At 36.7% G+C, this 63,520-nt stretch overlaps 1 protein-coding gene across 1 annotated transcript; it reads left to right on the forward strand.

Annotated features, from left to right (window-relative positions):
- Nucleotides 1–17,917: 17,917 nt before the first annotated feature.
- On the forward strand, nt 17,918–44,395 carry LOC136141211 (zinc finger protein 420). Its single transcript, XM_065899388.1, has 5 exons — nt 17,918–18,229; nt 19,747–19,797; nt 28,276–28,364; nt 29,731–29,857; nt 41,705–44,395. The coding sequence occupies exons 3-5, from the start codon at nt 28,356–28,358 to the stop codon at nt 43,633–43,635; spliced, it is 2,067 nt and encodes a 688-aa protein (XP_065755460.1). The 5' UTR covers nt 17,918–18,229; nt 19,747–19,797; nt 28,276–28,355; the 3' UTR covers nt 43,636–44,395.
- The last annotated feature ends 19,125 nt before the right edge of the window (nt 44,396–63,520 follow it).

Genomic DNA, 63,520 nt, shown 5'->3' on the forward strand with positions numbered 1-63,520 from the left:
AGCCTCAGGTAAATCATTTTGGAACAAAACATTCTAATATTATTAATGTGAGGTTATACCTGATTCTGAATCAAAATTCTTACTAAAAGGAAACCCTAAGGGGAAAAAAGTGTTTTGCCCTTACAAATAAAGCTGCTTGTGAACATTTTTGTATAAATTTTTGCATGAACATAAACTTCCATTTCTCTGGTCTAAATGTTTAAGAGTAGTTTCTGGTTTATATAGTAAATGAATGTTTCTCTTATAAGAAATGGACAAATCATTTTCCAAAGTGGCTTTTCCATTTTATAGTCACACCAGGAACATGAGTGACAGTTTCTCTATCTCTACCAGCATTTGGTTTTTTCACCATTTTTTAATCTTAGCCATTCTGATAGGTGTGTAATGATATCTCTTTGTGGTTATAATTTCCATTTCCCTAAGGGCTAATGATGGTGTGCTTATTTGCCATCCCTGTATCCATTGTGGTGAAATGACTATGTCTTTTACTGCTTCATTTTTGAATTGTATCTTTTTTTTTAACTGTTGGATTGTGAGAGAATGCTTTCTTTATTCTAGACAATACTAGTCCTTTGTTTGATATGTAGTCTGCAAAAATTTTCCCCAGTGCGTAGCTTTTCATCCTTTTAGCAGGGTCTTTTGAAAATCAAAACTTTTTAATTTTGATAAGGTCTAGCTTATTACTTTTTCCTTTTACAGATTTAGCTTTTGGTATCAAATCTAAGGACTTGGGCTTCCCTGGTGGTGCAGTGGTTGAGAGTCCGCCTGCTGATGCAGGGGACATGGGTTTGTGCCCTGGTCCGGGAAGATCCCACATGCCACGGAGTGGCTGGGCCCGTGAGCCATGGCCGCTAAGCCTGCACGTCTGGAGCCTGTGCTCCACAGTGGGAGAGGCCACAACAGTGAGAGGCCTGTGTACGGCAAAACAAAACAAAACAAAACAAAACAAAACCAAAATATATATATATAGACTCCTTTTCTAGCTCCAGATCCTAAAGATATTCTCCTACATTTTTGCCTGAAGTTTTCATGGTTTTATGTTTTGCATTTAAGTCTGTGATCCATTTTGAGTTAATATTTGCATACATTATAAACTTTAGCTTCATGTTATTTCTTTGTGTTGCCTTATGGGTGTCCAGTTGTTCTAGTAGCATTTGTTGAAAAGGCTACCTTCAATAAATTGATTTTGTGCCTTTATATTTGTGTATGTCTATTTCTGTATTTTCTCTGCACACGTCTGAGTGTGCCTATCCCTCTGCCAGTACCACCCTGTCTTGGTTACTGTCACTCTATAGGATGTCTTAATATTGGGTAGAGTGATTCCTCCCACTTTACCTTTTTAAAATTGACTTAACTATTCTAGATCTTTTGCCATTTCATATAAATTCTAGAATAAACTAACCTATATCTACAAAAAAAGAGTTTGCTGAGTTGTAATAGAATTTCAATTTGGGGATAATTGACATCTTTACTCTCTGAGTCTTCCAATCCATGAACATGATATGTATCTTCATTTTTAGGTCTTTATTATGGGTTTAATTGTGTTCCCCAAAATATTCAAGTCCTAATTCTCAGTACCTGTGAATGTGACCTTATTTGGAAATAGAGACTTTGCAGATGTAGTAATCAAATTAAGGTGAGGTCATATTGGATTAGAGTAAGCACTACTCTAATGACTAGTATCCTTAAAAGAAGAGGGAATTATGGACACAGACACATAAGGAAAGCCATGTGAAATCAGAGGCAAGGTTGGAATGATGCATCTACAAGCCAAGGAACACTAAGGCTTACTAATAACTACCAGAAACTGGAAAGGGCAAGAAAGAATCATCCCCTAGCACCTTTAGAGAAAGCATGGCCCTGCCAATACCTTGATTTTGGACTTCTAGCCCCCAGAACTGTGAGAAAATAAAGTTAAGTTGTTTTAAACTAAGTTTGTGGTAATTTGTTATGGCAGCCCTAGAAAACTAATATAGTCTTTGATTTCTCTTATTAGGATTTGTAATTTTTGGCATACAGATCGCATGCATGATTTATAAGTGTATATCTAAGTGTTTCATTTTCTTTGGAAAAGTTGTAAATGGTGTGTTTTTCCTTTTAGCTATTAATCACTAGTATACACAAATTTATATATACATATATACAAATCAATATACAAATTATATAATTGGTGAGTTCTACAGCAAAGCCATAGACTAATATCAATATAATTTGTATATGGGTTACAAATAACTTGTATATTGATCTTGTAATCTATTACCTTGCTGCAGAACTCACTAATTAGTTCTGAAAGTTTTTGTTTTGTACATTCCTTGGGATTTTCTACATAGATAATCATGTCGGCTATAAACAGGGACAGTTTTTTTCTTCTAGTCTGTCTTTTGTTTTTCTTCCCTTATGGTGACTATTACTTCCAGTGTTATGTTGAGTAAGAGTGGTACAAGCATATATCCTTGCCTTGTTTCTGATCTTAGGGGGAAACTCTCAGTCTTTCACTGTTAAGTATTATGTTAGCTATAGGTTTTGTGTAGGTGCTCTTTTTTATTTTTTTATCTTTTTTTATTTAACATCTTTATTGGAGTGTAATTGCTTTACAATGTTGTGTTAGTTTCTGCTGTATAACATAGTGAATCAGCTATATGCATATGTATATCCCCATATCCCCTCCCACTTGCGTCTCCCTCCCACCCTCCTTATCCCACCCCTCTAGGTGGTCACAAAGCACCGAGCAGATCTCCCTGTGCCGTGCAGCTACTTCCCACTACCTGTTTTATGTTTGGTAGTGTATATATGTCAATGCTATTCTCTCACCTTGTCCCAGCTTACCATTCCCCCTCCCTGTGTCCTCAAGTCCATTATCTACATCTGTGCCTTTATTTCTGTCCTGCCCCTAGGTTCATGAGAACCTTTTTTTCTTGTTTTTAGATTCCATATATATGTGTCAGCGTACAGTATTTTTTTTTCTCTTTCTGACTTACTTCACTCTGTATGACAGACTCTGGGTCCATCCACCTCACTACAAATAACTCAATTTCGTTTCTTTTTATGGATGACTAATATTCCATTGTATATATGTGCCACATCTTCTTTATCCATTCATCTGTTGATGGACGCTTAGGTTTCTTCCATGTCCTGGCTATTGTAAATAGTGCTGCAATGAACATTGTGGTACATTGTCTCTTTTTGAATTATGGTTTTCTCAGGGTATATGCCCAGTAGTGGGATTGCTGGGTCATATGGTCATTCTATTTTTAGTTTTTTTTTTTTTTTTTTTTTTTTTTTGCGGTACACGGGCCTCTCACCGCTGCGGCCTCTCCCGCTGCGGAGCACAGGCCCCGGACGCGCAGGCTCAGCGGCCATGGCTCACGGGCCCAGCCGCTCCGCGGCACGTGGGATCCTCCCGGACCGGGGCACGAACCCGTGTCCCCTGCATCGGCAGGCGGACGCTCAACCACTGCGCCACCAGGGAAGCCCTATTTTTAGTTTTTTAAGGAACCTCCATACTGTTCTCCATAGTGGCTGTATCAATTTACATTCCCAGGTGACCATAGATGTGTGGGTTTATCTCTGGGCTTTCTATCCTGTTCCATTGATCTATATTTCTGTTTTTGTGCCAGTAACATACTGACTTGACTACTGTAGCTATGTAGTATAGTCTGAAGTCTGGGAGCCTGATTCCTCCAGCTCCATTATTTTTCTCAAGATTGTTCTGGCTATTCGGAGTCTCTTGTGTTTCCATACAAATTGAGCAATTTTTTGTTCTAGTTCTTTGAAAAATGCCATTGGTAGTTTGAAAGGGATTACATTGAATCTGTAGATTGCTTTGGGTAGTATAGTCACTTTCACACTGTTGATTCTTCCAATCCAAGAACATAGTATATCTCTCCATATGTTTGTATCATCTTTAATTTCTTTCATCAGTGTCTTATAGTTTTCTGCATATAGGTCTTTTGTCTCCTTAGGTAGGTTTATTCCTAGGTATTTTATTCTTTTTGTTGCAGTGGTAAGTGGGACTGTTTCCTTAATTTCTCTTTCAGATATTTCATCATTAGTGTATAGGAATGCAAGACATTTCTGTGCATTAATTTTTTATCCTGCTGCTCTACCAAATTCATTGATTAGCTCTAGTAGTTTTCTAATAGCATCTTTAGGATTCTCTATGTATAGTATCATGTCATCTGCAAACAGTGACAGTTTTACTTCCTTTCTGATTTGCATTCCTTTTATTTCCTTTTCTTCTCTGATTGCTGTGGCTAAAACTTCCAGAGCTATGTGGAATGATAGTGGTGAGAGTGGGCAACCTTGTCTTGTTTCTGATCTTAATGGAAACGGTTTCAGTTTTTCACCATTGAGAATGATGTTGGCTGTGGGTTTGTCATCTATGGCCTTTATTATGTTGAGGTAGGTTCCCTCTGTGCCTATTTTCTGGAGAGTTTTTATCATAAATGGGTGTTGAATTTTGTCAAAAGCTTTTTCTGCATCTATTGAGATGATCATATGGTTTTTCTCCTTCAATTTGTTCATATGTTTTATCACATTGATTGATTTGTGTATATTGAAGAATCCTTGAATTCCTGGAATAAACCCCACTTGATCATGGTGTATGATCCTTTTAATGGGCTGTTGGATTCTGTTTGCTAGTATTTTGTCAAGGATATTTGCATCTATGTTCGTCAGAAATATTGGCCTGTAGTTTTCTTTTTTTTGTGACATCTTTGTCTGGTTTTGGTATCAGGGTGATGGTGGCCTCATAGAAGGAGTTTGGGAGTGCTCCTCTCTCTGCTATATTTTGGAAGAATTTGAGAAGGGGAGGTGTTAGCTCTTCTCTAAATGTTTGATAGAATTCGCCTGTGAAGCCATCTGGTCCTGGGCTTTTGTTTCTTGGAAGATTTTTAATCACAGTTTCAGTTTCAGTGCTTGTGATTAGTCTGTTTATATTTTCTCTTTCTTCCTGGTTCAGTCTCAGAAGGTTGTGCTTTTCTAAGCTTTTGTCCATTTTTCCAGGTTATCCATTTCATTGGCATATAGTTGCTTGTAATAATCTCTCATGATCCTTCGTATTTCTGCAGTGTCAGTTGTTACTTCTTTTTCATTTCTAATTCTGTTGATTTGAGTCTTCTCCCTTTTTTTCTTGATGAGTCTGGCTAATGGTTTATCAATTTTGTTTATCTTCTCAAAGAACCAGCTTTTAGGTTTATTGACCTTTGCTATTGTTTCCTTCATTTCGTTTTCATTTGTTTCTGATCTGATCTTTATGATTTTTTTCCTCTGCTAACTTTGGGGTTTATTTTTTTTGTTCTTTCTCTAATTGCTTTAGGTGTAAGGTTAGGTTGTTTATTTGAGATTTTTCTTGTTTCTTTAGGTAGGGTTGTATTGCTATAAACTTCCCTCTTAGAACTGCTTTTGCTGCATCCCATAGGTTTTGGGTCGTCGTGTTTTCATTGTCATTTGTTTCTAGATATTTTTTATTTCCTCTTTGATTTCTTCAGTGATCTCTTGTTTATTTAGTAGCATATTGTTTAGCCTCTATGTGTTTGTATTTTTTACAGTTTTTTCCTATAATTGATATCTAGTCTCATAACATTGCGGTCAGAAAAGATACTTGATATGATTTTAATTTCTTTTAATCTACCAAGGCTTGATTTATGACCCAGGATATGGTCTATCCTGGAGAACGTTCCATGAGCACTTGAGAAGAAAGTGTATTCTGTTGTTTTTGGATGGAATGTCCTATAAATATCACTTAAGTCCATCTTGTTTAATGTGTCATTTAAAGCTTGTGTTTCCTTATTTATTTTCATTTTGGATGATATGTCCATTGGTGAAAGTGGGGTGTTAAAGTCCCCTACTGTCATTGTGTTACTGTTGATTTCTCCTTTTTTGGCTGTTAGCATTTGCCTTATGTATTGAGGTGTTCCTATGTTGGGTGCATAAATATTTACAATTGTTATACCTTCTTCTTGGTTGATCCCTTGATCATTATATAGTGTCCTTCTTTATCTCTTGTAATAGTCTTTATTTTGAAGTCTATTTTGTCTGATATGAGAATTGCTACTCCAGCTTTCTTTGATTTCCATTTGTGTGGTATATCCTTTTTCCATCCCCTCTCTTTCAGTCTGTATGTGTCCCTAGGTCCAAAGTGGGTCTCTTGTAGACAGCATATATATGGGTCTTGTTTTTGTACCCATTCAGCCAGTCTATGTCTTTTGGTTGGAGCATTTAATCCATTTACATTTAAGGTAGTTATCAATATGTATGCTTCTCTTACCATTTTCTTAATTGTTTTGGGTTTGTTATTGTAGGTCTTTTCCTTCTCTTGTGTTTCCTGCCTAGAGGAGTTTCTTTAGCATTTGTTGTAAAGGCGGTTTGGTGGTGTTGAATTCTCTTAACTTTTGCTTATCTTTAAAGCAAATCCTTGCGGGTAGAGTAATCTTGGTTATAGGTTTTTCCCTTTCATCACTTTAAATATGTCCTGCCACTCCCTTCTGGCTTGCAGAGTTTTTGCTGAAAAATCAGCTGTTAACCTTATGGGGATTCCCTTGTATGTTATTTCCCTTGCTGCTTTTAATATTTTTTCTTTGTATTTAATGTTTGATAGTTTGATTAATATGTGTCTTGATGTGTTTCTCTTTGGTTTTATCCTGTATGGTACTCTCTGTGCTTCCTGGACTTCATTGACTATTTCCTGTGTTAGGGAGATTTTATACTATAATCTCTTCAAATATTTTCTCAGACCATTTCTTTTTCTCTTCTTCTTCTGGGACCCCTATACTTTGAAGGTTGGTGCATTTAATGGGCGGGGTTTAGGAAGGGGTGGAACTTAGGCAAGGGCGGGGTTTAGGGTGGGAGGGGCCTAGGTGGGGGTTGGGTGACGTTTGAGTGTGGGGTGGGGAGTGGTGGGGCAAAGTTCAAGTGTGGAGCGGGGCCTCTGCTTAAGACCTGCACAGAGGGGGAGAGGCAGCACGTCTAATGCAGGGTCTCTGCAGTGTGGGATTTTGGAGTTTGGAGGTAGAGCCCTGAGTGATGGAGTGTGGGTGGGGTTTAGGCCCAGCTCGTTGCAGGGGGTCTTCGAGTGTAGAGGTAGGGTGCTGGGTGGGGGTGTAAGGGCAGGGCTTTGGTTCTGCATGGCAGGAGAGGCTCCGAGGGCAGAGGATTAGGCCTGGGAGCCCAACAATCTCCCTGGTGCCTAAGTGGACAGGGAAAGCACTGGCTCTGTTCCCTTCTGTTCCTTTGCGCCCCTCCCCACTGTCTCCCACAGGGTCTCCCCTGTTGCCACTGGACCCCTAACCGTGAGTGGGTCCCACTGGGTGTAGGAACTCCTTGCCTCCCCTAGCCACCCCTCAAGTGTGCTGATCCCAGAGGTCCGGCCTTTACTTTTGCTCCCCCATCCCTCCCTCCCACTCGCTCAGGACCCACGTGGCTGGAGGGGGCCTAGGTGGGCAGAGGATCAAGCCCGGGATCTCAGCAGGTTCCTGGGGGCCCAAGTGGGCAGGGGAAAGCTGGCCCTGCTCCCTTTTGATTCTCTGCCCTCCCAGTGGTTCCCCAATTTCCCCCTTTGGGCATGGGTTCCCTTCCCCTCCCCCAGCTGTCCCTCAGGGGCGCCAATCCCATCCCGCCTCCACTTCTCCTTCCGCTTCTCTCCCCTCATGCCCCACGTCCTACCCAGTTGCTGGGGGTTTCTCCCATACCCTTTGGTACCATGGTCCCCCACTGGTGCCTGGTAGGTGCCCTAGTTGTAAGGAGGTGTAAATTCCGTGTCCTAATAGCCATTTTGACTCCACCCTCCCGGTGCTCTTTTTTAAATTGAAGTTGTTCCCCTCTGTTCCTAATCTCTTGAGTTTTTTTTTTTTTTAATCATGAATGGATGTTGGATATTATCGAATGCTCTTTCTGCAGCAGTTAAAATTTTTCTGAAGCAGTTGATCATAGGATTTTTCTTCTTCAACGTGTTGATATGGTGGATTACATTGATTTTTTTAAATGTCAAATCTGTCTTATATACCTGTAATAAATCCCACTCAGTATGTTGTATAATTTCCTTGTTGGATTTGATTTGCTAACATTTTGTTGAGGATTTTTGTGTCTAAAATTATGATGGTTTTTTTACCCCCAAGTCTTTGTCTCACTTGGGGATCAGTGTAGTACTGGTCTCATAAAATGAGTTGGGAAGTGTTTCTTCTATTTTCTGGAAGAAGTTGTGTAAAATCTGTGTTCATTCTTCAAATGTTTGTAATAAACTGCCAGTGGAGACACCTGGGCTCCAGGATTTCTTTTGGGGGAGCTTTACAGTATAAATTCAGTTTCTTTATGGTTATCTGGTTATTTGGGATATCTGCTTTATCTCAGTTGAGATTTAGTAGTTTGTAGGGTTTTGTTTTTATTTTTATTTTTAGCCATGCTGCACGGCTTGTGGGATCTCAGTTCCCCAACCAGGAACTGAACCTGGGCCATGGCAGTGAAAGCGCCGAATCCTAACCACTAGACCACCTCCCTAGTAGTTTGTGTTTTATGAGAAATCTAGAACAATTAGTTCTACACTTGAAAATTTTCAAAACCCCTCCCCTAATAAAATTTTTGAAGCTCATTCTGTGAGGCTAGTACTATAGCCCTAGTTTCAAAATCAAACAAGAGCAGATAATAATAGATAAATGCTGTAAATGATAATAGATATACTCTACGTAAAGCATAAATAACATCTAACATACAATTAAAAGAATGCAAAGGAATACCACTTATCCAGAATGTCTGATTTACCTTTTCTAGGTTAATTATAATTCCAGAGATTAGAAATTATATTTCTAAGACTTGTTTATGATGGAAAGATGACTTGACACAGCCTCAAGTCATTTTCATTCCCTTAGTATATGGTTTTAGAATATGATGTGTTTCTCAAGCTTCTTTGAGCATGACCCAAAATGAAGAAATACATTTGAAATGTATTTCCAGTACATAAAGAAATTTAAATTAAAATTTCATATAATACTGTTCCTTGGAGAAGTTCATTGAAACCACATTTTGACTGAATGCTTAATAGCTAAGTTTTAAAATTAATATTTGGCTTAAGACAAATGCACCAAAATAAAAACAATTCTGGTATACAAAAAATAATCTGAATTTTTTTTTTCTTGTTTGATAGATTGTGTTAAATGGTTTCAAGTTTTTATTCCATCATGAAATTTTGAGAGTTTTTTCCTCGAGGTAGGAAATCTTTTTTTTTTTTTCTTTTTAGGTATAGATGACATAAACATTATTTTAGTTTCAGGTGTACATGATTTTTCCACATTTGCATATATTGCAAAATGATCACCACAGTAAGTCTAGTTAACATCTGCCACCAGATGGAGAGGGTGTGGAAAAAAGGGAACTCTCCTATGTATAACGTAATTTATGACCGTCAATAATAGGGGAAAAGATAGCCTTTTCATATTCTGGGACATTTGCTGCGCATGCACACATAAATTACACTCCTTTATTTTGCAGAAAGAGATTGATCCTAAAAGATTTTTTTTTAAGTATTATTTATTTATTTTTGGCTGCATTGGTCTTCATCGCTGCTCATGGGCTTTCTCTAGTTGCGGCCAGCGGGGGCTACTCTTCATTGCAGTGAGTGGGCTTCTCATAGCGGTGGCTTGTCTTTGTTGCGGAGCACAGGCTCTAGGCATGCGGGCTTCAATAGTTGTGGCACGCAGGGCTCAGTAGTTGTGACTCACGAGCTCTAGAGCACAGGGCTTAGTTGCTCCATGGCATGTGGGATCTTCCCGGACCAGGGCTTGAACCTGTGTCACCTGCATTGGCAGGCGGATTCTTAACCACTGTGCCATGAGGGAAATCCCCCAAAAGATTTTATAACAACCAAAAATGTGGAAGACAAAACTATAAACCCTTAAGAAGATAATGTAGGAGGCTAAATTTATGACCTTAGTGTAAGATAATGATTTCTTAAAATACGTCTTTAAAAAATTTTAATAAATCTGACATTGAACTTCTATTTATTAAAAGATTCCCTAGAGAATGAAAAGACAAGCTATAAACTGGGAGAAGATATTTTCAACACATATGACTAACACAAAAACATCCAAAATATTTTTTATAAAGTTCTATAATTAATGACAACCCAAGAAAAAAATGAGCACAGAACTTTAAGAGGCATTTCATGTTAGACAAATGGCCAATAAACATATGTTTCAAAACAAAAAAAACTTAACCTTAATCAGGGAAATGTGAATTAAAACCAAAATGAGATTTCATTTCATATCCATATACCAGATTGGCCTAAACTTAAAATTTTCAGAATTTCAAATGTTAGTAAAGAATAAAAATTGAAAAATCTCCTTTGGAAAATATTGCACATTGTCTAGTAAAGCTGAAGATATTTGCATGCTCCAAATACCCTATGTTTAGTGATACCACATTCATAATATATATCCTAGAATAGGGGCTGGCAAACTATGGCCCACTGGCTAAATCCTGCCACTGCCTGTTTTTGTAAATAAAGTTTTATTGGAACACAGCCACACTCATTCTTTTACATATTGTCCATTGCTGCTGTCATGCTACAATGGCAGAACTGATGAGTTGTAATAGAGGCTATTGGACCTGCAAAGTCTAAAGTATTTCCTATATGTCTTTATATAGAAAAAGTTTGCACACCTCCGCGCTAGAGCAACCTCTGCATATCCATCAGTCAACATGTACAAGAATGTTTATAGCAGCACTGTAATATCAAATTTTGAAACAATCTACATTGCTATTTATAGAAAATGGATTTAAAAACATGATATACTCATGCAATAGAATACCATACAGAAGTGAAAATGAATTATAGCTATGTGGCTAAATCTCACACTAATATGTTGACAAAGAAAGCAAGTCATAGGGACTTCCCTGGTGGTCCAGTGGGTAAGACTCCATGCTCCCAATGCAGGGGGCCCAGTTTCGATCCTTGGTCGGGGAACTAGATCCCACATGCCACAACTAAGAGTTCACATGCTGCAACTAAGAGCCTGCATGCCCCAACTAAAGATCCTGCGTGCCGCAATGAAGATCCAGTGTGCTGCAACTAAGACACTTAGCAGCCAAAATAAATATTTTAAAAAAGCAAATCATAGAATGTATATTTATATAAAACTAAAATATATGCATAGATAAACAACATAGTTTTGGAGTACATGGTTCAAACTATAAAGAAAAGCAACAGAATTATGAACACAAAATTCAGGATAACTATTATGGTTGTGGGGAAAGGAAAGGGAGTAGATATGTAGGGGTCTTCAAAGTTAGTAGTAATATCCTCTTTCTTAGAATAGGTAGTCGGTACACAGGTTTTGCTGTATTGTGAGTCATTACACCTTAAATATATTTAATAAATATTATTTTAGATATACCCAAATTTAATAGAAACTATCTTTGAAAGCTACCAGTTAACAGAGGGAATGAAAATTAAATTCTTTTGCTAGGTCATACTGAAGTGGACTTAATTTTAATTTCCCCCATTGTACTGTAGCTTCTAAGGCAACTTTTCAAATAACATTATAATAATTCCTGTTAACTGAAAAACTGAACTTTATTAGGCAATGGTTTCACCTTGTGTGATTTCTCCTCACTCACCTAGACTCTTGTCGCTTGTCCTTCAACTACGTTTATCTCATGATTCAATAAGAACATTATAATGAGATTAGAATCTAACCATCTTACATATAGCAAAAGATAAGGAACAGGCCAGGCTCTGGCTGTTCAATAACTGAACCCCATTTCCATGGTTACCAGGAAAGCAAGGCCATCCTAGGAAGACCTAGAAAAAAGTGTGAACGATGGGAAAATATAGCTATGGGCAGAGTTGTCTTTGCACAACTCTGCAAAGCTCTATTTTCTGAGAACATGAACCAAAAATACAGGAAAGCACTTGGAAAAAACACAAAGGGACAAACAAGCTCCAGATGGTAGATTTAAAATTTTGGTAAGAAGATGTCCTTCTCTAGCCAGATGAGATCCCTCTAGTTTTCCAGCATAGAGTTCAATGATCTCTCCTCCTCTTAGGAGAAGTCTTGAAAGTCACTAGCCCCTGCAATGACAAATTCCTAATCACCCAAAGCCAAGATCAAGATCTAGGAGATGGCCATCATGAATGAGGAACTATTCAGATATGTTCCAGCATTCTGACAAGTGTAGAATGATTAAAAGAAATTATGATGCTCAACAGATTCCATGTAATCTTTAATATACATGTCACAATAAAACATATACCATGTTAACAACTTTTAACAACTCAGTCATAAATACTCAAAATGTATTCCATCATTACTTCAAAATACTAATGGTCTGTTTTTAAATATTATGAACATTTGAAAGTTATATGAATTTCAATGCAATATTTTATGTTTCAAAACACGGAAAAGGCAGATTATTAAACAGTATATAGTATATGACATCATTTTCTGTGACTATATAAATATATAAATGGCACTTGGTAAGATAAACCTAGAATGTGGTTATCTCTTGGCTATGAGATTATCAGTGATTAAGTTTTTTTCTTTTTAAGTTTATTTCTAAAGTTTTCAATAATGACCATTTATTATGCTCAAGAACATGTATATTTTTCTATACTTGGTTAAATAGAAGCTGTTTTCAAATAAGAAAAAAAGAAATAGAGACTCTGGATAATTTTTAAACTATTGCTATATTTTTCCTAATTGGAGTTTATTGTGAGTTCTTGAAATTTGAATGAGTGTTTTGTTTGTGAAATATACAGTTGTGTGTTCAATTCCTGACTAAAACATAATTACTGGAAGTTATTTAAACCTTTTGCTAAAGGTTTAAATACCTTTAATAGTGCTAGTACCTAAAATAGTGCTAGTCTATTTAACTTTACTTCTGAACCAGCCCAATTGGACCAAACTATCCCAAACAGCTATCAAGTTGCCTTATTCAACTATCTTCAGTTTTGATTTAATAAGGTCATCAAAAGAAAAACTGCAAGTAAAGCTGATCTCACAAAATCCATTACTATCAAGAGATTCTGGGCTTACCTGGTGGCGCAGTGGTTGGGAGTCCGCCTGCCGATGCGGGGGATACGGGTTCGTGCCCCGGTCTGGGAGGATCCCACGTGCCGCGGAGCGGCTGGGCCCGTGGGCCATGGCTGCTGGGCCTGCGCGTCCGGGGCCTGTGCTCCGCGGCGGGAGAGGCCACAACAGTGAGAGGCCCGCGTGCCGCAAAAAAAAAAAAAAGTCCTTTATATTTTGTACATGAGATAACAGTAGTCCCTCCTCTGAACTTCCAGAACATGTATTTGTAACTTGGAAATGACTTTTATATACTCTTAGAACTTCAGTACAGCTTTTATCTTCTTTGCTAGGCTAAAAACAACTTTTCATCTTTGTACCTTTCTTAAGTACCTAATACCTTTTATATTATAATGCTTGATAAATATCCTCATCTTTAACCTAACTCTTCATTTTTATTGATTTCTCAGAAGTAACAATTTGACAGGCGCCCGTAAGTGAATGCAAAAGAGTGCTGATGGGAGTATCATTTATTATGTTGAAAAAAATGGCAACATAATGTTCATCATAGGGATTTAAATAAATTGTGGTAAATCTAAACAATAGAATAGGACTATCTATCCAGCCATTCACATATATTATATAGCACATTAATAATGAACATGGGTAGATAACACCAATATAATACTGAATTAAATATTTAAGATTCATTCTTGTTAATTTAAAATTTATTATCTTTAAAAATCCAAGTTTATTGGATGCATAACATTCCACTGCATGTGTACCACAAATAACTATATCTTTGTTAAGGATATATATTTGAAAAGATCATCTCAAAAAATCTCCTCAGAAAGTGGCTAGCTCCAGGCCTGGGACAGAGAATGTACAATATAAGTCTTGAATACCTGTATCAAAAAGTAAGGAATTGCTCAATGACAAATGGGGATTACAGGAGCCAGCTTGAGAGGCCAAATTTGTACAATTTGAGCAACACAAAGAATGATGGTAATAAATGGACTAAAATACTTTGTTCCTTGTGCTAAAATACTTCAAATGACAAAAAAAATCCATCAGTCAGAGATACTCAGAATAGAAAACCCAGACATAGAGAAGAAAAGGGGGGAAAGGCAAAGCTTTTATATAAGAGAATGATAAAATTAAAAATCACCACTGCGAGCCCCAATTTTATAACTTATTTAGGCAAGAATCATCAACGGATGCTAAAAACATTAGGCAAAATGTTATATGTGAAATGGTCTCAAAATATTCCTGTCAGATTACTTCTTGACTTACAAAGAAAAAAAGCAACTTTTATTATGGAGAAATCAGGTACACACACTACTCAAATCAAAGTGATCAACTTTAGTATTACCAATAATGGATCAAACTTAAATTATGTGCTTCTTGATGTGATACAATAGGAAGTATACAGCACCACCCCTAGTATTCTTGTCAAATATATTTAAACTTAACCTAACCATGACAAAACAAACAAATCCAGAATGTTAGGCACTGTACAAGACAAACGTTCTAGATTCTTCGACTCTTTTTTTTTTTTCTTCGACTCTTTAAAATGTCATTGTGAAACACAAAACAGGTAAGGGGAATACTGCTCTACAGTAAAAAGATATGACCTCTCTCCACCATGTGAGAAAACAGCGAGATGGTTACCCAGGAAGTGCTCTCACCAGGAACCAAATCTGCCTGTACCTTGACCTTGGAGTTCCCAGCCTCCAGAACTGTGAAATATAAATATTGTTTTTTTAAAAAAGGGCCCATCCAATGCAATATGTGACCTTGATTTGGATTGTGTATTAATTTTTAAAATAAATTTATTTATTTTATTTTTGACTGTGCTGGGTCTTTGTTGCCGCAGGGCTTTCTCTAGTTGTGGTGAGCGAGGGCTACTCTTTGTTGCGGTGCGCAGGCTTCTCACTGTGGTCGGTTCTTTTGTTGCAGAGCACGGGCTCTAGGCGCACAGGCTTCAGTAGTTGCAGCGTGTGGGCTCGGTAGTTGTGGCTCACGGGCTCTAGAGCGCAGGCTCAGTAGTTGTGGCACAGGGGCTTAGTTGCTCCGTGGCATGTGGGATCTTCCTGGACCAGGGCTTGAACCCGCATCCGCTGCATTGGCAAGCAGATTCTTAACTACTGCGCCACCAGGGAAGTCCCTGTAATAATTTTTAAAAAATGCACATATAGGATATCAGGGAAACAACAAAGGCAATTTAAATACACATTATATATTAGATATTATGAATCAATGTTAAATTTCTTACGTGTTTTCTTGATAATGAATACTCATAATGTTGCACTTACTCATAAATAGAGCAAAAAACAAACAAAAATATGTAAATAGGTGTAGACAGATTAAGAAAATGGTGAAAAATGTTAAAAACTGTTGAATGTATGTAAAGGATATAGAGTGTACATCATTATAATATTCTCTTGCTTTTCCTATAGCTTAAAATTTTTTTTAATAAAAACTTAGTGAAAAATTATTATAAAAATACTAGAGTACCTTAAATACTTTCCTGAGATCACTGATTCAATGTCTGACTCATATGTGCTGGTATAAACCCCAATCTATTGGCAGAAGGTCAAAATCATTGGCCAGCATTGATAAAGATTCTCAAAGAAAATGATCCAATGCCAGGAAAAAGAATATACTCACCAGTGCTGTTCATGGGTAACCACTACCACAGGGCTCTAGTTGCTGGGTTGAAGTAGTAACTAATCCTTAAGGGTCTACAAGGTCAAAATAGGCCATAACATAAATCTGAAACTGCCAGCTGATAAACAACAAGGCACCTGGGGCCTATGAAAAATTATTGCCTGAGTTTCCTTCTCTCTGCAGTCTTCTGCATGTTTTTCTGGATTTTGTCTGCTTCCACAGAGTTTAGGATTCTTGACTCACTTTCTTGCTCCAAAATCTTCAACGTCTCCATTTTCTTTTGAATTTTAAAATTAAAATTTAAATACATGAGTAATATGTTTTCCTTGTAAGGAAAAAATAGATTATCAGTAATGCTTAAAGTCCTCTTTGTCACTTCTTCCCCTTTACTGTAAGTCCTCTCTTCTAGCCTCAAAGGTTACCATTGACAGGAGCCATATCCCTCCAAAAAATATATACTATTTTTTATATTAAGTATATTACATGGTATGCTAAAAAAAGTCCTCCTCAGCTCCTGCAGTCTGTATTTCTAAAGGTCTTCACTTTTTTGGGTCAAAGTACCTCTGTCAATCTGATAAAGCTGTCTATACTTTCTCTGAAAAGAAAAATCACATTTATCTATACATACAAAATGTCACAAGTGTAACATACAATAAGAAACCCATCCACATGGAACCTATTCATCTCAGGTTAATAATTCCTGTTTTTTACTTTAAACAATAGCCTCCTTTCTCTTGCAAGAAGTCATCACAACTACTCAAAAGCCAAAAGAGATAACCCAGAATCAAACAGAGGTAGCTTGAGATCAATGCATGCTGTCCAATTTGAAACCAGAATGTGTATCTCTTAAAAAAAAAAAACAAAAAACCAATCTACGTCTCCCATGTATACAATGACAAAATTTTTGCTCCACTTTAACACTTCGACTCCCTCTAAGTCAGTGCAATTTGACCATCTTTATTTCACATAGCTATACTGGATCAAGCACACAGGTTCATTCATTCAACAATCTTGGTCACCAAACTTGCTACTCCATTCACATTATTTGGAAGAGATCAAAGTATTTGGTAAATGGTCCTGAAAATCAAACAAGCTTTATTAGCTTTCCCCTCCGAAGGAGTGGTGAAATGACAGCTCCATCTCCTTTGTGTTGGAAATTCACAAGTTTGTGATTATTTTTTTTTAAAAGGCCATGAGGTCTTGACACAAGTGAAGACAAGTCCAGGCTTGCCAACAGACCTACAGCCCTAAGTTCTTTGCTCTCTGTGAGCCAAGGTATGTTCAAAAGAAAATGGGGACAAGGGTTTGATCTAGAATTCAGGAAATCTGACTAATGCTGGACTCTAATGAAATTCACTCTTCTTATGCATAAAGTTATTTTATTGTTTTATTAGTTGGATGGCCTCTCAAACTTACCCAATAATGTCCCCTTAATAGTAGAAAAGAAAGAATGTCTACTTTGAAGGGCTGTGGCAGAGTAAAAAGCGGTTACCCTAGGGCTACCTTTGAAATTATCTTTCTTAAAAAATAAAACAAACAAAACCCAACTATGTTGATTTTACATTCTTCCCCATAATACATTTATTTGATCCAATAGAAAAATCATGTCTAAATTATCTGCCAAGTGAATAACCTTTTCCAGATCATCAAATTAGTGTTCAAGGAAGAAATAATTTGACCATCCATCGTTTTCTCACAGTCACATATATGCTCTTTTGCTAGTCAAACTCCTAACATTCTGAAGATATAGGCACAAGAAAAGTACCTTTATATTGACACAAATCATCACCAGTCACACAACCACACTCAATTATGGCACAAAACAAACTACAAAAGTAGAAGTCCCTTAATATGTCAGACAATCCCACACAGTTATAAAATGCTATTACCGCGCAGCTTCAAGTACGAATAACCTCACACCCGACAGCACGTAGAATCACGCACAGGCAGAAATAACCATACACTCGGCCACTGAGGGACTCCCAGTCCACCCGAAAATATCTCGCGTTGTCTCACAAATATTCACAAGCACCAAAGGGCCTAACAAGGCACACAGAGGGTCTCATGCCAGTCTGACGCTCAGGCTGGTGCCCTGCACCTGCCCCACCGGCGGGTCCCACTTTCTTCTGACATGTGTAAGGCCCCGAGCCCACTCAACACTCGCCTCGGTCTCAGGGGCCAACTGCCCGAGGCGAGCGCGCCCCACGCCTGCGCACTGAGCGCAGGCGGGCTCTCCCAGAAATCCCTGGGGCGCGGCAGTCGGGGCGAGTTAGTTCTAGCAGCGGGGGTCCTCGAATCCAGCGGAGAGTTTGTGGGCTGGGTCTCCTAACGTTCTCGCTGGCCAGCCACAGCCTGCCCGGAGTTGGACTACATTTCCCAGAGCCACCGCGTCCCGAACGCGGCTTCATTTCCGTTTGTTCGCGCGACTTGGGGACCTCGCGTGGGGAGAGGGCTGCGTCTGTGGGAGAGTTTGGCCTGGCTCCTGCAGGGCGGGCGAACCCGAAGCCGGGCTGGGATTCCGGGCACCAGGTCCTGGACCCTGAACTGCACCCTCTGTCGAGGTGAGTATGTCCGGAATACCAGGGTGGAAACGCTCGGAGGAAGCGTCACTGGAATTACGTGGGTGGCCGTGTCTCCTGGTGTTTTGTGTGCGTGTGTGCGCGTGTGTGCGTACGCGCGCGCGCGACAGCCAGCCTGGTATTGGTGACTGTATGGGCGAATGGTCGTGTACTACTGTGGTTTTGTGTGTGTTTGTGTGAGTGTGAGTTGTTTTGACTCTGAGGCTGTGATAGTACTGCTATGACTTTGTTTGTGACCGCGTGCTTACTTGACTGGAAATGTGCTTATGTGACAGTGTAATTGCCTGTGGACTGCGTGCTTATGACTCTGAGGTGTGCGACAGTGTTGTTGTGACAGGGTGTTTGGAAGTGCTTGTGTTACTTTGAGGTTTTGTATGTGTGTTACTAGGGTTTGCCTGTGACTTCGAAGTGCTACGACACTTTCTGTGACACGAGGTTTGTGATTGCTTGTTTCCTTGACCTGGTACTTGGTTGTGTTTTTCTATCTGATTGGATGACTGTGTGCCGTTTTCATGACTGTATGAAGAGAGTAAAAGTGCTGTTGTGAAAGGTTATTTTGGGCTGTGTGTGTCCCCAACAGGGTGCTTGTGTATGCTTGAGTGATTGTGTGTATGCTCTGTGTATGATTGGGTTTTAAGACTAGATGGTCAGACAGTGTAGCATTAACTTGGTGATTGTGACTCTGGCCGTGTAACTGTGGAAATGTGATTGTGTGTGACTTTGTGAGTCATTTGTATATTTTATAGTCTGTGATCTTATGGGAGTTTAGTGGGGTACAGAGGTAAAATTGCAGTTTGGTAATTTCTGGGGTTCATTCTGTGGCTGAGCCAGCCTATGGATTAAGAATCCCTTGTGGCTTTGTCCTCCTCTGAGGACTTGACTTATTTCTCTTTTGATCACAGTGATTACCACACCCTACCCCCCACCCCCCATTTCACACATTGCCTGTAGTGCTTCATTTTTCATATCCATCCTTAGTTTGCCCTGGGATTGTAGATGTAGCTTCCCTGCTGCTTGCTGGTGCTCTCTCACCTTATAGCATTAAGGGTTTTGGATGCAGAGAAGTGACAGGAAGGAAGAAGTCAGAAATTTGAACCCCTGAATGAAGAGTATTAGTTATTTCTAAGGCACAGATCTGGACTGGAGATGAGAATTTTAGAGCTGATAGCACCTTCAAGACAGGTCACTTGGAAATGTAATGGGATTCCAGGAGTGGGAATACTTCCAGAGAGCGTGCTAGAGGAGTCAGCTTGAGAACCTGTAGCACTCCCCTTCAGGACTCCATCTCCAGCAGACAGCCTTGAATTGAGAAGCAAATTCTAGCCCAAGATGGCTGTGAACTTGGCCCTTCTTTCTAATACAGAAAGTGCAGAACTGTTCTAGTCTCCTTTTGACTTTCCTCTATTAAATGGAGGGGTAGATTGGTGGCGTTCTAATTTAGAGTATACCCTAAGAAAGGCCCAGTATCTCATGATTCTTTTTTCTTTCCCTGAGAATAGCGCCCAGAGGAAGAAAGAATGGCTGTTATACAATCAGAAGCAAGCTCCAAGGTGCGTAGATGTTTTCTCTTTGTTTCGTGAAATGCCTTTGTTTTTTCAGGACATAGGAATGTTTGGGTTTTTTTTTTTTGTTTCTTTATTTTTGGCAGCGTTGGGTCCTTGTTGCCATGCGCGGGCTTTCTCTAGTTGCGGTGAATGGGGGCTACTCTTCGTTGTGGTGTACGTGTTTCCCATTGCAGTGGCTTCTCTCGTTGCGGAGCAGGGCCCTAGGCGTGCAGGCTTCAGTAGTTGTGGCATGTGGGCTCAGTAGTTGTGGCTTGGCTCTAGAGTACAGGCTCAGTATCTGTGGCGCACGGGCTTAGTTGCTCTGCGGCATGTGGGATCTTCCCCGACCAGGGCTCGAACCCGTGTCCCCTGCATTGACAGGCAGATTCTTAACCACTCTGCCACCAGGGAAGTCCCGAATCTTTGTTTCTTTTTGAAATTTCCTAGGTAAGCCTTCTCAAATGATGGAGGGGCAAGGCAATTTTCTGTAGATTGAGAGCAAGGAATATGTGCAGTTAATTGTGATAGATGCTTCCCAATAGCTGTTAAATTAAGGAAGAATGGATTTGAGATCCATAAATTTAAAAATGAAGAGCTCTTTTGTGTTATTTCTGACATAGCAGCATTCTGTTTTTTTAACTTTTTAAAATGTTAATTTTCAGAGGTACACAGAAGTGTACCTCTGTACTATCGTATGCCCAACTTAAAAGTTATCACTTGCCAATCTTATTTCAGTTATTCTGCCTTCAGTTCAAAATACCTCCTAATTTGCCTTTTTATTTCTTCTTTGTCTTATGAGTTATTTAGTAACATGTTATTTAGTTTTCAAACATTTTAAGGATCTTCCAGAGGTCTTTCTGCTACTGATTTCTATCTTCATTCCATTTTATTCAGAGAATATACTTTGTATGACTTGAATTCTTTTAAATTTATTAAGATTTATTTTATGACCCAGAATGTGTGGTCTATCCTAGTACGTGTTTGTTGTGCACTTGAAAAGACTGTATTCTGCCACTGTTGCGTGGAATGTTCTATACATATCTGCTAGGTCAGATGGATTAGTAGTGTTTAAATCTTCTGTACCCGTATTGAATTTGTTGGATATACCTCTTTCTCTTTGTACAGTAGTTTCTATCAGTTTCTGCTTCATTTATTTTGAAGCTCTGTTATTAGGTACATAAATGTTTCAGATTATATGTCCTAATGTTGAATTGACTCCTTTATCATTATGAAATGGTCTTGTAATATTCTTTGCTCTGAACATTTACTTTATCTGATATTTAATATAGGCACTTCAGCTTTCTTTTCATTAGTGTTAGCATGGTATATCTTTTTCTATACTTTTACTTTTAACCTATTTGTGTTCTGATAAAGTACATTTCTTGTAGGCAGCATTTAGTTGGATCTTGTGTTTTTATCCAGTTTAACAATACCTGTCTTTTAATTGGAGTGTTTTTACCATTTATGTTTAGTGTGATTATTGGTATACTTTGGGTCAAATCTGTCATCTTTCCATTTATATTTGTTCCATCTCTTCTTTATTTCTTTTTCCATATTTTCTGCTTCCTTTTGGATTGAGAGAAAGAGTTTAAAAATAACAATACCAACATTTTTACTAATCTTATGAATATAGAAAACAACCAAGACTTCTTGGAGTTCAATAGGATATAACCCACTAAGGATCTATAATCAAATTACTGTGTTTTTAAAGTCGCCTATAATAACACCTTTCATATAGATAAGTCATCAACTTGAGAGACACAGGCTCATTTGTTTCACCTTGCTTTCTACTTTTAGGGATTGTTTTCCCACCACTTTGATTTAATTTTGTTTTAAAATTAAATAGGATATTTACATATTTCTAAAATCAAAACTGTAGATCAAGGTGAATTTAGAGAAGTCTAGCATCCATTCCTATCTCTTCCACCTTGTTTTTCTTCCCTCTGTAGATAACTACCTGTGCTTCTCTTTGGTTTATTCTTCTATTTTTCTTTCAAATGATATATATATATATATATATATATATATATATATATATATATATATATATATGTATATATGTTTATGTGTTTGTATGTATATGTATGTCTTTTTATCTTCATTCTTAGTCAAAAAGGAGCATTCCTTGTATGCTGTTCTGCATTTTCCTTTTTTTTCCTCACATATTTAATGTATCCCAGAGATCACTGCATAAGCAGCCTATAGAGATCCTCCTCATTCTTTTTAATAGCTTCATTTTATGTTGTGTGGGTATACTGCTTTATTCAGCCAGTCTCCTACAGGTGGGCATTGGTGGTTTTTTCCCCAGTGTTTTCTTGATAACTGTGTATATTGTCTCTATGGTTTATCTTTGGAGCAAATTTCTAGAAGTGGCCTACTTTTCGTTTATTTTAATGCTTTTGACATAAATTCTACCCAAATCACAACCTTAAGTAATAATAAAATTGGTCCATTTCCTCATTTTTCCCCTTTCTTACTTTTTTCTCCATTACCCAAAATTTCAAAAAAAAGTCTTAGAGTCTGTCTTTATACTGTTAAATATTCTTTTTTCTCTGAATTTATTGAGAATTTCTCTTTTTAACCATAACATACCCTTGTTTTAAATTTCAGGAAGCTATTATTTCCTAGTTTTATGACATCAAAGTAGTACATGTTTGTTGGAATGATTTAGAAAATACAAAAGGAAACAAATAAGGAAGAAAATAAAAATTACTCAGAAACCCTCCTTTGGAATGAATCTTAGTTCATATTTGGAATCTATCCTTCAAGTCTTTCTTTTTTACTTCTTATTATGGAAAAATTCAAACATATGCAAAGCTAAAAGTACAGTGTAAGGCACCCCTGTGTACTCTACCCATCACTCAGCTTCAACAAATATCAGTTTAAGGCTAAACATGTTTCATCTATGGTTCTACTACTCTCTCCCCCGACCCAAAAATGCATGGATTATTCTGAAGTAAATTCCAGATATATAATTTCATTCACAAGTATTTTAGTGGGTGTTTCTAAAATATAAGGACTTTTTATTTTAAAAACAAAACCACAGTGTCATTACTATTAAAAAGAAAAAAAAGAACTCAGTACTCTCTTAATGTCATAAAATAGCCAGTTAGTGTTGTTTTCCCCATTGCCCATAGATAATTTTTTATGGTTTGTTAGAATCAAGATCCAAACAATGAGCTCGGTGCTTGTGATGACCTAGATGGGTGGAATGGGGGGTGGGGGTGGGGGTGGGAGGGAGGTCCAAGAGGGAGGGAATGTAGGTATACATATAGCTAATTCACTTCATTGTATAGCAGAAACTAACACATTGTACAGCAGAAATTAACACAACACTGTAAAGCAATTATACTTCAATAAAAAAAAAAAACCTGTCCAAAAACAAGATCCAAAGAATGTCTGTTTAATGTAATAAGAAGATATATTTCTTATATCTTTCTTTTTCTCTTTTCTTTCAGTTTTATTTGTTCCAGAAACAGAGTTTCTTACAGAGTTACCCATATTCTGGATTTTGTTGATTGCATATATGTGGTGTTATTTAACATGTTCCTTTAACCCTGTATTTCTTGTAAACTGGCATTTGTAGAGGCTTGATCAGGTTCAGGTTTTTTGTGTTTTTGCTTGTTTGTTTTATGCTAATCCTTCATACATAATGATATATACATCTATGAAGTAGTGAATATTTGTTTTCCTTTATGTGATGTTAGCAGCCATTGATAATCTTTATTTGGAATCCATTATTTTATCAGAAGTCACAAAATATTATTTAATTCTATCATTTCTTCTGCATTTATTAGCTGGGATACTTCTGTAAAGGGAGAGCCATCCTCTCATCAATGTCTTGGTTACTCTGAAGTATAGCTTATGCAAAAAAAGTAGAATAAAAGCTTGATTTTACTCTCATTTTTCAGCATCTTCCAAAGTTTATTGTGTGTTTTCCTTTTAAATTATCATTATGAACTTGTAGATTCAAATATATTTGGTATGTTTCAGTCTATAGCAGTTATTCTATATTATATTCTATATATATTATATTCTATATAATATATATAATATTTATATAATATAATATATTATTATATTATATAATATTATATGTTATATATAGTCTTATTAATACTCAAACTGTCCATCTGTTGCCAGTGGGATCCTCTTTACTACCTCCGATTTGGCTCCTTTTGAATTCCTTTTTATTACTGTTGGAGTTTGTGGTATATTCCAAACTTTCTGGTGTGACAAGATGTTCTAGGCCCATCTTGTCCATTTTCCTGTGTTAAACATGAAATCAGCCACTTCTCTGTGGAGCCCTGGTTCCTTTTAGTGAGAAGTGGTTTTAAGAAGCCACAATTAGGATAGTTGGAGTTCTCATTGCTTCTGGTTGTTATTGCTTGTAGGTCTTTACAGAGTTGGTTAAATATGTATTTTTTAGAAGGAGAAAAATACATCCTGAGTTTATAATGATATTTCCAATTGAATTTAAAGGTTATAGAGTTTTTCTTGATTTTTACATTCGTATTTCTTTTTGTACTCTGAAAATCTTTATTCTTAATAACATTAAGATAAATACATACTCATTGATGTATGTGTGTGTAATCATTTCAGAATTGTCTGTTTTAGAATAACAATGCCAATATTATTAATAATCTCTTTTATTTTATAAAACTTTTGTTAATAATACTTAATAAATTTATTAATATTAATAATAGTATAGTTACTGAAAAACAGCTATTTGGTTATCTGTTATTAGTTATTTGGTCTGTAGGTTATATTGCACTAGGAATCTAATGTCAGATGTACGTATTTGAAAATTCCTTGAAATAACCACTTCCCTTCTGTGTTTACCCTGCTAGTATTATGAACAGGTAAGTTTGTTTCACTTTGCTTTCGGTTCTTAGGGATTTTTTTCCAGTTTGATTTAATTTTGTCTTAACAGTTATACAAAACATACTCACAGTTCCAAAGTCAAATGGATTCTATTTGATACCACCTTATAATGTTTTGTGTGTGTTCACGAGAGATATTGAGCTAAAATTTTTTTCTTGCAATATTTTTGTCAGGTTTTGATGTTACGGGTTTTTTGCCTCAAAATGTAAAGGAGATTGTCTACTCCTTTTCTTATTTTCTGAAAGAGTTTGTGAAGGAATAGTATTATATCTGCCTTAAATGTTGGTAGAACTTACTGGTGAAGCCATCTGGGTCTTCTCTGTAGACAGGGTGTTTTATTTTGTTTTACTAAAAATTCGATTTCTGTAATATCTATGGGGCAGTTTATATTTTCTATTTCTTCTTGTGTGACTTTTGATAATTTGTGTTTTAATGAATTTGTCCATATCGTTCATATTGTCAAATTTATTGGCATAGGGTTGCATTATCCTTTTAATGCCTGTAAGATCAGTATTCTCTTCTCCATATTGGTAATTTTTTTTCTTCATAGACTTGCTAGGAGCTTATCAACTCTATTAATCTTTTGAAAGAACAAGTTTTTTGCTTTGTTGATTCTCTGTTAAAATCCATTTTGGATCAATTGTGGATTTTGTGTTTATTTCTATTATTTATTTTCCTCTTACTTTGGGCTTCATTTGTTCTTCTTTAACCAGCTCCTTAAGGTGGGAACTGATGGTACACATTCCTTTTTTTCTAGCATTTAAAGCTATAAATTTTCCTTTAAATACTGTTTTTGCTGCAGCCCACAAAATTTGGTAAGTTGTGTTTTTATTGTCATTCAGTTCAGCATATTTTTTAATGTCTTTTGTGATTTCTTCTTATGAGTTATTTAGAAGTGTGTTTAATTTGCAAATATTTGGAGGTACTACTAGACCTCTTACTGTTATTTCTAATTTAATAGTGTGTGGACAAAGACCAGAAAATATACTCTGAATGATTCAAATTTAAAATATTTTTGATACTTTGTTTCTTTCCCACACCTGACTTAGTGCCTAGCCATGCATTGCAGTATCCTAAGGAGTTGCAGTCCAAGGACTCAGGCCTCCCAGCCAGCCATGCTCTTATGCACATCTGCCTTCCTACCACAAGTGCCTCCATTATGATACCTCTTTATCAGGCATCGACTTCCTTATCGTGTATATGGAGGCAAACCTTGAAGATACTTTTTCTTCACTGTGACTCAGTACTCAATACTTTTCTACTCCTAGCCCTTCCCCCATCTCCCTCTCCATGAAGTGGGAGGGGTCTTTTGTTTGGTACTCCCTTGGCAGTGAGATGGTTCCATAAATCTGGGTTTATCCATTAGACCTTCTCTAGGTGCTGTTCCATGGGGGAAAATGGAAGAGTGGGGAAGTCAGCGCTGTCTCTGGGTTAGCCTCTTGCTTATACTAGCTGATTAGTAAGTGATTAAACATTAAAGGCTTGACTGGTACTGTCATTTGGCTGTTGTCTTCGTCAGCTTTTCTGACAACCAGCAGGTCAGCTCTATCTAGCACAGCTCAGCTCTTGACAGTTGAGTGTGGTATTCTTGACAGTCGGGTATGGTATCAGTTATCACATGGTACTTGATAGTGTTGTGTAAATCCTCTATATTGTTACTCATTTTTAAGAATCTACTTGTTGTATCAATTACTGAGAGAAAGATGTTAAAACTTCCAAATCTGACTGTGGATTTGTCTCTTTCTTCCTTTAGTTCTTTCAAGTTTTACTTTATATATGTTGATACTCTTTTGTTATATCTTTACACATTTAGGATTGCTGTGTTTTCTTGATGAATTTATCATTTATTGCCAGTGTTACTCTTTGTCTATGTTGCCTTATATTAATACAGGTACACAAGCTTTCTTATGCTTAGTGTTTGTATGGTATATATTTCTGCAGTTAACTTTTTTTTAATCTTTATTGGAGTATAGTTGCTTTACAATGTTGTATTAGTTTCTTGCTTTCTCCATTTAACTTTTAACCCATCTGTTTATGTTTAAAGTGCATTTCTTGTAAAGAGAATACAATTGGAATTTGCTTTTTTATCTTTCCTTGACATTGTCTTTTTATTGGAATAGTTGAACTGTTTACCTTTAAGTTAAGTAAAATTTAGTTTAAGCCCTGCCAGGGACGGGAGCATCCATATACATGTCTTTTATGAAGAACTTGGCACTTTTTGGAGTTTAATTCATTTAAATGTATTTGTGTCTTCAGCTCTGTGATAAATTTTTTTTTAATTCTGAATTTACATCTTATCTGAATTCTTTTTTTATCGTCACGATGGGCACAGTTATCTATTGTAGCTGGAAGAAGTGGAATTTCTAATTAAATATTTATTGATCACCTATATCAATGATTCTCTGTAGGGGCAGTGACTTTCCCTAGGGATGTTTTCGAAATATAGCTGGGTTCTTTTGAATGTTTAAATAACTGGGTTGAGGGTGAAGGCTTCTGGCTTTTGAAGGACTGAAGCAAACCATGGATCTAGATCACAGCTTAGAAAGCTTTTCTGTAAAGGGCTAGACAGTACATATTTTAGGCTTTATGGGCCATATGGTCTCTCTTGCAGCTGTTCAACTCTGCCATTATAGTGTGAAAGTAGCCAAAGACAGTATATAAGTGAATGAATATAGATGTGTTCCAGTAAAGCTTTATTTTTAAAAATAATTGGTGGGCAGTAGTTTGCCAACTTTTAGATGTCCTGAAGTGCACAACAAAGAAATTGTCTGTGACCTGCAAAATGAGGACCATAGCTGGGGGAAAAATGTGTTTATAATTATCTGGGTCTGGCACCTCTCACATAAAGCATTTTTTGCCTGATTTTTTTGAATTGCTGCACTTATCTATTTTACTATTATTGCATGGTTTTACTGTCAGCTAAATCTTCCAGGAATGCTACCATAGTTTGATTGAGAAAAGATTGTACTTTGTTTTATTCAGAAATTTACTGAGTTTTTTTAAACCATTTAAAAAAGTTACAGCACTGATGGCAACACTGCTTGTGATAAGACTTGCTAGTATCACATACTTGTAGAAGTCTTCATTTGTAGGTAATGCATTTCATTGATTCTACACACACATACACACACATACATACATCTATGGCCTTTATTTTAAAATGTCAACTATAAATAAAAGATGTCAACCATATTAAGTTGAATATTGTAATCTTATAAATCTAAATGTGTTCATTTTAAGTAGTTGTAAGCCTAAGTATTTAACTATTGGAGCCTTCTATGTAGTTGTGTATGGTCATTAACATATTAAAGTTTAACAGTTGGTCATTATCTCTGTTTTTGGTATAATGTATATGTGTTTTATTACCTATAAGTTTCATTTCAGAAATAGTAAAGAAGTTGTAAATGTTTCCTCTTTGTATATAGAGAGAGCATTGAGTTTGACCAGGGTAAGAATCACCACCTGTATCTCCCCTGCTTAGTGTATATTTTGGGGATGGGAGAAAGAGACAGGAAGAGGAGAACAACAAAGATAACTCTAACTTACCCATTTGGAGCTTTGCAAAAAGCATGGTCTCATGGTTCTGTTTCTCCCCCCCAGTACTGCCTTTTCCAGACTCTGTGCTTCTCTAAGATAGGAACCCAGAAGATGATTGATCATTTCTTGCAGCTGTAAAAACCATGGCTCAGGTAAATCAGTGTTTCCTTGTGCCCTCTTTAAATAATCACTTTTTTACAGAATATGTGCATGTTTGCATTCCTTATTCCTAAAAGTTCCTTCCTGACTCACCTCATTCATGAGTGTGCTTTCCAGTTTTTTCCAGTCTTATAAGTGATAGTGTCTTCCCTAAGTATGTCTTTCTAATCTAACCTATATTCACATACTTATGCAAAAGTCCAATGAGCATCTTTGACTGGGAACACTGATATAGCAAAAGCAGAGTCCCTGATTTTTTAAGATTTGTACATACCACCCATGAGAAAACTTTGACCTTCTCTTTAGACCTACATTTCCTGGTTAGACAAGATAGGATTTGGTCTTGACTGGGCTTAGTGTCCATACATGGCAAACCTCGTGCTTTGTGAGCTTTTAAGATAAGGAACATATTAGGGATTGAATACAGAGAGATCAGGGATCTTCCCTGGGAATCCGTGATTGACGAATACCAGTAACATGGATCATTTTGAGATTCAACATTTTGTGCTAATCTTGAATGTGTAAGTTTAGATTATCTTTTCTACCTTTCTGTTGCTTAGCATAAAGAAAAGGTAAGTTTTTAAGTGATTAATAGTAACAAGAAAGATGATTATTCACGTGATGATGCCGTTGAGAATTATAAACTACCAAAAGTAAAAAATGCTTACAAGGTTTTTATGTAACCTAAAGTGTTCAATGATGCACACTTATTAAGTCAGATACATTCATTATATGGAGCTATTTTACAGTCTATTAAAAATACTTACTAAATTATTGGTAACCAGGAAAATGCTTATGTAATATTCTGATGGTGAACCTGAGGTTTCAATAAATTCTTTAATTTTATGCAAATCTTATAAGATAGAGATTTTATAAGGTTTTACAGAAAACTATACCAAATATTTACTTTCTTTAATAGAGAGGAAGAGAAACTTGCATTTGTTGAGAATGCATGATATGTAAGATACCTATTGTACAGGGTGCTTGTGTATGCTATTTCTTTCAATTGGGACATTGCATTTACTTTATTAATTCTCAGATTTATGTGTAAAATGAGATATTCTATATGCAGGAAATATCTACAGCAACAGGCATAAAAAGGAACTTCAGAAGCACCAATTTCTTTAGTGTCTTATCCATGTAAGAGGCTTCCCAGCCTATTCTATATGCAGGAAATATCTACAGCAACAGGCATAAAAAGGAACTTCAGAAGCACCAATTTCTTTAGTGTCTTATCCATGTAAGAGGCTTCCCAGCCTATTTGCTCTGTTACCTTCTTCGTTGAGAGCTCTCTATCATCTCCCCTTCCATTGAAAAAAATATTTTATTTCCACAACTAGTATTATGTTTATGTTTCAGAGATCAGTGATGTTCAGGGATGTTGCCATTGACTTCTCTCAGGAAGAGTGGGAATGCCTGGACTCTGCTCAAAGGGATTTGTATAGAGATGTGATGTTGGAGAACTATAGTAACTTGGTGTCACTAGGTAAGGATATCTACCCCTAGTATTTCAGGATCTACCTTTGGAATGGCTGCTTTCTTTTCTGTTATTTCAATGTTGTTTTTAAGTGATTAACTGAATTTCTTATTATTCTCCAAGGAATAGTTTCAAATTACTGGAAGTAGACATGGATGGTTTCATTGGGCACATTTATCTTCTCCAGCCTTCAAATATAATTGCCTGTCTTCCTTCTGTCTTGATTTTCCCATCTAAATGATGACTTTAGTCTTTGGACTCTTCAAGTCGCTGGAATATAATTGTCTCTTGCCCCTTCTCTTTCCCCCTGTAACAACCCTTTTATGTAAACTTGGGAGTCATTTTCTTTCCAGATTTTTTTTATATTTAGATTTATATCATTTGTCTCCGTTCTTTAAAATGTACTCATTTATTCAAAATATATTTATTTATTGAGGGGCCTATTCTATGCCAATGACTGTAGTAGGCATTGGAGAAATAGGTTCCTATTCTGCTGAAACTTACATTCTTCTGGGAGAAATACAAAATAAATAAGGAAACAAAAATATATGTGTATGTGTGTGTATATTTATGTGCATATATTTATTTATTTAATAAATATAAAAATTGCAGGTAGCAATAAACAGTATGAATAAAGGTGAAGTAGAATAGGCAGAGAAAGAACTAAATGGGGAATGGGGGGTAGGTTATTTTAGATAGGTAGATTTTGTAGAAACCTCTCTAAGAAAGTAATATTTGAACAAAGACTTTACCAAAGTAGGGGCATGAGTCAGGCCAGTATCTGGAGGAACAGTATTCCAGGCAGTTGGAATAGTAGGTGTAAAGGGCTTGGGCTGGGCATTAACTTTGTAGGAGGAACAGAAAAACATTATATCTAAAGAAAAGTGAATGATAGAGTAATAAGAAATAAGGATAGTTAAAGAATAGAAAAAAAGGAGTTGAAATTTTATTCTCTAAGGTGGTGCCCTCTGAATCCTGGCCGAAGCAAATGCAAATTCTCTCTGGAGGAAAGTAAGAGGGCTTTTAGAATTCTCACAAATTAATCAACAAAAGATGAGCTCACAAAGATCATCAAACCCACGAGGAAACAGGTCACAGGTGAGTTGATAAGTAATCTAAGGAAACAGCAGATCGCATGGTAAAAGATTTAACATATTGGAATTTTTAAATGTAAATATAAACTATTGGTGAAATACTTAAAGAAATAAACTAAATTACACAAATGAAAAGCAATAAAAGATTTTTATAAAGGAACAGATGTGAAAGAACTAAATCGAACATTTCTTAAGGTTCTGTTCTTTTTAAAAATAATTATTCTAAGGTTGATAATTTGCATGAAAATTATTCTCTTTATAAAAAGACATCATAAAGAAAGTAAATGACAAGCCGTGAATTGGGTGAAGATAATTGCAATGCATATTGACAAGAATTAAGTTAGTATCTAGAATACAAAAAGCTATAGATGGTTAAGAAAAAGGTAAATAACCTTTTTGAAAATTGGGTAAAAGACATTTATAGGCAGTTCAAGGAAAAGGAAATGCAGATAGCCAATAATCATGAAAAACTGTTCAACCTCACTAGCAATCAGGAAATGCAAATTAAAACCACAGTGAAAAAAAAAAAAAAAACCACAGTGAGATAATTATTTCACACGCCCTAGATTGGCAAAAATTGAGAAGTATGACAGTACCAAGTGTTTACAACTTTTAAATGCAGAAGTGCTATATACCTCATTATTCATAAAAGCCAAAAAGTGGAATGACCCAAATGTCTATCAGCTGATGAATAGATGAATAAAATTGATATATCCTTACAATGGAATATTAGTCAGCAATAAAAAAGAATGAAGTTCTGATACATACTAAATACGGATGAACCTTGAAAACATGCTAAATGAACGAAGCCAGACACAAAGACTACATATTGTATAATTCCATTTATATGAAATGTCCACAATAGACAAATCCATAGAGACAGGAAGTAGATTAGTGGTTGCCCAGCACTGGGGTGGGAGCTGGGAGGTGAGGGTGGATTGGAAAATGAAAATAGGGAAATTGAAAAGGACTGCCAATAGGTATGGGGTTTCTTTTTGAGGTGATAAAAATGTTATAAAATTTGATTGTGGTGATTATTGTACGATTCTATGAATATACTAAAAACTGTTGAATTGTATGTACTCTAAATGAATGAACTGTAGGTATATGAATTGTATGTGAGTAGATCTGTTTTTGTAAGTGTTCTGCACCTTACTGCTATCAGTATCAATTGGCATAATCACTTTGGAAAAATATATAGAAATTATTTCTAAACTTTTAGAAAAGTATTTATTTTTATTTATTTGGTTACGCCGGGTCTTAATTGCAGCACACGGGATCTTCATTGTGGCATGCAGGATCTTTAGTTGCAGCATGTGGAATCTTCTAGTTGTGGCATGCGGGCTCTTAGTTGCAGCATGCGGGATCTAGTTCCCTGACAAGGGGTGGAACCCAGGCCCCTTGCACTAGGAACATGGAGTCTTAACCACAGGACTACCAGAGAAGTCCCTATTTCTAAATTTATATACACTTTGGAAATAGCAGGAGTCCTTTTAAAAATTCCAGATCCCAGGCCACATCCCAGACCAATTAAATCACAATCTATGGACACAGGACAGAGATATTATTTTTTGGAGTTCCCTAGGTTGTTCAAATAAATGTTCAGCCATGTTTGATAACTACTGTAATATGATATTATCTGAGAATTTATTTTTGAAATTTAATTGTTATTGCCAGTATGCTTGGATTTATTTCTCTCCTATTTTATGCTTTTGGATTACTCTCTTGATCTTCTTTGTTTCCTTTTAAAATCTTTCCTTAATCAGGATGGGTACAGTTTTTTTGTTTTTTGTTTTTATTAAACTCCACTTCCTCCCTTGTTTAGTTTGGAAGGTATACACTATTTGTATGCTTTTACTGGTTATCTTTAATTTTTTATCACATGCATTTTATTCATCTTAATGCAAATGCAGTTTTGTAGTTTTTTTTAATTATAATGATGTTTGAAAAAATATACATTTTTAATGGAAATTAAATATTTTAATAGATATTAATTGTTTTTATTAATAATAAAACATATTCAAACCACATATAATATTTGGTCTGCATACTACTTTGTAGAGGTCTTGTAATAAACTATATGCCTCACTCTCATCCCTAGGATTTCAAGGTCAACAAGTTAAAAAACACAGATATCAAGGACTGTATCTACCTTGAAATAAATTGGTGGCTGCTGTGGCAGTGAATTGAGGTTTATAGAGAGATGTGATATTTTTATCTCGATGTCAAATACATATTTTATTTTCACAAAATTCTTGTCAGGCGTGTACCAGCAGTATATGACTTACTCTTTCTCTACACTTTGACCAACACTAGATATCATCACTTAAAAATATTTGTAAATTTGTAGATAAAAAATGGAATAACATATTGCCGTGATTACTGGTGAGTTTAAATATTTTGAGAGTATTTCTGCCTGTTTTGGTCATTTAATCATTATCATTATTGTTTGTGTCACTTAACAAGTACATACTTAAGAAAGCCTATAGTTAATGTCTCCCTTCTCCCAGGACAATATAAAGAATCTTAGAATGTTTTAACTTTGGTTAATCTTTCCTATTTAATATGTTATTGTTGGCTAATATTTTAGTTCTGTTTTCTTTTAACCTCCCAAAATGGGCATTATTTTTGTTTTACAAAATGGCAATATTTGGTTGTAGATTTATTCACATGAATATCCTTTTATTTGCACACTATTCACCTTCCATCATACCTTCATACTGCGATCATTTTATTTATCATGAAATACATTAAGCAAGACCTATTGTTAGTAAATACTCTTCATTTATATTTCTGTTGCAATATAACCTTGTTTCATCTTCATTCTTGCCTGATGATTTAACTGGGTTTGGAATTCTATACTGACAATTATTTTTTTCTCAGCACTCTGTAGATATTATTCCACTGTCTTCTGGCTTCTGTTGTTGCTCTTGAGAATTCTACCATCTGTCTCGTTGTTCCTTTTGTAAGTAATCTGTATTTTCTCTCTGGCTGTTTTAAGATTTTAATATAATTGATTATATTGTTTTATTTCTAGAACTTGTTATTTTCCCTCTCCCCTAGATCTTACTTTTCTTCTATATATTCTCTTCCTCATGGTTTTGATTTTATATTTTCATATATTTTAAGCATTTATATTACATGTATCATTCAACAATTACAATTTCTGGGGAACCGGTCTAATTCTGCAGTTTCTTGCAAGCATAGGGGCTCTTGTGTAATGATGAATTATCCATAGCATTTTTTCTTCTTTTCATTGAGAGTCTAGGGCAAGACAAAAATGTACCTTGTCATTTTCCTTTGAGATCAGATGGATTTTTCTTTTCCTTTCTCTGAACTGTAGGCCTTGGACAGTTCTGATTTTGTGAAGAGGTTCAGTGCTAGTCCTTGACGTTTAGTGGGCCCAAGGCTTTTTGTCTCTTGGGTTTTTTTTTCATTCCAGTAAAGTATAAACTTTTAGGCAATTGAAGTCAACAAATGTCCTGAGGGTAGCTGTGACTTCAGAGCATGCTGACCTCTAGTATCTGATGATCTCTTCATTTTGCCCCCTTTGGATCTGCTTTATTTTCCTTTAAGCATGGCATACTTGTAAAAGGGTATTTGATATATATTATCTAGCATTTCATGGTGTTTTGGGGAAATCTGATGCACCATTCACATACTTGCAATATTGAATCCTTCTTTCTTTGAACATGCTATATCTACTTTTCTTTTTATGTCCTTCTGTAAAGTTTCATTGCCTTTTTAAAAGGTCTTGCACATTTATTGTTAAGTAATTTCCTCAGTACTTTATAAATTTTGTTGATATTATAAATAGAAATATTTTGTTCTCAGACAAAAATCATATATATATGCATACATATATAGGTAGAGCAAAATATTGCTTTCTGTAAATTGATAATAACCTTATAGAAATATCTAATAGTTTTGTGATGGATCATTTTGGATTTCTAGGTAATTTTGCTCTCTACATATAATGTGTGATCCCTTTCTTTTCTGTTTGTACCATTTTGTGAAAACTAATCAGTAGGAGCTGAGTATTTGACTGTATCACAATTTGAAAACAATTATTGTTTTTTTTCAAACTTTATTGGGAGTGCTTCTAATGTTTAATTTTAAATTTTTTTATTAAGTATGTTTCTGTCGGTTTCTGGTAAATACCCTTAATTAGGTTAAGGGAGAGCCATTAGAGTTTTTAATAGACGGTCTTAAAATACATTTTCTGATGTTGAACTTTTTCTGCATTTGTGGGGTAAACCTTATTTGATAATGATGTATTAGTCCTTAAATACACAGCTGGATTCTATGTTGCTAATATTTTCTTTTAAAAATTTACCTATGTTTGTTTGTGAGATTGGATTAGTTTTCCACAGACTGGACTGTTTGTGAGCTTTCTTTGTCCAGTTTTGTTACCCGAGTTCATTTAACTTTGTAAAATGACTTGGGTGGATTTCCATGTTTTTTTATGTTCAACAACAGTTATATATGATCTTGCCAATAATACCATCAGTCATCAGTATCTGTTGCTTTTTAGGAGCACAGACATTGAACTCAAATTTTAAGTTCTTTAACAAGTGGCCCAAATGGTCAATTATTGAAATCAATCAAGATCTCTAAAACAAAGGAGCCTCAGTGTGGGGAGACAGCCTGATTCAGCCTGCCTCTTTATCTAATCATGTGCCTGGCAACGTGTTTATTGGATCCAGACTTGGTTGAAGTGAATGCCTTGACAGTCAAAGCTTAAGTCATACACTTGCATTACAAAAAAGAAAAAAAAAAAGCCAACTGTAAGGCTTAACACTATAGGAAGGCATGGAGAAGAGTTGCAGAACTTCTGTGCCCTCTCCAGGTGCACCACCCTTCTAGCACTTCAATGTGTTCACTGACCCAGAAGCTCTCTGAACCCCTCCTGTTAGGGTTTTTCATGGAGGCTTCATTATGTAGGCATGATTGATTAACTCAGTGGCCATTAGCAATTAATTCAAATTCCAGCCTCTCTCCCTTTTTCAGAGGTGGGGAGTGGCTGAAAGTTCCAATGCTTTACTTACATGGTTGGTTCCCCTGGCAACCAGCTCCTCTCCTTGGGGGCTGTCCAAAACTCACCTCATTAACATAAACTCATGTGGTTGAAAGGGACATGTTATGAATAACTAAAAACATTCTTTTTACCTTTAGCACTCAGGAAATTCTGAGAGTTTAAGGAGTTTTCTCCCAGAAAACAGGGACAAAGTCCAAATATACTGCTTCTTACTATATCACAATATTATAGTCCTCTACTTTGACTGTGGATTTATCAGTTTCTCTTTGTAAGGCTATCAATTTTTGCTTATTTACTTCAGAGCTAAGTTGTTAGTTGCCTAAGGCCATGACTGTTCTGATTCCTCTTGCCTGACTCTAAGATGATTGCCCTGAGCTGATTTCACTGGAAACTGATAAAGAACTTCTACAAACTTAAGCTTCATCAATCTACCTCCCTGCACCCATAGTTATTCTGCCTCTTTTCCTATTATCATAGATGAATTTCTGTGCCTTTATCTAAGTCCAGTACCTCCACTTATATACTAAATGCCAGTCCTACTCATCTGTTTGAGGACATTGTTGAAGTGATTGCTCTCTTAGTCTCCTGAAACACCAGCTTGTCTATATCTGTTATAATCATTTTTATCAGCATGTTACCAAACTCAGGTTCGGCTATTCACCACTCGAAAGCTAATACTTGAAAGACAAGTGTTGATTATAAAAGAAAAGGTTGCTTTATTCAGGAGGCTTGCAACCTGGAGAGAAGGAGGACTTGTGTCCCAGAACCAACTCCGAAGATTCTGCTTGGCCATGAAAGTTTTTAAAGGGATAAGAGGGGAAACGATCTTAGTTAATCATTAAGGTACGGGGTCAGATTCCTAGTCATTTTCCATTACGTGCAGACTTACTGACTCTTGTGATCTTCCTTGAGATGCTATCTTGTTCATGTAGTTTGCTCGTGGGATTACTGAAAGGAAGGCTGGGGAAAGGATCTTGTCATCCGTTAATTACTTATTCTTCATTTCTGCTTCTTTAAGGAAAGAATCAACAGATTAGGCAGGGCATTGTGTGATCAGTAGATTTCAAAGGTGTGATTGGGCTGGAGGTTAGTTAAGCATGGGGGCATCTGGTGTAAAAGTTAGTTAAAATATAGCTTCACTGAAGTGACAAGGCAAAAGGCCTTCTGCAAAGTGCTGGTTCCTGCAAAGAGTTGTTTCTTGCAGAGAGCTACTTAAAAGCACACAAACATGTAACTTCACTCATCTTAAAAGGAAAAACAAAACAGACACAAATCTCTAAACACATATTTTCCTCTTGCTACAGCCCTATTTCTCTGCTACTTTCTACAACAAAACTTCTCAAAAGAATTTTCCATGCTCCCTACCTCCAGCTCTTCTCCCATGCTCTCTTAAATCTGCTTCAATCAAAATTTATCCCCATTTCTCCACCGAAACTATCTGGTGAAGATCACTAGTATCCTCCATATCACTAAAGACTTTGTTAAATGAGAAGTCACCATTTTTTTTTTTTTTTTTGGCTGCTCCTTCTTAATCTCCTTTGCTAGTTTCTTCTCATCCACCTGACCTCTAAATGTTGAAGTGCTCGAGGGTTCAATCCTCAAACTTCCCTTATCTTTTCTTCCCTTCTCTTCCCATCTCTTCTGTATCCAAAGGCTCCCTGGATGATTTCATCAAATCCCATAGTTTTAAGTGTCATCTATTTGTCGACGATTCCCAAATTTATAAATCTAATCCATGTATGTCCCCAGAACCCCATATACGCCTGTTTACTCAACATCTTTACCATGGAAAGTCCAAAACCAAATAGTTCAAAACCAAACTCTTGATATTCTCTCCCAAACCTTCTATTATAATGAGAAGTTCTCAGTAAACAGCACATTTATTGTTCTGGATGCTCAGGCAAAATACTTAGAGTTTTCTTTGACTTTTCTCTTTCTTATTGCATGTCCAATCCATCATCAAATCCTCTTCATTCAGAATATATCCAGAATGCAATGACATCTCACTTTCTCCACCCCTTCCTCCACACTCTAGCCTGAGCCATATGGATTATTGCTATAGCCTCCTAACTTCTATCCACCTAGCTTCTGTATTTTCCCACTGACTTTTTTTTTTTAATTTAAACAAAATAACCAGAAGGATCATTTTTAAGCAAAGTCAGAGTTTGTCATGCTGCTTCTCACAACCTTCCAGTGACTCCCCATCTCAGGGTAAAAGATTTCTTAAAATTGCTAAGACTAAGATTTCCTTGTCTTTTTCCTTTGGCTCCAGAGGATTTTTTTCCTCCCTCTGAACTGTAGGCTTTGGATGGTTCCAATTTTGTGAAGAGGTTTATTTCTAATCCCTGACCTATTATTGGTCCAAGGCCTTGTCTCTTAGATTTTTTTTTTAATCATTAAGATTCAAATGTAGGCCATTGAAGACAGCAAATGTCCTGAAGATAGCTGTGACTTCAAAACATGTTTACCTCTCTAGTTTCTGTTTTTTATTTCATTGTGTCTCCTGTGGATCTTCTTTACTTTCTTTTATGCTTGGCTTACTTTTAGAAAGTGGTTTGTCATGTTTTATCCAACATTTTTTTGTGTGTTCTTCAGGAAATCTGATGCACCATTACATATCAGGTGTATCCACTGTCACAGTCATAATATACAACAGTTGCTTTACACCCTTAAAATCCCTCATGCTGTCTCTTTGTTGTCAAATCCTTCCTCCTTCCAACCTATGAAAACTGACCTATTTTCAGTCCTACAGTTTTGCCTTTTCCAGAATATTATACAAATGAGAATCAAAATTTATAGCCTTTGGGTTCTGGCTTTTTTCACTTAGTAAAATATATTTAGGATTTATCTATATTATTGCATAAATCAATAGTTTGTTTCTGTTTATTGCTGAGTATTGTTCCATTGTATGGAAATACCAGAGTTTGTTGATTCACTCACCTTTTGAGGGACATTTGGGTTTCCATTTTTTTGGCGATTATATATAAAGCTACTATAATTTTTGGTGTACAGATGTTTATCTGGATATAAGTGTAAATACCTATGATTGCTGGATCATATGCTGCATATGTTTATCTTTATAAGAAACAACCAAATTGTTTTTCATCATGGTTGTACTGTTTTGCATTCCCATTATGTGATGTATGAGAATTTTGTGTGTGTTCTTTTTCTTGATCTATATGTCCATCCAACCTACTCTTTTTAAAATAGAATACCAGGAACTTTATCACTCCAGACTCTTTCCCTTATATTGAATAATTGCTTTTTTTTCTCTCCAACATCCCCAGCATTCCGTAAGATTACAGAAGCCTTTCGTTATGTCTTTGACCTGTAGCAGTGCCTGAGAAAGGATAAAAGATATTCTTCTGGGATGAACAAATAGACTTGCCTTGGATAGAAGAGTAAATAAGAAAAAACATGAGAGGGCATAAAGAAACAAAACAGGGTGAACTAAAAATAAGTAAACAAAAGCAACTTGGTATTTTCATTGGTTAGGATAGGGAGAACTAAAGAAGATAACCATGGTTAGTACCTAGGAAGTAGTATGCAGGAGGCTAGGCAATTGGAGAGGTATATGATCACTTTTTGCATTTTTATCTTAAATTTAGTATGGATGTAGTTTTGTTTGCATCTGTAGGGAGGTATTGGGGAAGACACAGATCAGTGGTTTCCAGGCATCTTCCCCTAGGGTGAAGAGAGATCTACTGAAAAGGGATGGCACAAGAGTATCTAGGAATAATAGAACTGTTGTTTTTTATCATTACTGTGGTGACGGATACATAACTACAGCCCTCATAGGTCCGTTTCTTTTGTCTTTTTTCTCCTGATTTTTAGTTAAGTTGTCTTTTATCCTCATTCACCTGGTCAATTTTTATTGAGAGCTAGACACTGTAAAGAGAAATTATAAAAGGAATTTTAAGCCTTCATCTTCAGTGAAGATTTAGGTTTGCTTATGACAAGTGATCTTGAATTACCTCAGTCCAGATATCTGAGTTTGAGATGATTCAAATATGATTCATACTTCAGACCCTGCCCAGACTGGTCTACTGTTTCTCCCTATTCCTCATTGTAGCCCTCTGGGCTCCCAACCCAAAGTATGGAGAATTTATGTTGAGTCTTGTTCTCCAATTGTCACCCAAGACCCATGAAATGGTCCAAAACACTGTTTAGTTTCTCCACATCTCACTTGCCTTTTCTAGAATTGTAAGACCTCCCCAAATGGAAAAGTAGCCCCAAATGTTGGGCTTATTTCTCTGAGTTTTCATATCTTTCAACTTTTAGCCCACCAACTCTTTATTCTTATATGAATTCTCTAATGCCTTCAGTCAGGTGCCATTTATATTTTGTCCAATTTGTATAATTGCTCTCGTCATTAGAAAGGTTCATTTAAATTACCTAGTCTTCTGTTACCAGAAATAGATGTTTAAGATTCAGGAACTGGCATTTAAATTGAGACCTTAGGTTGAGAATTGGCTTATATAGAGTATCTCATTCAGAACAGTCCAGAGACATAGGACAGGCTCTAGGTAGTTGTAAGTTGAAATAGGCTTTGTGATTTTCAGAGCTAAAAGGAAGCTAATATGTTTTGAAAACAGTGAGCAAAGCTGAGAAGGCTCATGGGGAATCAGATACTTCGGCAGGAACCATGGAGAACTTCCTCAAAGTCATGGAAGGCATTTGGATTTTATTTTAGAAGTTTAATTTGGAAGCTATTTTAAAATTTTAGGCAAAGATAGCTAATCATAATCTGAATTTGAATCAGAATCTGTTAGTGGAAAGCATTAAAACTAGAGATTTCCAAGCTCTTTTTTCTGATTCACTAGATTCAGATTCAGTTAGTCTTGTGTGGTTATTTGGGAATCTTTAAGGTTCCTAAGTGATTTTGATCCCCACCAAAATTTGAGAACTACGGACCTATAAGGTTTTCTTAATCTCTTCCCTTATCTTCTTTTTTTAAAAATTAATTTATTTGTTTATTTGTTTTTGGCTGTGTTGGGTCTTTGTTGCTACACAAGGGCTTTCTCTAGTTGCAGTGAATGGGAGCTACTCTTCGTTGTGGTGTGTAGGCTTCTCATTACAGTGGCTTCTCGTTGGCGGAGCATGGGCTCTAGGCACATGGGCTTCAGTAGTTGTGGCTCGCAGGCTCTAGAGCGCAGGCTGAGTAGTTGTGCATGGGCTTAGTTGCTCCACAGCATGTGGGATCTTCCCAGACCAGGGATCGAACGTGTGTCCCCTGCATTGGCAGGTGGATTCTTAACCACCGTGCCACCAGGGAAGTCCCTTCCCTTATCTTCTAAGTATAGTTTTCATTATTCTCTGATCACTCGTGTGCCCTTTATACGTATTAATATATGAAATCATTCTAAGCTAATGTTTTTTCCAACTCTGGGTAGCAACACATTACTGCAGCATGAAATCAGTTTAGTGGTTTTTGACTTTTTGTGTGAGAGAGAGAAGGTGGGATGGAGAGAAAAAGATGACTAGAATAGTGTAGTGTAGAATAGAATAGAAAACAGAATAAGTATTGTTTTATGAAACTTTGCATGTATCAGGTTGTGATGTGAAAGGTAAGTAGTACACAATATTTGAAAAACTCTGAGGTAAGCCAGTTATTTTCTATGGATATTATTTCCATATATATTTTTTCACATATAGTCTTTTCTACTGTGGAAGGTCTTTTGAAATGACCAAAAAAGAAATTTTTGATGTTCTCTTATTTTTCAGACTTGCCTTCAAGGGGTGCAAACAAGGACTTAACTCCAAAAGAGGATACTTATGAAACAGAATTATCCCAATGGGAAATGAGTGCCAGGCTTGAAAACTGTGATCTTGAGGAGTCCAATTCCAGAGATTATTTAGAAGTCAAAGGCACATTGGAAAAGCAACAAGAAAATCAGGAGGAATATTTCAGTCAAGGGATGATCATATATGAAAAAATGTCTATTTTCAATCAGCATACTTACTTATCTCAACTTCCCAGGTGTCATTCTACTGAGAAACCCTATAAATGTAAGGAATGTGGGAAGGCTTTTAGACGAGCTTCACACCTGACTCAACATCAGAGTATTCATACTGGTGAAAAACCCTATGAATGTAAGCAATGTGGGAAGGCCTTTAGTCGTGATTCACAACTCAGTCTTCATCAGAGACTTCATACTGGTGAGAAACCCTATGCATGCAAGGAATGTGGGAAAGCCTTTACTCAGAGCTCACAACTTATTTTACACCATAGGATTCATACTGGTGAAAAACCGTATAAATGTGAAGAATGTGGGAAAGCCTTTATTCGAAGCTCACAACTCACCCGACATCAAAAAGTCCATACTGGGGAGAAACCTTATGAATGTAAAGAATGTGGGAAGGCCTTTACTCAGAACTCACAACTTACTCTGCACCAGAGACTTCATACTGGTGAGAAACTCTATGAATGTAAAGAATGTAGAAAGGTCTTTACGCAGCTCTCACAACTTATTCTTCATAAGAGAATTCATACTGGTGAAAAACCCTATGAATGTAAGGAATGTGGCAAAGCTTTTATTTGTGGCTCACAGCTTTCTCAACATCAGAAAATTCATAATGGGGAAAAGCCATACGAATGTCAGGAATGTGGAAAGGCTTTTATTCGCGGTTCATTACTCATGCAACATCAGAGGATTCATACTGGTGAAAAACCCTATAAATGTGAAGAATGCGGGAAGGCCTTTATCCGTGGCTCACAACTTACTCAACACCAGAGAATTCATACCAATGAGAAGCCCTATGAATGTAAGGAATGTGGAAAGACCTTTAGTCATGGCTCACAACTTACTCAACATCAGAGGATTCATACTGGCGAGAAACCCTATCAGTGTAAGGAATGTGGAAAGGCCTTTAATCGTGGCTCCCTCCTTACACGACATCAAAGGATTCATACTGGTGAAAAACCCTATGAGTGTAAAGAATGTGGAAAGACCTTTAGTCGTGGCTCAGAACTTACTCAACATGAGAGAATTCACACTGGTGAGAAACCCTATGAGTGTAAGGAATGTGGGAAGTCTTTTATTCGTGGCTCACAGCTTACTCAACATCAGAGAATTCATACTGGTGAGAAACCCTATGAATGTAAAGAATGTAGAATGGCCTTTACGCAGAGTTCACATCTTTCTCAACATCAGAGACTTCATACTGGTGAGAAACCCTACATATGTAATGAATGTGGGAAGGCCTTTGCTCGTGGCTTACTACTTATACAGCATCAGAGAATTCATACAGGTGAGAAACCATATCAGTGTAAGGAATGTGGGAAGGCCTTTATTCGTGGTTCACAACTTACTCAACATCAGCGAATTCACACTGGAGAAAAACCCTTTGAATGCAAGGAATGTGGGAAGGCCTTTAGTCACGGTTCTCAACTTACTCTACATCAGAGAATCCATACTGGTGAGAAACCCTATGAATGCAAAGAGTGTAGAAAAGCCTTTACTCAGAGTTCACATCTTTCTCGACATCAGAGAGTTCATACTGGTGAGAAACCATATCAGTGTAAGGAATGTGGGAAGGCCTTTACTCGTGGTTCACAGCTAACTCAACATCAAAGGGTTCATATCAGTGAGAAATCTTTTGAATATAAGGAATGTGAAATAGACTTCAGTCATGGCTCACAAGTTTATATATGAATTATCTGATGCTTGTGACTAATATAGAGAGCCTTCTCTGGTCATTAATTCATTATCATCAAAGAATTCTTAAAATGTGAATATGCAAACACATTTGCTTCGTAAAGTTCAGCATCAGTGAATTTGTATGGGGGAAAGATAATGATAATGTAATCCATGTAGAAAAACCTACTAAACTTTAGCAAATTATAATAGAGAATAATTCTGTTAATGTAAATACAGGAAGACTTTTAGCCATAGCATGTCTTTTTCAACATTATCTTGACTCAGTTGATTTCCTTTGTGACATTTAACATGATAATTAACCACTGCTTTGGTTTAATCAATTATCAGATAGACCTAAGACTAATTCCTTATAAGATTCTTGGAAGTATTATGTAAGTTATTACATAATAAAGTTCTTAGGACAGTGCCTTCAACATAGCATATCACAGATATAAGCTACCATTATGACTCATGTCATTTTAGAGAATTTGCATGAGAGGAGGACATTTATTAGTATAATGAATGTTGAGAATCTTTCATTAACATTTAACCCTGATTTTTTGAGTGGGGGGCACTGTATGCTATAATGAATATGAGAAAGCTTTCATTCACATCTCATCCCATATGCTGTACGAGGAAATTCATAGTGTAAAAAAAAAAAACCTGTACATTTAATCAGTGGATTGCTGAAGAGGTGTGAAGTGAATTGTAACAAAGTCCAAAAGCTCATATTTTCTAGCATCTCTGACCACAGTTCAAGAATGTTACTTAGAAATGAAAAAAATTGGATAGCCAAAATCTTTATACTAGGAAATTTTTTAAAACGTGAATGCACAGCTTTTGAATTAAACCAAAAAACTGACATTTATAGACTATTTTGCTATGAAAACTGATAAGAATCTGTGTCAGAGACTGCTATTTCCTTACCCAATATTCATTTTCCCTTCTTCAGTAATAGAATTCTTGGCTGAAAAGCTATCTCAGCTTCCCTTGCAGATCCACAAGATGTAAGTGGTATTTGTATGAATAGGACATTTAAGAAATCCTTATTTCCTCTCTGCACTTTTTTTGTTTCCCTGCCTACAATGTGGATATTTAATCTGCACCTCTGGCAATTTTATGGGGACCTTGAGAATGGTATCTGGGTATTAAGGATGTTGGAGCAGAAATACAGAACACGTCTACACCTATGCTGATTTTATGAAACTCATACAAATTTGGGTCTGCCTGCCTTCTGTATTTCTTTATATAAAATTAAACTTCTTATCTGTTGATGCTGTTGTCATTTTGTTATTGACATTAATAATTATTATGGATATAAAAGTTGGTACCTGGAAGTGGAGTGCTGTGGGTAAAAGAAATCTCAAATATGGCATTAACTTAGGGCGATGGAAAATGAGGATCTGCTCATTTCAGGCTAGGAAACTGAAATGAGCAGACTCCTTACCATCTTACAAGGAAGATCTTGTACCAATTAAGGCTGTAATGTTAGGGGAAATGGAAGGAGTGATTCAGAATGAGTGTGTTGGATGTTTCTTGCTGCTTTCAGTAATGTCCTGTGAAAGAGATGAATTTAGTGTGCAGTTAGCTACAGAGAGGCTGCTAGCAGAGATTGAAAGTGACATTGCTTTGTTAAGAGATGCTATGTCAGGCCTGCAGGTGCTCAATCCAGGTTGATGGTAAATTCACAATTTTGAAACTTATGGGATTCAAAACACCAAACTGATTCTCTACCCCCAACTGAAGCCACTTATAGTGATTTAAAGTAGCAGTCTGAACAAAAAATGAGACCATTGCCCCAACCATGCAAAGGCAGTGAGCCTCCTAGCAAAGATGACTTTAAAGTGCTTTCCCCACCCAAGCTTGTCATTCTAAAATTAGTTATATTTATTATTTACTGTATTCCAGCTACTGTCATAGGTGTTTAGGATACACTGTATTAATGAGCAATTCTAGCAGGAGGAGATGGGATAATAATAAATTGTAGAATATGTTAGAACATAAATGGTATGGGGGGGAGGTCATTCAAAAGGAGTTGAGAGGAATATGATAATATTTGTTGCTGTATGAAATAAAATGATCAGAGTAGACCATGGAGAAGGAAAGATTTGAGTCAAGATTTGAAGGTATGAAGGAGTAAGTCTGCGGTTATCTAAGGGAAGGGCATACCAGATAGAGGAAAAAGCTAGAGCAAAGGCTTCACAATGGGACTATGCTGGTGTATTTGAGGAATATCAGGGAAGCTACTGTAGACGTCTGTGCAAGGAGATGATTGATAGAGGAGGTCAGATAACAGGGTCATATCTTGTAAGGCTTTGTAAGTCATTGTGAGCATTTTGGATTTTATTCGGAGGGAAATGGGCAGCCCTTGGAGAGTTTTGAGCAGAGGACATGATCTGACATGTTGCTATTAAGTTAAAACAAACAAAAAAACTAAGTGGGTAGGAGGCTATGGCATTAATTCAGATGAAATATGATGGTGGCTCAGACCAGGATGGTAACAGTGGTAAGAAGTGGTTGGATTATAGATATATGGTAAATGTGATGGAGCAGGCAAGATTTGTTTAGCGACTAGATGTCAGTTGTGAGAGGAAGATAAAAGTCCAGGGTGACATTAACTCAAAGGTTTTGGTTCCTAGCAACTGGAAAGATATGTTCCCATCAGCTGAGATATGGAAAGCTACAGTTCCATCAGTTTTGTGGGAGAAGACTGGGAGTTCAGTTTTGAATGTGTTTGAAATGTCTTTTAGACACAAAATGACAATGTTGAGTGGGCACTTGGTTGTTCTAGCTTGTACTATGGTAGAGATTATATTAATTTGGTAGTTATTGCCTATACTTACTTAAAATAAGGAGGCAGGCTAAGATTTTTAAGGACCTACATGTAAATGAGAGAAGAAGAATAGCAAAGATCGATCCACAGTGTGTTCCAACATTAAGAGTTCAAGGATAAAAGGACAGACCAGCAAAAGACGCTAAGGGAGACCATGAGATGGAAGGAAAACCGAGAGTCTGACATTACAGAAGCCAAATGAAAGTGAGTCAAAGGAAGGATAATCAATGGTATCCGTTGGCAGGTTACATAATTGTGGAAGCCTTGAGAATTGGCTACTGGATGTAGCAATATTGATGTTACTGTTGACCTTGAAAAGAGCAGAGTTATTTTTGGTGTCTTTGTTTTAGAGTGATTGAAGTGAAAGCCTGATAAGAGAAATTGGATACACTGGAGATGTTTTGCTGCCAAAAAAAGCAAAGAAATATGTTAATAATTAGTGTAGCAGTAGGAATAGGAGTATTTTTGTTTGTTTTCAGGATGGAAGAATTAATAGCAATTCTGTATGCTGATTGCAATAATCCAGTAAGCCGGGGGCGGGGGCGGCAGCGAGTGGATGATTCAGGACAAAGAAGTGAGAATTACTGGAGCAATGACCTTATATAGGTAGAGGGGATAAGATTAGTGGATGGAAGGATTAGGTTTTTAGGTGATACCATGGGAGGCTTATTCCTGGCAATAAAATGACAGGATATGGGGTGCAGATGCTGGGAAGTGAGTAAATGACATAGAAGTCTTGGGAAGTGTTCCGATTCCTCCAGTGCTTTCATGAAGTGGTAAGCAAGGTTAGCTGAAAGTATGGGAGATGAGAAGTTTGGGGTTTAAAAGAAAAGAGAGAGGAAATAGTCACTAAAATGAGATATTTAACGTACAGTATAATTAATTGTTGCCTGGGAACTTTAAAAGGCTAGAAAACTGAAAGAGCAAGGGGGCCAGTAAGCAAAAGAAATCATCAGGCTTAAAACTGTTTACCCAACGATCTTTGGCATTGTAATTAAACAATAGCAAGTAGTTTGAAAGCTTCCTGAGCGAAAGCTTTGAGGGAAGTGTTCTGTTAATGAAACCCTAACCTAGCCTGCAAAAGCCTATGACTCAAATCCCCCAAACAGTCTCCAGGCTATGGTACAAATCCATCAGGAAATGACCTATTTATGTAAATTGTCCATATGAAACTACATATGTTATGAAAATATATATACATATATAACTCGAATGTAATCTTTTTCTATTTGTTTTTTAAAATATATAAACTATATATATGTATATTTTTAATGTGCCTTGCTTTTTCACTTAACACGTTTTGGCAATCGTTCAAGTTTCTATTGCTGCGTAATGACTGTCCCAAACTTGGCTTAAAATACAACAATCATTTATTTAGCTCACACATCTACAAAAATTTGCACAGGGCTTGGCAGCAACAGCTCATCTCAAATGGGGTGGCTTGAAAGCTACGAGTCACTTGATGGCTGAAGGCTAGAATCATCAAAAGACTCACTTTCTCACATGCCTGGCAGTGATTCTGGCTGTCAGCTGGACTGCAGGATGGTCGGCCACAATACCTACATGTGATATCTCTATGTGGCTGCTTACCATGATGACGGGTTCCAAGAGTGTGTCCCAAAGAAGAAGAAGTACATGTAACTTTTATGATCTAGCCTCAGAAATCACATAACATCATTGTGTCATACTCCTTTGGATGAGGCAGTTACAACTCAATGAAAGAAGTGTCACAAAATAAGAAGAGCTAGTAGAATAGGATATGTTGTGGCCATTATTTGGAAAATACAATATGCCATAAAGATGTTTCCAGGGGACTTTCCTGGTGGCGCAGTGGTTAAGACTCCGAGCTCCCAATGCAGGGGGCCTGGATTCGATCCCTGGTCAGGGAGCTAGTTGCAACATGCATGCCGCAACCAGTAGTTTGCATGCCACAACTAAGGAGCCGGCAAGCTGCAACTAAGAGCCCACCTGCCGCAACTAAGGAGCCTGCCGGCCGCAGCTAAGGAGCAGGCGAGCTACAACTAAGGAGCCCACCTGCTGCAACTAAGACCCAGTGCAACCAAATAAATAAATAAGAAGATGCTTCCATACCTAGCCTTGGAAGTCACATAATTTCACTTCTGCCATTCTCTATTGCTTTAAGCAGCTACACCTTTTTTACAATTTTTGAAGCACTTATTTTTTATTATTGACATATAGTTGACATACAATAAATACGTTGTTTCAGGTGTACTACATAGTGATTTGGAATTTGCATATATTATGAAATGATCACCATGATAAATGTAGTAACATCCATCCCCATACAAAATTATTATTATTGACCATATTCTTTATGCTGTGTATTGCATCTCCATGGCTTATTTATTTTATAACTGGAGACTTGTACCTCTTTATCCCCTTCACCTATCCCCCTGCCCCAAACACCCGTTCTCCCCTCTGGCAACCACCCATTTGTTCTCTGTGTCTATGAATGTTTTCATTTTGTTTGTTTTTTAGACTCTACATATAAGTAAGATCATATGGTATTTGTCTTCGACTTATTTCACTGAGCATAATACCCTTTAGATCCATTCATGTTATCAAAAATGGCAAGATTTCATTTTTTATGACTAATATTCCATAGAATATATATACCACATATTCTTTATCCATGCATCTATCGATGGACACTTAGGTTGCTTCCATATCTTAGCTTGTAAGCAATGCTGAGGTGAACAACTGGGAGCATATACCTTTTTGAATTAGCGGTTTTGTTTTCTTTGGGTAAATACCCAGAAGTGAAATTGCTGGATCATATGGCAGTTCTATTTTTAACTTTTGGAGGACTTTCCATACTGTTTTCCATAGTAGCTGCATCAATTTACAATCCCACCAACAATGCACAAGGGTCCCCTTTTCTCCACATTCTTGCCAACATTTGCTATTTGTTGTCTTTTTGATGATAGCTATTCTGACAGGTGTGGGGTGGTATCTCATTGCAGTTTTGACTTGCATTTCCCTGATGATTAGTGATGTTGAGCATCTTGTCATATGTCTATTGGCCATCTGTATGTCTTCTTTGGGAAAATGTTTATTCAGGTCCTCTGCCCATTTTTTAATTAGGTCATTTGTTTTTTTGATGTTGAGTTGTATGTGTTCTTTGTATATTTGGGGTATTTACCCCTTATTGGATATATTATTTACAAATATTTTATCACATTCAGTAGGCTTCCCTTTTGTTGATAGTTTCCTTCACTGTGCAAAAGCTTTTTAATTTGATGTAGTCCCATTTGTTTTATTTTGGCTTTTGTTCCCTTGCATGAAGAGACAGATCAGAAAAAATATTACTAAGATCAATGTCAAGGATCATACTAGGCAGGCATATCTTGATGGGAGAGTGTCATGTTTTAAGAAAGCATATAAGATGGGATATATTTCAGTGGGCATTCTCGGAAAATATATTTTGTCCCTGAGAGCTTCTCAGATATGAAGAGTTCTTTGTTCTTATGGTGACATATAATTCTTATAGCTATATATTATTCTTTTGTTGATGTACCATAATTCTGACAGAATTCCAAAATTCCCATTTTCCTCCTGGGCACCTGGCTCCCAGCTCGATAACAAATTTCCAATTCTCCCCTAACAGTTATGGTCCTGTGACTCAGTGAAACATTTTCAGAAGTGATATGCAATTTCCCTCTCATTTGCTCAAAGATTAATTTCTATAAGAGTGTAGAAATAAATCCTAATGCATCATTAATTCCAGTTAAGGTAAATATTTAATGTGGCTACTAAAGGATATATTTTACTTCCAGTTCTAGATCAAGATGGAGTATAAAGAAATATCAAACTGTGGTAGAAGAGTAACTGCAAGATGTAAAAGAACTCTGAAGAGTACCCAAAGGCTGAGCAAGAATATCAAAGAAAAGATAAATTCTGAAGGTGGGCCCCATCTCTAACTCTGGGGTTCAGTTCAAGTTTCACAGAAGGTGTGGTTTCAGCCCACTGGATGGTGGAGAATTTGGGTGGGTTTCCAGGGCCAGAGCTGATCTATAGTCATCAAACAAACAGGAAACAAACCTTTGGGACACAACTGAATTGCAAATGGTATAGTTGAGGTACTGGTACCAGGTTTGGAGAACACGATGTCTGCATTGAAAGGGCCATGGGAAACTGCCGGGGCATAAGTGACCCACAGCTTGTGTGTGGGCACCTAGGGAGAGTCAGAAGCTGCTGTGGCCCAAGGACTACAGTTCACATTATCTGCATCAAGAAGTGAGTCTGTTGGCCTTGGCTGGGCTGCAGAGTTCCAAGAGACTATATGCTCTCTAGGTACATGGCTGGGGCAAAACAGCACTGAATGTTCTCACATACCCGCACTACTAAACAGTCATACAGGAGGAGCAAGAAAAAGCAAAACACTGCACACCAGGTCCAGTAAGTGAAGCCTTTTGAAAAGCTCAACATCATGCTCACTCTAAAGGAGAAAACGCTTAGAAGCCAGTCCATTATAGTACAGCAGGTAGTGAAAGTTAAATTTGGAGCTGTGAGGCAATAAATTGATAACTGGCACAAGGGTGGATGAATATCTTCAAAATGCAAACTCCTTTCAGTCAGAAAAACAAATAAGTGAGTTGAAAATTGTAGAAATCCATACGCATTTTACAGAAAAGAAAACCTAAATTATCAATAAACATAAGAAAAATTGTTCCTCATAAGTAATCAGGGATGTGAACCAGAACTACACAGACACCTGCTCACAAATGTCTATTGGCAAAAATAAAGTTGGCAAGTATCAAGAGTTGGTGAGGATTTGGAGAAATGGTAATTTCATCTGCTGGTGAGAGTGAAAATCATAACTACTTTGGAAACATAGGCAATACCTATTAGCTTTAAAGATGCATATGCCCAATGACTTAGTATATAGACATATTAAGCATATAGATATAGAATAGATATATCCCCTATAGAAAACTTACACAGATATACCAGAATGTAAATACAAATATGGTCCTAGTGACATTGTTCGTTTTACTTTTATTTCAGTCTTAGAACTATATAATTAAATGTTTATAGAACATTCCACCCACTAACAGCAGAATATACATTCTTTTAAGGACTCATAGAGCATTCACCAAGATAGATTGTATGCTGGGTCATAAAACAAACATCAACAGATTTAAAAGAATTGAAATCATATAGATATGTTCTCTGACCAATATGGAATCAAACTAGAATTAATAAAAACAATAAGAAAACATCAAACACTTGGAAATTAATCCACACACTTAAATAATTCATGGGTCAAAGAGGAAGTTTCAAGGGAAATAAAAAATGTATTGAACCGTAAAATTGAAAGTCCACAAATATTCATATCAGCTTTGTTTGAAATAGCCAAAAACTGAAAACAATTCAGATGTCCTTTAGCAAGTGACTGGTTAAAAAAAACATGGTACATCCACACCATGGAATAATAATCAGCAATTAAAACTTTAAAACAAAGAATGAACTATTGACACACACAGCAACTTGGATGAATCTCCAGGGAATTATGCTGATTGGAAAGAAAAAAACAATCTCAATAGGTAGCATAATATATGATTCCATTTATATAACATACTTGAAATGCTAAAATTATATGATGTAGAAAATATTAGTGGGTGCCAGGGCTTAAGGATGGGGGAATGAAAGAACAGGAGGGATGTAGGTGGTTATAAAAGGACAATTCAATGGATTCTTGTGATGAACTGTTCTATATTATGACAAAGTTGGTGGATACACAAACCTACATGTGATAAAATTGTATAGAACTAAACACACAGAGACATGTGGATACACACACAAATGAGTACAAATAAAACTGGGAAAATCTAAATAAGATAATCAGATTATACCAATGTAAATATCCTGGTTGTGATATTGCCTTATAATTTTGCAAGATGTTATTCTGAGGAAAATTGGGTAAACCATTGGATATGTATAATATGTAATAATATATAATAAATATATTAAATGCTGACTTTCAGTCATTTTACTGGTTTTCCCAGTAAACTTTTTTTTAAATATAAATTTATTTATTTATTATTTATTTTTGGCTGCATTGGGTCTTTGCCGCTGCGCGCGGGCTTTCTCTAGTTACAGCGAGTGGGAGCTACTCTTTGTTGCGGTGCTCAGGCATCTCACTGCAGTGGCTTCTCTTGTTGCAGAGCTTGGGCTCTAGGCGCAGGGGCTTCAGTAGTTGTGGCTCGTGCGCTCTAGAGCACAGGCTCTGTAGTTGTGGCGCACTGGCTTAGTTGCTCCACAGCATGTGGTATCTTCCCTGACCAGGGCTTCAACCCATGTCCTCTGCATTGGCAGGCGGATGCTTAACCACTGTTCCACCAGTAAACTCCTGATTGGATGAAGCTTGCCCTCTCATAGATTCCTCCAGAAGGACTATGGGAATGCACACATACTGAAAACTATTTTTCTATGGCCTTGTACTGGAAGGAAAACTTGGCTGGATACAAAATGCTTGGTCCACACTACCTCTTGAGTTTTTAAAAAATGCTGTCTCTTCTTTGCACTTCTTTTTAGTTTTCGAGAAGTGTAATGTCACTACCCTCTCCTCCCAAATGGAGAAATTAATAAAAACCTATGATTATGCTAGAATTTTGAGAATATTTGCTTTACATTTCTAACTAGTTTCACTATTTTATTTTATGTATCTATTTATTTTTGGCCTCACTGCGAGGCATGCAGGATCTTAGTTCCCTGACCAGGGATCGAACCCAGGCCACCTGCAGTGGAAGCATGGAGTCCTAACCACTGGACCGCCAGGGAATTCCCTAGTTTCACTATTTTATATTTTTACATTTTACACTCTTCTGGCCTCACCAATTAAACTATGATATGCTTTAGAACTAATTCATATCTTTTATCTCTCTTTCCATACAGCTGGTCATAATATCTGGTACCAAAAAAAAAGAATGTAGCCAATATTGTTTTACTCAATCCAAGTAAATACGTTTTTTAAAAAGATACAAGTTGGGACTTCCTTGGTGGTCCAGTGGGTAAGACTCTGTGCTCCCAGTTCAGGGGGCCTGGGTTTGATCCCTGGTCAGGGAACTAGATCCCACATGCCAGCCACAACTAAGAAATCTGCAACCCTGCATGCTGCAACTAAGACCCAGCGCAGCCAAAATAAATAAATAAATATATTTTTAAAAAGATCTCCCATTTTAAAAAAAATGATACATGTTAATGGTGTGTGGAGAGATATTTCTTAAAACTTTGCTAATTCTTTGAAATTTTAAAATATATGTATCTCTAGAATTAAAGATATAAAAAGGCAATTTCCGTTGGTAAATAAGAATTTATAATAAAAACATATTTAAGAATGTATTTGATGGGAACTCCCTGGCAGTTCAGTGGTTAGGACTCAGTGCTTTCACTGATGTGAGTCTGGGTTTGATCCCTGGTCGGGGAACTAAGATCCCACCAGCCACACGGCACAGCCAAAAGAAAAAGAAAAAGAATGTATTTGATGAAAATAAAATTTATATTTTAAGGCAGGAGAAGAAATTTTAAACAAAAAATTCTCTCTCTCTCTGTCCATTTGGGCCGCCTTCCCCCCTCTGCAACATGCAGTGTGCATCTGCTTTGTATTTAGTTAAATTTTTAGTAGTATATGACTGATTCTCTTTTTTCCTTTTCTGTATATTTTTAGTTACTTTCTTAGTGTTGGCCTTGGGGATTACAATGAACATCTTAAATTTTATAACATAGTTTGAATAATACCAACTTAGCCTCACTAGTATATAGTCTGCTCCTATACAGCTCTTTTCCCCCTCTTTATATTATTGTCACAGGTTATACCTTTGTACACTGTGTATCCATTAACATAAATTTATTCTTTTTTATGCTTTGCTTTTAAGTCATAGAGAAAAAAGAGGAGTTCCAACCAAGTACAATAATACTGGTTTTTATATTTTCCTTTGTATTTATGGCTTCAAGTTACTATCTACTGTCCTTTCATTTTAGACTAAAGCATTTCTTATAAGGAAGGTCTCGAGAGTTTAGCTAAACTATTTCATAACATTGCTGCCTTGGCATCCTTTTGTGTAGTCAAGTGACCTGCAAGGGCCTTGAATTAACAGTAGCTCCCCCACCAAGCACATGCCGTAAGTAACTACCCAGAGAGTCACAAGTAAATGTAAGTTCCTGATAGGACCCCCTCCCCAATGGTCTTTGTAATAATCAGACTCCCCTGCCTCCTAGGGCCTTACCCTTGTTTTCTCCTTTGGTAAGACCTCCACAAAGCTTACTGAAACCCCATTCTTTTTGGTTTGAATCAACCAATCTGGCCTTAGCATGGGAACCCCAAAACACTCTACCCACAGACCCTAATAAAGGCATGTGCCCTACAGCCTGCTGTGCTCTCTGCCTGCACCCTTGACTTCCCTGCATGCCCCCTTGAGGTGTGCTGTGTACCTCCTCCAGGACCTGTGAGTAATAAACTTCTCTATTTCAATTCCTTTGTGACCTTTTTGTCAACTGCAGTTCACCATCCAACACCCTGGGGCTCTTAAGTAGCCCCAAATGTTAATTTAACGAAGTCACAACAGAAGGTCTACTAGTAAACTCGTTCAGTTTTTATCTGAGAATATCTTAATTTCTTCATTCTTTTTAAAAATATTTATTTATTTCAACGCTCTGGGTCTTAGCTGTGGCACACAGGATCATCATTGCAGCATGTAGCTCTTAGTTGCAGCATGCGGTATGTAGTTCCTTGACCAGAGATCGAACCCAGGCCCCCTGCATTGGGAGCACAGAGTCTTAGCCACTGGAATACCAGGGAAGTCCCCTCTTCTTCATTCTTGAAAGATAATTTTGCTAGCTATAGAACAACTGTCAACATTTTGTTTTTGTTTTTCTCTTTCAGGATGTTAACTATACCATCTCACTGTCTTTCATGGTTTCTGATAAGAAATGAGCTGTTAATCTTATTGAAGCTCCCTGGTATGTGACAAATTGATTACCTCTTGCTGCTTTCAATGTTCTGTCTTTTCTTTGCTTGTCAATAATTTAAATATTACATGTCTCAGTGTGGACCCCTTTGAGCTTATCCTACTTGCAGCTTATTGAGAGTCTTGGATGTATATATTTCATTTCTTCATCATGTTTGACTAGATTTTGGCAGTCATTTCTTCAAATATTTTTCCTGCTCTTTTCTCTCTCCTCCTTCTGGGCTCCTATTATACATATATTGGTATGCTTGATGTTGTCACACAGGTCTCACAGGTTTTCTTCATTTTTCTTCACTCTTTTTTCTTTGTGCTCTTCACACTAGATCATTTTAATTGCCTTATCTTCAAGTTCACTAAGTTTCCTGCCTCCCTCAGATCTGCCATTGAACTCCTCTCGTGAATTTTTCATTTCAGTTATTGTACTTTTCGGTTCCAGAATTTCTTTTTAGTTCCTTTTTATAATTTCTATCTTTTGACTGACATTCATATTTGTTCATATATTTTAAAAATTTCCTTTAGTTTTTTTTGTCCATGGTTTTCTTTAGCTCACTGAGTATATTTGAGATAGTTGGCTTAATGTATTTGACTAGTAAATCCAATGTCTGGGTTTCCTCAGTGATAATTCCTGTCAAATTCTTTTTTAACATATGAATGGGACATACTTTTCCTTTGTCTTTATATGCCTTGTAATTTTTTGTTGAGATGTGGACATTTTGACTTTTTTTTCTTTTTTTGCGGTACACGGGCCTCTCACTGTTGTGGCCTCTCCCGTTGCGGAGCGCAGGCTCTGGACACGCAGGCTTAGCGGCCATGGCTCACGGGCCCAGCCGCTTTGTGGCATGTGGGATCTTCCTGGACTGGGGCACGAACCCACGTCCCCTGCATCAACAGGTGGACTCTCAACCACTGTGCCACCAGGGAAGCCCTGAGATGTGGACATTTTGAATAAAATAACATTGTAACTGTGGAAATCAGATTCTTCTCCTCCTCAGGGATTGCTGATTTTTTTGTTGAGGACTGCAGCCATCAATTTGTTTAGTGACTTCTCAAAACTCTTTTTGGAAAGTGTGTATTCCATGTTGTGTATGGTCGCTAAAGTTTCTGTCCTATTATCTCTGAGGTCAGGCAGAGATATTGATTAAAGATTCAATCTATCAAGTAAATATAACAATTATAAACATATATGCACTGTCTTAGTCAGCCTAGGGTGCCTTAACAAAATTCCATAAATTGGGTGACTTAAGAAACAGAAATTAATTTTCTTATAGTTCTGGGGGCAGAAATTTGGAGATCAGGGTGTCAGTATGGTCACTTCTTTGTCCAAGCACAGAGAAATAGAGTGACCCACCTCTCTGATGTCTCTTCTTATAAAAGCACTAATTCCATCATGAGGTATCCAGCATCATGACCTCATCTGACCCTAATTACCTCCCAAAGGCCCCATCTCCAAACACTATCACATTAGAGGTTAGAACTTCAACATATGAATTTAGGGGTCACACAAACATTCTGTTCATAATATACTCCTACGAACAGAGCTGAAAATTATATGAAGCAAAAAATGACATGATTGAAGGTAGAAATTTTTACACAATAGTAGTTGGAGACTTCAATACTCCACTTTCAGTAATGAACAAAACAATGAGACAGAAGATCAGTTAGGAAATAGAGAACATGAACAACACTTTAAACCAACAGACATATACAGTACATACCCAATAACAGCAGAAAACTCATTTTTTCTCAAGTGCACATGGAACATTCTCCAGGATAGATATATAGTAAGCCACAAAACAAGTCTTAGTAAAATTTAAAAGACTGAAAATATACCAGGTATATTTACCAATCACAATGGAATGAAACTAGAAATAACAGTAGCAGTAGGCAAGTGGGAAATCCACAAAAAATGTGGAAATTAAACACACTCTTAACCAACGTATCAGAGAAGACATCACAAGGGAAATTAGAAAATATTTTGAGACGAATTGAAATAAAAACACAAGATACAAAGACTTACAGGAGGCATCCAAATCAGAGGGGAAGTTACAGCTATAAATACTTACATTAAAAAAAGAAGAAAAACTCAAATCAATAACCTAACTTTAGGGACTTCTCTGGTGACACAGTAGTTAGGAATCCACCTGCCAATGCAGGGGACATGGGTTTGAGCCCTGGTCTGGGAAGATCCCACACGCTGCGGAGCAACTAAGCCCATGCGCCACAACTACTGAGCCCGCACTCTGGAGCCCATGAGCCACAACTACTGAGTCCATGTGCCACAACTACTGAAGCCCGCATACTGAGAGCCTGTGCTCCACAACAAGAGAATCCACTGCAATGAGAGGCCAACACAATGAGAAGCCCGTGCACTGCAACAGAGTAGCCCCCGCTTGCCACAGAGAGACTGCGCGCAGCAACCAACTGCAGCCAAAAATAAATAAATTAATTAATTAAATTAAATAATAAGAAACTAACTTTACACCATGTGGAAATAGAAAAAGAACAAGCTAAACCCAAAGCTATCAGAAGAATAGAAATACTAAATATTAGAGCAGAGATAAACTAAATAGAGAATTCTATGTAAAAATAATCAACAAACCCAGAAGTTGGTTCTTTGCAAATAAGAGCAAAATTGATAAACCTTTGTCTATGAGTATAAAGAGAGAGACAGAAGAATTAGATCACTAAATCACTTTCTGAAGTGAAAATAGGGATGTTACTATCGATTTTACATAAATGAAATGGATTATAGGGCTTCCCTGGTGGCACAGTGGTTGAGAATCTGCCTGCTGATGCAGGGGACACGGGTTCGTGTCCCAGTCTGGGAAGATCCCACATGCCACGGAGCGGCTAGGCCCATGAGTCATGGCCGCTGAGCCTGTGCATCCGGAGCCTGTGCTCTGCAATGGGAGAGGCCACAACAGTGAGAGGCCTGCATACCGTAAAAAAAAAAAAAAAAAAAATTATAAGAGAATAATACAGACAGTTGTTGGCCAAGCAAAGGGATAACCTTGATGAAATGGGCAAACTCCTAGAAATACACAAATACAAAAACCAGCTCAAGAAGAAATAGAAGATCTTAACAGACTTATAACAAAAAAGGCAATTAAATCAATAATCACAAACCTCCCAACAAAGATAAGCTCAGGGTGGCTTCACTAGCGAATTCTAGAATAATGAACACCAACACTTCTTAAAGTCTTCCCAAAAATTGAAAATTGAATTTAAGGGAAAACTTCCAAACTCATCCTATAGGTGGTCAACAATAGCTTGATATCAAAGCCAAAACCAAAACCAAAACCAAAAAAAAAACTCCTAAAAGCAAGTATCCCTTATGAATATAGATGCAAATATCCTCAACACAATACTAGCGATAATATGCTAGTTATACACTGTGGCCAAGTGGAATTTATCCCATTCCTGTGAGGGTGTTTCAATATATGAAAACCAATGTAATGTCCTACATTAATAGAATGAAGAGGAAAATCTGAATAATCATATCAATTGATGCAGAAATATGTGAGTTAAAACTATAAATCTCTTAGAACAAAACATAGGTGTAAATCTTTGTGACCTTAGATTAATGGTTTCTTTGATATGATACCAAAAGTATAGCAATAGTAGAAAAAATAGACAAATTGGAATTCTTCAAAATTAAAAACTGTTTTGCTTCAAAGGGCACCATCAAGAAAGTAAAAAGACACCTACAAAATGGGAGAATATGTTTATAAATAACATATCTGATAAGTAACTTGTCTGAGTCCTTTTGCTATAAGGAATTCCATAGCTGAGTGGCTTTTACACAACAGAAATGTATTTCTCACAGTTCTTGAGGCTGGAAAGTACAAGATCAAGGTGCTGGCAGATTCCATGCCTGGTGAGGGTCCACTTTCTGGTTCTTAGATGGATGTCTTTTCACTGTGTCCTCACATAGCAGAAGGGGCAAGTGAGCTCTCTGGGCTCTTTTATAAGGGCACTAATCCCATCTGTGAGGACTCTGCCCTCATGACATAATCATCTTCCAAAGGCCCTGCCTCCAAATACCATTACATTTGTCATTAGGGTTTGACATGTGAATTTTTGTTGGGTGGGGGACACACCAACATTCAGACCATAGCAGAGTTTGTATTTAGAATATATGAAGCACTCTTACAGTTCAACAATAAAAAGAACCCCACTGTTATGGACTGAGTGTGTCCCCCACCCCACCAGATGCATATGTTGAAATCCTAACCCACAACTGGAAGGTGCAGCCTTTGGGAGGTAATTAGGTCATGAGGGTGTAGTTCTCATGAATGGCATTAGTGCTGTCAAAAAAAAAAGAAACGAATAGATGAGTTTTCTCTTGGCTATGTGAAGACATAATGAGAGGGTGGCCATCTGCAAACCAGGAAGACTGTCCATCCCAGACATCAAATCTGCCAGTGCCTTAATCTTTGACTTCTAGATTCCAGAGCTATGAGAAATAAATGTTTGTTGTTTAAGTCACCCAATTTATGGTATTGTTATAGCATCCTGAACTAAGACACCAATTTAAAAATTTGAAAAGGATTTGAATAGACATTTCTCCAAAGATACACAATCGAAAATAAACATGAAAAGATGCTCAACATCATTAAGGAAAGGCAAATCAAAACCATAGGTAATAAGTACCACTTCACACCCACCAGGATGGTTATAATCTAAATGATGAACAATAATAAGCGCTGGTTTAGATGTGGGGAAATTGGAACCCTCATACATTGACACTAAGAATGATGTGGTAACTAGAAAACATTTTGGTAGTTCCTCAAAAATTCAGACGTAGAATTACCATATGATCTATGGGACTTCCCTGGCGGTCCAGTGGTTAAGACTCCACGCTTCCACTGCAGGAGGCACTGGTTTGATCCCTGGTCGAGGAACTAAGATCCTGCATGCCACTCGGCATGGCCGAAAATGAATGAATTAATTAATTAATTTAAAAAAAAGAATTACCGTATGATCTAGGAATTCCACTCCTAGTTATATATCCAAAAGAAATAAAAATATATTTTTATTTTTTTGTCCACACAAGACTTGTACACAATGTTCAGAGCAGCAATATTCATAATAGTCAAAATGTGGAAACAATCCAAATGTCTCCCCACTGATGAATGGATAAATAAAATGTGGCAAAACCATGAAGTGGAATATTTGGGGCAATAAAAGGGAATGAAGTTCTTACCATATGATTCAGTAATTGGGTCCCTTGGTATTTACCCAAAGAATCTGAAAACTTACGTACACACAAAAACCTGCACATAGATGTTTAGAGCAGCTTTATTCATAATTGCCAAAACTTGGAAGCAACAAAGATGTCTTTTGGCGGGTGAATGAATAAACTGTGGTACATCCTGCCAGTGGAATATTATTCAGTGCTAAGAAGAAATTAGTTATCAAGTTATGCAAAGACATGAAAGAAATTTAAATTCATATTACTAAGTGAAAGCAGTCAGTCTGAAAAGGCTACATACAGTATGATATCAACTATATAACATTCTGGAAAAGGCAAAACGAAGGACACAACAAAACACTTGTTGCCAGAGGTTAGTGGGCAGGGATAAATAAATGGAACACAGGGAATTTCGGGGCAGTGAAACTACTCTGTATATTATAATGGTGGATTTGTGTCATCATAACGTTATCCAAACACATACAATAAACAATACCAAGAGTAAACTCTAGTGTAAACTCTGGACTTTGGGTGATAATATGCCAATGTAGGTTCATCACCTATAACAAATGTACCACTCTAGTGGGGAATGTTGATAATGGGGGAAGCTAAGCGTGTGTGGGGGTGGGGGGTCATATGAAAAAAATCTCTGTACCTTTCACTCAATTTTGATGTGAACCTAAAACTTCTCTAAAACATAGTCTATTTTTTTAAAAGGAGAACGAAGTACTGATACATGCTACAACATGGATTTTGAAAACATTATGCTAATGGAAAGAAGTCAGTCATAAAACACAACATATTGTATAATTCCATTTATGTCCAGGATAGTCAAATTCATAGAAGCAAAAAGTAGATTAGCAGTTGCCAGGGCCTGGAGTGGTTGGGGGGAAATAGCGAGTGACTGTTAATCATATTGATGGTAAGATGTAGTACACACAAATGGTAACTATGTGAGGTGATGGATGTGTTAATTAGCTTGATTGTGGTTATTTCAGTGTATAAATATACGAAAACATGTTGTACACCTTAAATATATATAATTTTAATTTGTCAATCCTTCCTCAATAAAGCTGGGGGAAAAAAGGAATGATGGGGGGAAAAATGCAGTAAGTAGGATATAAAACTCTCAGCGTAAAAATATAGTCATTTAAAAAACTCTGATGCCTGGAAGGACAGTCACCAAATTGTTAACAGTGATTGCATCTGGAAGGCAATTGTATACGAGCTTCTTTCTGAAGAAAATGGTGACTATGGATTGGATGAATGGTGAATATGGCATGCCTGACGTATAGTGAAGGAATAACTGACAAAAGCAAACATTACTTAAATTTTTTTTAATTATGAAAGTTTAAACATATAGAAAGATACAGAGAATAAAAACCCACAACCATCAATTTAGAACTGGCCAGTTGTTTTTTAAAGAAATTAATGATTAAAAGATACCTCCCTTTGCATCCTTTCCTCAATCTCATTTTTCTCCCTCCCCAGAGGTCATCACAATTTGATGATTATTTCCATAAATGTTATTACACTATTTCCATATGGTATTTAGCCATGAAAAATATACAGTGTTGATTTGCATGTTTTCAAACTTTATATAAATAAGTGGAACCATATCACACAAAATACCCTCTAGTTCGATTTCAATAGTTTCTGAGATGTATCCATATTGATAAAAGTATCTCTAGTTCATTAATTTCAATTCTAACTTATTTAAACCCTAATAATTGTTTTGCTTACCCTAAACTTTTCATTTTCACAAACAACACTGAAGTGGGTCTTCATGTACATCTCCCTGAACACATAAGGAGAGGCTCTGTAGAGGTTTAAGTGTGGAATTGCTGGGTCAAAGAGTATCCACATCTTCAACTTTACTAGATATCGATACATTATTTTTAAAAAACTATTTTCAACTGCACTGTATGAATATTCCTATTGCTCCACATCTTCCCAGTAATAGGTACTGTGATGCTTTTTTTAATGTGATGATTTTGAAATAGTTCATTTTATTTTTTTCCCTTACTGCCATGATATACATTGTCAATTATTTTACTACTCCCAAATCCATCCTTTCTCTACTGGTATAAACCAACTTTATCATATGCAAAATTTCTACAAATAGATTAGATTCGATAATTTTCTTGTTCTTTAGAATTCACACTTCATAGATGAATTTCAAAACAAAGCTGTGAAATTAAAGGGCAAAAAGGCCCATTGAGGAATTTTGCTTGGAACTGCAGTGAAGTTGTAAATTAGGAGTAACTGATAACTTTGTTATCTTGAGTCTCTTCAGCCTAGGCTATATAATACCCTTCAATTTATTTTATTGTTCTTCCGTTTTCTGGGCCTAGAAAATCTATTGTTTTAACTCCATGAGGACATGGTCTTTGTATTGATCATGTTATCTCCTCATGTCTAAATCAGTGTGTGGCAAACAGTAGTTACTCAAAATTCACTGAATGAAAGTATATATATGCATGTGTGTATATATATAAATGTAGTCAAACTACATTTGACTGTAGTTTTCTTCCCTCAGTCCCCTTTTGGTTTCAATTTTATAATCACTTGATAAAAATTTATATACTTTTTCTATGGTAGGAAACAGTTTAAATGCTTTTGAAATCACCTAGATTCACCCATACAATGACCTGGGACTGATGTCTTTTTATGCTACAGTATAAATTTCTGTTTATTGGGTTTTTGGAGTTAATTGCAATACTCTCTGTTCTTTTCTTGATCTAAATATAAGTTCTGCATTTTTCTCAGTGAATCTTCATTTTCTTTAATTAGTTTATCCAATTGTTTCCAATCCAAACCTCCTAAAACTGGTTGTGTTATAGTTCTACTACTCTTGGCTATATCAATTACTCACCTAGAGTA

The sequence above is a fragment of the Phocoena phocoena genome, chromosome 20, assembly GCF_963924675.1.
Source record: "Phocoena phocoena chromosome 20, mPhoPho1.1, whole genome shotgun sequence".
NCBI lineage: Eukaryota > Metazoa > Chordata > Mammalia > Artiodactyla > Phocoenidae > Phocoena > Phocoena phocoena.

Coding starts and splice junctions, on each gene's coding strand:
- LOC136141211 (XM_065899388.1), top strand. Junction 29,858..41,704: donor TAGTAACTTGGTGTCACTAG/GTAAGGATATCT, acceptor CTTATTTTTCAG/ACTTGCCTTCAAGGGGTGCA.